This window comes from Ambystoma mexicanum, chromosome 1p (assembly GCF_040938575.1).
Source record: "Ambystoma mexicanum isolate Mex_15411 chromosome 1p, UKY_AmexF1_1, whole genome shotgun sequence".
Classification (NCBI taxonomy): domain Eukaryota; kingdom Metazoa; phylum Chordata; class Amphibia; order Caudata; family Ambystomatidae; genus Ambystoma; species Ambystoma mexicanum.
Genome location: NC_090921.1, coordinates 1,401,287,556 through 1,401,359,644, shown reverse-complemented (window position 1 = coordinate 1,401,359,644; position 72,089 = coordinate 1,401,287,556).

Genomic DNA, 72,089 nt, shown 5'->3' with positions numbered 1-72,089 from the left:
ATTGAAGAACATTACTCACAATTCATATATATATACACTACAGTACTTTACAGTGTCACTCAAGACTGTTTAAAATCAATACTATCTGTTTTTAGAACATTGTCATAAAATATATAAAATTTAGATCATCGCCATGCAGAAATTGAGGCCATAGATCTTCTATTTCACTAGGATCGTAGCAATTGTTATATGACTTCATATGTTTATATCGAACAGCATCCAAACTTTCACAGGTAATTAATAGATGGTATAATGTCTCAGTCATATTATTTCCACATAATCGACACATACGTTTCATATAGGGTAATCCCAATCGTGCACCCTGAGTATCAAGTGCCTCTGATTTATTAAATTTCAGTAGGAGATATACTTGAACAGTTTGCGGGCTTGGGTACGCATTAATGTATTTTGGATTTCTTGTTCTTATCATTCGCTCTTGACAGTAAAATCCACTTTGTGATTTAGTGGCAAGATTAATTAACTGTTGTTCGTAACAGATTTCTTTCATTATTCCATTGAGTTTTGTTTTTATGCTCATGATGCTAGGATTGCATTGTAAGGGCAGTGAACCTATCTAATGTGAGTGAATTTTTTTAATTTGCCCATTATTCCGAACGAAGCAGGTCCATCCAAGCTCAGTATAGCAGCAACATATAGGACAATTAAAGTGTCAACATTCAACCGTTTGAATTTTTTGAAATATAAAGAAATGCACTAACTAGATTTAAACCAGGTGGAAAAAGATACAGCCATGCCTGTTCTTTCAGCCAAAGTGACCTTGAGGTCACAGCTCCCATAAAATGTACATTAGAGTTGCAGCCAGGGCCATTACAAGGCCAAGAAGGGATGGGCGAAGATAAACATGAGCCAGCCGCTGGCTGATCACATGCTTAAGGGGAAATGAAACTTAAGAAAACAAAGGAAAGGCTGGAGTTTAGTTAATGGAAAAATATATATTATTGCATAAAATGGGCAGTGTATATTCCCCAACAGTAATTCCAGACCTTTAATAAAGGTGACAGTAACCCCCTTTGAGCCATGCCAGAACGACATTTGTGTGATAAACATAACATAAGTTATTAATGGATATTTGATTTGGGCCTTCCCTTGATTCCAGGAGATTTTAAAGATAGTGTGAGGTTGAAGGACAAAAACAACATGGGAACTATGAAGTGACATATTTTTCACTTATACGGCACTTCTCTGCATAGGAAGGGCGTGCCAACTTCAGATTAGCATCACCTGATTGGCCTTAAAATCTAGTTCTTAAAAATGTATCCATACATGTAAAGATTTGAAAAATTAGGGCACTTGACATGTTGATAGATTTTCAGATTTTGAACATGCCAAGCCTACATGTCCGTTTGGGATGACAAAGGTTTCTCCTCCCACAGCTTTCCTAACTCACACCCCTCTTCTCCCTGTCCTATTAGCACACTGGTGGCAGGTGGGTAGAGAAAACCAACCAATCCCTTTCACAGGAATCATGACACGTTTCTGGTGTCATTTGCCCTATAAGTAGCCCAGTTTGCATTAGAACTGGGTTTTTCCACTTATTCCTGGAGATAACCTGCTGCTGAATTCCTGCAAGAAACACCCAAGCAGAGAGGACCCACATCTTGCATTGGAGACAGGGAACAGGAGACATAGAAACTGACTGGGACCCCTTTGAGGCGCCAGAGGGGACTATCCTTGACTGACACCCTTGCTGTGCCAGAGATGCCCTGCTGTTCCCTGATGCCCATTGCAAGGCCTCTCCGGTAAGTAAAACTATCCCAAAGCCATAGATTGTGTAGGCCCTGCATTTTTCTCAAATATTGTTTTAGTATTTCCTCATAGCAAAATATCATGTTTGTCTTTGTAGATCATTAGCATATTTAATTAAAGTAAATTAATTAATTCCCCTATAGAAATCACGGGACGTGTTTTGCTAGCATTTCAAACTAACAAGCTCCTTCCAGTGTGTTTTGAGCCAGTATAGACATAAAGATTTGCCAAAAGAATGAATCTCAAAACACTGTTTCCAAGTGAGGGTGCAGGGTGCAAAACAAAATTGCCCAGTGATCCCATAAGTTTCAAATCATACGTCTGATGCCTTGTATTTCCTGTGCATGTGTGGTGGGAAAAATGAAATTGCCCTTTGTTCCCATTGTGATCTGACCCAAACCACAACGCTCGGCCTGTTCTTTTCAAGTGTAGCAAACAGAATCTTCCCATTGCTTTTCTTTCCCTCATATTGCATCTGTGGTAGTAAGTGAAAAAACGATTTTTCACCTTGAATCCCCTTTCCAAAGAGTGCATTTCCATCATAACCCAAAACGATTTTCCCAATTGTTTTCTGTCAATTTGAAAGCGCATCCTGAATTCACAAATGCTAGGCACTTTTAAATGCGCAGAAATGCGGTACATTCCACTGCTCTTTTTGGGTGATGCACAAATCATGACAGGGTCATTTGTGACCCTGCCATGCTTTTTTATTTAAGTGTGACAGCCCCGGATTAAACGTAGATGTCACACTTGCATTTCGATCCCCCAGACAGGACTGGATTTATTATTATTTGTTGCTTGCTTTTTAATGGCCCTTCGGTTTCTATTATCCATTCATGCTGCCGACACTCATGTATGCAAGTGGGTTTGGCAGGCCTGGCTCCAGGAATGTTCATCTGGGTGGGCCAGGTTTGTGATCAGGGGTGCCCAATTTCTATTCTGTGTGGGCGTTTTAGTACCCTAGACAAAGTGCTGGCATTAATCCAGATTTCCCAGATCCGTGATCCAGAAGAAAATGTCTTCCCAGATCCGGACAAAAAAAAAAATGTGCACCGCTCTATAAAAACAGCACAGAGGAAAAGAGAAACTAGGAAAATAGTGTTGCAACATCAATCTACCTATCTTCCCTTCCCATCTGCTCCTCCCATTTCTATTATATCCACTTCTCCTTCACTTTGCACAGTGTTAGGCAGAATGATATGCAGTACCCTTTGGGAACACTACACACAATTAAGACTACAAGTGGCAGCACAAATTCACTTTTGGTACAAACCTGTACTACACAGTAAAGTGGTAGCAACGGCTGAGCAGCCAGACATATCTCAAGAGCAAATGAACCGTATCAAATAGTTACACAAAGGACAGCAGTTACTATGATTCAAACACTTACTCAAGGTTTCCAAGTAAAAGAATATACATTTATTTACTCTTCAGTTGTATAACATTTCACCAAAGTGAAGCAGTTCAAAAATCACACTCTTAATGCACCACACCACTCCCAATAGTTGTCAGACAAGTTAAGCTCACACAATGGAGTGGGGGCAAAATGGCACTCTGTTAATTAAAAAGGGAGGGAAAGACAAAGACCAGGCAATTCAACAATAAGGTAAGAAGAAGATGGGCCAACTAGACCAGAGATGACAGCTGACTATTATTTAAATTATAGTAGCATCATATTTATTGTACAGATACAATCATTATTACACAAAAAATTAGCAGTTGCATTTCACAAAATTCGGCTCAGTAAACTCAAGATGTGGTGTCGCTACATTGACGATGCGTTCATCATTTCGTGAGGTGACAATACATCCTTACTTACCTTTCGCAAGTGGCTCAATACATGGGACACCAATATCCAATTCACGATTGAATGGAGCCGAGACCAGGTAAGTTTTCTGGACTTAATGATCAAAAAACCATACTGCAAAACTACAGATAAAAACACTCTGCTCCACTATTGCAGCTTTCACCCTGAGAGTCTCAAATACAATTTACCATACCAGCAGGTAAGTAGTTAGGGAAATCTAGAAAGAGGAACTACAGTGATGAGATCAAGTAAAATAGGCTTAGGGCCAAAGTCAATAGGCCAAAAGTCTTTTGCTCAAGATCACACAGTTCAGGGTAGTTTGCGGTTAAGTCTTTGCCAAGAGTTCAGAATGAAGTTGGTCGGCAGAAAAGTTAGCTTAAAGAGAAGAGAAGGACAAGCCCTCTGATTGGCGAAAGGTTTCACACCCTTCCCCCGCGGCTGGATGAAACGAACAACCCGATGTTGAACAGTACCTTAAATGAAGAAGAAGGTGTAGCTTCAGCGGATGTTACTGATAGTACCAGCAGGCTCACGGTTCTTGAAGCGACTGTCGGACTGATATAAAGTAGGAAGAGTGGAGGGTCCTGCACTACCCAGGGAAAAAACCAGCAGCAGAACAAAGCAACAAATAAAAGGTGTGCTCCTTAAAACCCAAGCAGGGTCCGACCTTCCTGGCTATTTCGACCAGAAGAGGGGGTCCTGGCTTGGAGTTTGGGTGAACTGGTTGGTCTCACCAGCTCAAGGGAAGAAGATTCTTGGAAGATCTTCTCTGTTGTTGGAGTCTGAAGATTTGGACCTGCAGCAGGGCTTCACTGGGCGGTTCAGTCATTGTCGGGGTCCTCTTCTGTCAGCTCCTCTTCGGTTCTCTCATTCCAGTGGCGACTCTGCTCTTCCAGACCCAGAGACCTGCTTTTTATGCAGTTTCCCCCATTCACACAGCCTAGCTGTCAATCACACCGCAGGGTGGCTGTCCAGGCGGGGACAGTCACCCAGCCAATCAAACAGGAGTGCGACTTGGGTAAACAAGGGAACCCTTGGCAGGGATCCTAAAACCCTTCCCTCATATCCTGCCTACCCAGACTTTCAGGCGCCTAAAGGAGGGCTTCTGTGCAGAAGCCCGCAAAGAGACGGTGAACAAAGGAACCAAACCTGGTTTGGTGCGTAAAGACGAACACGAGAAAGCTTTTCCAAAAAGAAATGGCGACTAAACCCAGCCGGAGCAATATTAAACACAATATGGTCAAGCGGATTTGGGTTCGAGGCTACCAAGATAGCCTAAAACAATACCATGGTTATTTAAGATAACCGCGGTACAAAAAATAGGGTAGTTACCACTGCCACCAGCCAAGTCTTAATGGAAACAGAGCAAAATATGCTCCAAGAGAAACAGACAAAAAGGGATAAGTAGTAACCCTTTCCAGTACTCCATGTAAGATGGTTTGTACTGGGTCTGTGGTTAAAAGAGATTAGTGAAGTTAATGGAAGCTTTACATGTTCTGGAGGACAGTAGTCAGCCCCAGAACATTAAGTCTGAGTTGGGAAGTCTAAAAGACAACCCTGTGTTACTGCACTGAAGGTGCTGTGTAACACACAGTAAAAAGATGATGCCTGTGTGGGTGAGGCTCCACAGTCTATGAACATAAAAATGTTAAACACACACAGCAAAACACATGTAAGAGTGAGAAAAAGGGGTCTCACTCTTACCAGGTGAAAATAAAATATTAGAAATCCAGCAAAGCTGCTGAGGGACTCGCTAGGTAAGGGAAATTAGCCATATATGAGAATTCTCCCTAACACACACCCAATCACCTTCCATCAGGTCAGGTCCCCCTGACCACCATTCCCATTGACCTCCAATCCCACCTACCCCAAATACCCATACCATGGTCCTCATTACAAGTTTGCTGGTCTGGAAATAATGGTGCTGGTAAGCTTACTGGCACCGTTGTTTCCGGACCGGCAAACTACGAGTCTGCCTGCCAGAGCCACTGTGTCTGACAGGGCAGACTCTTTAATAACGGTCCTGGTACTTCCGTTGTCCCCATTCCCATGGAGTCCTATCCTCCTCCTCTGCAAGGACTGAGCAGCGAGGCCCCCAGTCTCTGTTCCATCTCAGATGGTGCGCGCCCAACAATGCCATCCTAAACACTGTGGCTACTCCCAGCAGGCCCAGAGGAGGTGCTTTTTGCCCCGCCATCTAGTTGTAAAAGACAGTTCCCCCTCGCCAGAATACTGAAGCAAGGAATAGGACATCTTGTTTCTTACGAAATGACATTTAGAAGAAAAACGTTTTATTATTTTGTTACATTTTTGAAGAAAGCTCAAGTTGGGAAAAATATGTGTTGAAGTTTGGATTTGAATATCTAACATAATTCTCAATTTTATACAATTACTTTAAAACATCACATAATAAACCAACCTGACAAAGTTATCATTGTAGAAACGGTTACCAGTCATTTGGTGGAAAACCAAATGGTCGAATGACCATTTGATCGATGTAAAATGGTAGGAAAAAAAAGGTCGCATTTTTTATTTTTTTTTACATTTTATGGGGGGGGTTCACCCCAAGCCCCCTTTTTCTTTATTAAAAAATATTTTTTAAGCAACCAAACCTAAAAAAAAATATATAAATAATTAAATTCGACCTTTTTTTTTCAACCATTTTGATTCGATCAGATGGTCATTCGACCATTTATTTTTGACCAAATGACCGGACACCTGTAGAAACGTGTTGATGAAAAAGAAAAAGGGATTCATTTTGTTTTCAATCTTAAATTGCACCACTCCTGTTTGCAGTTTTTTGCAAAAGTACACCTCCATGCAATTGTAATAGTTTCCACCAAGCACTGGTAAAGTAAAGCATAAAACACTGGTAAATATCGCCTTTGATCTTCACTTTTCCACTATGTGTATGGAAAAATGCAATACCTCCCACAATTAACGATTGTGGGAGCCATCCACAATGTTTTCTTTTGGAATCTGCCTGCTTTTTCCCAGTGTGAAAAAGCCAGGCGGATTCCGTAGGAATCCATTGGTTTTGCACCAACATAAAAATACATGTTGGTGGAAAACCAATTGAATTCGGGAGGCGTCCTTTAAGAGCAGGCAAACTTGTTAAGTCCGATCTGCTCTCCAACTTCGCCTGCCACACCATCCAAATTCATACAGTGTACAAAAAGTGGGGATAAATGCTTTTAGCACGACATTTTCCACTTCTCTTGACTTGGAAATGATCCACTATGATTGTAGATTTATTTTCCCCATCCTGAATGATAGCCTACAAACTCCAGCATAAAAGCTAATGAGAATTTAAAAGAAATCTGATAAGAGTACCAACAGCAACCCCAGACACGTGTTTTGGTCTGGTTGGACCTCATTAGTAGGGTGGAGCTGTGCCTCTCTAAGAATAGTGAGCAAGGGGTCCACTTCTGGGGTTGCTATTGGTACTCTTGTTCAGAGGAGAATTGCTTAGCATTTTGGTGCTGGACTGCCCTAGGGCAGGACAAAGACTGATATGTTTTAGATATTTCTCCTCTGTGAAAGATAGTGAGCGAAAGACTCTGGGTGAGTTTTCGTCACCAGGACTAATGTCCGGCAGAGGGACTCCCAGGACCCCGCTTGTTTTTTGCATATTAAGGAATTTTGGGTCTACCCCTAAATTACTATGGGAATCCAGATGTGGACCCATTGCTCACTATTCTTAGAGAGCCACAGCTCCACCCTACTGATGAGGTCCAACCAGACCGAAAGACGTGTATGGGGTTGATGTTGGTACTCTTGTTCAGAGGAGAATTGCTTAGCATTTCGGTGCTGGACTGCCCCAGGGCAGGACAAAGACTGATATGTTTTAGATATTTCTTCTCTGTGAAAGATAGTGCGCTAAAGACTCTGGATAAGTCTCTCGTAACCAGGACTAATGTCCGGCAGAGGGACTCCCAGGACCCCCCCTTGTTTTTTTCACTTTTAAATTTTACTCCTCTCTGCTCCAGAATTACATTTTTGTTAATACCAACCTTATTTTTTCACTTATAGTTAAGTTGTTATTGCAGCAGAATATATATTTTCAATGTAATTTGTAAGGTACCCCAGTCGCTTGACGCACCTTCTGCAGATGTCTGTGTGAAAGCAACATCATGTGTTATTTATTGTTTGACATAGTTAAACATTTAATTAAGCATGATGTGAAAAAAATGCTATATTCCCAGAACAAAATAGACATGCTTCAAATGACAGAAACCAACTTTGTGATTTTAGGTTTAAGAAAATAGTTGCAGGCCTGCTTAAGTAAGTGTGCTTGAGTATGCTTGAGTAAGGGTGCTTCCTCACTTACTCACTTAGAGGTGTGAATGGCCCTTCATCTCCCTGGATGTTTGCGCTTTCATGTCTGTGAGGCATAGATCATTGTCCAGGGCAAGCAAACAAATCCTGGCAAGGCTTCCTGCAGTGCAGCCTCTCAGAATGCTAATCTCTCAGAGGTTCCTGCTGCACATGTAGGGCCTGATTCACAGAACGCTCTACTGTGGGATTGCACCATTATAACACACTTCTGTGAATCTGGCCCTTTGAGTGAAATGCCCAGCGCTGGCGATTGAGCCGGCTCTCGCCTGATCCAAGATCCGGCACCAGATGTTTAGTCGAATCTTGGGGTCTGGCCAGAGTCAGCGCTGGGTGAAAAAAATAAATAAATAAGCGACCGCGAGCAACCTATAACTTCCTCTGGTGACCCTGTGCAAGGGGTCACAAAAGGGAGAGAGGGAGTTACAGTCCTCAGCCACGACTGGTTTATTTATTTATTTATGCAATATTTGTCCGATACATGGATCCTGGATTATTTATTTATTTCTGTAATGTTTGTCAGATACCTGTAACAGACAAACATTGCATAAATAAATACATATATATGCAGGTATCTGACAAACATTGCATGAATAAATAAATACAACTATTAACATTGAAACTATCACACATGATGCAGCCACCCAACTGCAGGAGCTGTGCCGGGTGTGGTTCAAGTAAAAGAAAACGTTGCTTTTGGCAACATAAATCACCCTGTTTGAATAGTACCCAAGGGGGGTTTTTCTTTTTAAATAAAATGGGATGCAAACTGTGCATTTTAAAGAATATTTACTCAGCAACACTGGTCAAAACTATTATCCGCATAGTGAAGTAACTCATCACCAGTGCCATGGAAGTGGTTTAAAGTGGAATTGATATATAGTTTGGAAAAGAAGCAGCATGAAAGAAATAGCGCTGGTTAAAACTATTATTTTGGATATTTCCTTTGATCGGAGGTCAACTGCTAGCTCCGCTCCCCTAAACCCCACCTCCTCGTGCACCGCCCCCCCAAATGCCCACCCCCTCTCGACCCTTGTGGCATCCACCACCAATTTCTTTCCATTTCCACCACTGGAAATGCCCCCCCACACCCCAAATCCCACACTCCCTTGCGTCCCACATTCAAGACCTCCTTTCTAGGGGGGGCAGGGAGTAGCCTTGTGGGGCCTGTCCCCCCAGGCTCCCCTGCTGGAGCAGGGCCTTCGGGCTTGGGCCAGAACATCATTGCATCACTGTCCACCCCGCTCCTGTGATGGGCACTCTTGAGAATAAGGTGACATGTACTTTTCTACCATGAGCGGAATTGGGAAAAAAGCGCATCAACCTTCCTGGCATAAGCAGATTTTCCTAAGTTTTGGGGTTTGGGAGTCAGGTACACCGTAGCAGCAGGTGTTTCAATTTCTTCAGTGCAAACGTTTTTGAACCAGGCCCAAGTCAACAGCAAATGCTTTTTGGACGCGTTGGGTCTAAGTGTTTCACACAATGCATACCGTTCCACGGAATGTTCACCCGAAAATTGTCCCATTCCATTAATTCGGCAACTTAATAAAACACGCTGTGCAAACATATTGTAATTTGTTATTTATAACGTGCTTAATACTCAGATTTTTCGAAGGGTAGAGCCAGGGATCGAACCTGTGTTGCACTGGGTCATCTTGCTTTCAAGGAAAGTGCGTTGCCCCTGAGTTATCCTCTCGAGACAAGTAGCAAATATCCCCACAGGCCCAATAATGCCGCTAGCCAGTTGTTGTGAGAGTTGTTCATTTATGAACGTGTCTTTATGCCGCGTTTCATTAATACAGATGAATGCAGACATTTAGCACTTGCTATTCTTGAAGCAATAGACAATTGCATAGTAACCAGGCCTGACGCCACTTTTTCTTTTCAGGACGTGATTATTCATGTCAACTCTCTGAGTGTACCCTGATTGCAAGAAAGGTTGCTCCAGAGGTTCGCTGCTCCTGCGGGCTTCGCATGACGCCAACAGTGGTGATTAATCCTGTTCCGCCAACGGATTGCGTTCCCTGCATAGTATGCATCCAGTTATAGCGTATATAAAATAAAACACACGGCATTGCTTTATTGGCATGTAAATGACCCATGCACATTTCCAATTGTGCTCTGTGGGGAGGGTCGTTTGTCTGGATAATGTAGGTGCCGGTGCTTCTTGCAATTCCTCTTACACGCTTCAGTTCCCCCTGGATGTGGGGCCTGTGTTTTCTGTCATGGCTGGTAATGTTATTGTGAGTGGAAATTAATTCCTGGAGTTGGATGATTCATGATTTCTGGAATTCCTGCTCTATGTGTCTGTGTGACTCCATTAGCGGTTGCGCTGCCGTTCCTACGGGACAGGCGAGGATAAGGTGGTGTGACCGCGGCGGTGATAGAGACACAGTTCAGTGCTGATGGGTTCTGTGGGGCGTTCTCGTAGATTTAACCATTGGCATACCCAGGGAGGCCGTTCGGGGGTCAACAGGGGTCACAGCTGCGACCCCTGAGGTCTCCCTTGCTACCCTAAAAAAAGACGAAAAAAAATAATATTTTTTTAAAATGAAAGCTCCTGGGCTGTGGACATTGCCATGTGGCTCTTTGTTTTTGGAGTGGCTGGCTTTCTTGTTCAGGCCTCTTAAAAAAAAACAACAAACAGAGGGTTCCACAAGTGTAACACATTGAGCAGTGACTCTGAATTAGAAAGTATACAAATATGAAATAATGTATCTTTCTGACATTCTGTACAATAATTGCTAGACTCATTAAATGTTTATTTCAGGCATACTTCAGGGGGTGAATCACTGATTTAGTCAGTTCTTAAACACCTCAAATTCACAATGCAGACTCAAACTTCCAAAAAGCATTTAGAGTAGAATAAGCATCCATTTCGGACTATCGTTTTTGTTTTTCGCAAATTGCAGTTTTATCATGTTTTTTTCTGCCATTGTCTATGTTACGATCACCACAAGACATTCCATCTCGGTGTCCTCCGTTACTTGACAAAATCCAAAAAGCCTGCGTACAGTGTAGACATGTTTGACCATAGAACATAAAGTGTCCCTTGATTTCATTGTGCCACAATTAATGCTTTGTTGTAATATGTATATCTTTCCCATCTGTATGGCATGCTGTTCAGGATGTTTGTTTGCATGTCTGAGGTAACAAGTGCCCATAGAACGGGTTTCCGTGAGAGTGCGCTGCTTTCCCTGCGCTACTTTATATTCTTTAATACACAGTTATGAACCCTCCCAAAGGTATGCATTTTGCCAACCTCTGATGCCTGAAAAGTAGATCCATGCAGACTTGACATGTGGCCTTCTTTGCACCAGACCTGCAGATGAACTGACCTCCTTTTAAATCACAATTACCAGTTTATTGGCATCCACTAGAGAGTGCAATTTGCTTTCTGACTTTGAGAACATGCAGATATGTAATTGCTCATTTTACTATAGCCAGTAATATAGCTATAGCTGGTAAGAAAGCTCAGGTGGTTGAGCTCTCGCTGCTGCGATGTGTGTGTGATCTGCAGTTTGAAGGTTCGAATCCTGGCAAGGCCAACTCATCCTTTCATCCGTCTGAGGTTGATAAATGAGTACCACTGTAAATTGGGTGATATTGTATGTATATTTGTTCTATATGAAGCGCTTATGTGTAAGTGCTATATAATATTACAGTATTATTATATGGCCGTGGATGCCTGCTTGCATTCACAGTAATTTGGTAATATGGGCCTGTACACACTGGTATTAATGATACATATGGTGATCCATTCTTGTAGGAAATGTATATCACATTACAGTGATTTCGTAACCATATTTCTCGCAGTGTACTTAGGAACAATGCTATGTGATGCCACTTCCTGTTTTGTCAAAGGGTGAACGGTTGTGTTCTATCGCTTCCGTGATGTCACTTTGGCCTGGTGAAAATGACATTGCTTCCTGTGATGACATCAGAGGTCAAGGGTCATGTGATGTCACCTCAGCTACCCCTGGCATTTTGATGAAATGACAAACCTGGGTGTCAGTTTATGAATAGGGTCTCAACCATAACGCATTGTTTTATGAACACAAAGCTTCCATCCAGCTCCTCATCCCACACACATCTCAGTATTCTATCTTTAAATGTGGAGGATTCAGGTGATAAAAAAGAAATATATTTTGACATTTATTTTATTTCGAAAACGGGGTAGCTGAGTCCACACCATATGCACACACCCATATGAGAGACAAAGGCTACCTTTAGTATTTAACTTGTCATTTTGCAGTATTCAGAGACTATTTTAATGATTTATTTTGTAATCCAAATTATTATTTTAGTCAAGACAATTGTATGAAAATCATTCAACGTGCTGAATACTCATCGGTTACTAACAGAATACTCAATGAACACTTTTGTGCTAGTATGTTAGTCTTCATTTGTATTGAATAGTACATTACCACTACTGACCAGTAGTGAGAGCTGAAAACAGGTTTCACAATACCTCCTATTAAGGTCAGGGCAGCAGTGCAGAAATACAATATTAAAAACAAACACATTCTTGGTAAATGTTTTTCCAGTGCCCACCCGGGTCTCGACTGCTAGTACCCTCAGTGACCCACTCAAATTCCTATTTTTCACCATCTACTAAGAACATCAACTAAACCACACATGCACAGCAGTTACACAACCCTTCAAAGTGTGCACACAAAAAATCAGAAATCTGCATCTCTGCCACCAACTTGCATAAAACACTCCCAGCTCAATCATCCTCACCCTAAGGGCACACAAATCCCCCTTCTGGTTACACTTACCTTGGGCATACATCACCTAGAAAAATACCTGCATGCAAAGCTCTAGTACATATGATATGCACACAGCAACACAACAGCACAGCTGTTTTGCTTTGTCCCCTTTATACATATTAATAGCTCAGGGGCAACGTGCTCAGCTTGGAAGCAAGACAACACGGAGCAGCACAGGTTCGATCCCTGGATCCGCGCTTAGAAACCGCTGGGTATTAAGCGTGTTATAAATGACCTATCATATCATAACCAAACCCATCCCACAATTCTTGCTGATTTCACAGCACCGAACGACCATGCAAATCGCAGCAAACAAAAACCGAATAGCACTGTTGAACAGTGGGCAAGTACACAATGGTGCAGTCAGACTTGGGTGGCCACTCTGAATAATCCACCTGCCAAGACTAAGTAGATCACTCGTTCAACCTTCCTTATATACAACTGTGGATAAAGCACCCTTCCTTCCATATCAATCTTTGTCCCGCCCAACCTTTTTTGTATTTTTGCAATGAACTTGGGATTGGTCACCCTAAGTTACCTGGGGGAACCCAAACGTGGACCCATTGCTCACTGTTCTTAGCGAGGCAGAGCTCCACCTTGTTAGGGAGAATTCGCATGTCTGTGCTAATGCCCTTCTACCTTACAGACTGCCAGCTATTTTGCTGGACTTCACCTTTTGTATTGTGACACACAGCATCATCAATGCAGTGTCACAGAGAGGTCCTTTGGATTTCCCTTAAGGTTTAAATACTGTCTCTTGGATAAACTGTTTCCAAGAGTAGAAAACTGAAATTGACTTTACTTACCTTTTTCTCTTTGTAGACCCAGCACACACCATCTTATGTGGAGTGCTGGGGGTTACTTAGTATCCCCTTCATATATTTTTCTCATGTTACCCTCACTACAATTAATAGCTGGCGCAGTGGCTTCATTTTCCTACCATTGTGCATTTTTACTGCAGGCTGAATCCTCAGCTGCAGTATTGCAAACATGGGTGCCCAATTTGTCAAAATTGCCCCAGTCTTCTTTATTCACCATTTCTTACTTGTGAGGTCTTTCTTGGGTTTTACTCTACACGCCAAACCAGGTTTGGTCCCTTTGTTTATTTTTTGTCTTTGGCAGGATTCATGGGTGAAGCCTGCTTCTGTCCCCAGCGTGTCTGGCAGGGCAGGCAACGAGGGAAGTTCCCGAACTCCATGAACTTAGTCTCCTTGGTTACAGGAATGCACCCAAAGGCGATTGGCTGGCTGTCCTTGGAGGAGAGTCACCCTGCTGTGTGAGTGACAGCTAGGCTGCGTATGAATGGGAGAAACCAGCATAAAAGGCAAGGTATTTTGCAAGGAAGGCAGAGTCGACCACTGGACGAAGGAACTGAAGAAGAAACTGGAAGAGAAGCTTGGTGCACCCTCCTGCACCGTTGGTTTGCCCGGTGAAGCCCTGCTGCAGTGCTGAAACTCCAATGTTAGTATTGACTAGAGAAGCCCGGAACAGGCAACTTCTTCCCTTGGGTTGGTGATAACAAACTGACCCCAAGACGAACTTGACTGGAGCCCCTCTCCCTGCTGGCTGTACTTCTTCACTGCTGCTGCAACTGAGTGCCAGGGGACAGGAACACCAGAAACAAGTGGATCATCTTTAAGCTGGACCTGAGCTCCAGGAAGATCCTGAGGGCCCTCCCGAAGCAGGGCAACCAAGGCCTGAGCCACCTCAACAGAGTGCTGGACCCCAGAAGCAAGGGGAGCCCACAAGGTATCCAAGATCCGCGTTGGTGCTATTTGCCGGCAGCTTAAACTGGGAAGTGTGGCAGATCTGGAGTAAGCCCATTGCTGCCGTCGAACTTCAAACCGCAGTGCAGGAGTCCCCAGGCGTCCTCCCTCTTTTCCGCACAACCTAAGGTACTGTCTAACTAGGGGTACTTACCTTTTGTTGTTTGTAGCTTGCTTGCTCTCACTGGAGACTTGCATTTGCTGCCCTTTGCAGAGTTGCTTGCATCGTTGCTTTTCACAAGCCTCCCAGCTTGTGGTCCTACAGTGATTCTTTTCTACAAACTCTCTATATAACATTGTGCAAGACTTTTGAGCTATCTTCAAGAATTGCCTCAGCTCCCCTAGACTTTGTTCAATTGACATTGGGGGTCATTACGACCCAGGCGGTAAGTACGCCAACTTTACCACCATGGTGTACACTACGTTTACACCATGGTGGATGGCGGATTTACCGCCCCATTCCTAGGTCAGTGGGGTGGTAAATCCCCATTTCCCATTTTACCCTTCCCCATTCCCATTTTTGCCCCATAGGGCATAATGGGAGTGGGGAAGGCGCTAATTACGCCACCGTAAATTACGGTGGCGTAATTAGCACCAAGGCGGTTTAGCGCCATGGATTTTAACGGCTGCTAAAAGCAGCCGTTAAAATCGGAATCAGGCGTTAAGGGTTAACGACGGCGTTAACCCTTAACGCCTGAGTTGTAATGAGGCCCATTGGCTGTCCTGGTTCCCTGCAGAATCTTCTTACCCTCTGACTTTTTATCTGTTTATCTGTCCCTCAAAAAGTCATACATAATGTACTTGTATAGCTGGGAAAGGGTTAACCTATACTTCATTGAGGGATTGTAAAGTACTTACCTGTTCAGAGAACTTGTTAACCTTTGTTGCATTCCCTAACCTTTTCCTGTTTCCATAACTCCAGTATTGTATTAAGTGTTAAAGTTATATATCAATGTCCGCACTGTCCTAGCTATTGAAGTCACCTCAGGGTGTAGGAAGTGTGTGTGTGACATCCCAAAAGGGTATTTACTTACTTAACTGAAGCTGAAGGAGTGTATTTTTGTTTGAAGTGTATTTTTTTCTTGCATAGTGCCCTTTCTAAAGAAGGCTTATTTATAACTGACTGTTAAATTAATAAATACTTATTTTAATAAGAAACCTTGAGTATAAGTGTTATTTGAATACCTCTCACTGTGAATCTCTATGTTGCACCTCTACAGCTCACATTGACACCTCTTGTGATAAGTCTGGCTGCTCAGTCACTATACCAACGTGTATGGTACAGACCTATACCAAAGGTTGGGTTCCCTATTGCCAAGAGGACAAGGCTGGTGTAGTCTCCCAAAGGGTAACTACATAGAATCTTGTCTAACACACCTCATGTGTCTGGGGTTGCTGTTGGTACTCTTGTTCAAAGGAGGTTTGCCTGGCAGTTTGGTGCTGGACTGCCCTTGTGGGCAGGACAAAGACTGATATGCAAATGGATATTCCTCCTTTGTGAAAAGTACAGTGAGCTAAAACTGATGGGGCAGACTCTCAAAGTGGGAAAACAACACAGAACAGGTTATCATGCCATGTTCTTTCTAGAGAGTGGCGCCTGCTATCGATTTTTGTATCTATGCTATACCAACATCAGGTGCCGCCTCAGTGGGCAAGTCATCTTGTAGTTGGACATAGTTGGAATAGTTGGTAATGGTGACTCTTTTTGGGGATTTATCACTACCATGTTGCATGAGCTCATTAGCTGCTTGTATGTTTGGTTTATGCTATATTTGCCCCGATTCATAGCAGTTTGCTACTGTGCTGACTTTCGCCAGGCTGTTGTGGTCATTAGGAACACTGCCACCATTGTAGTTCAGCCCATTTTTGATTATGTTTATTTAAGGTTAACTCTGCGTCTCTTACATGTTTGGTGGCTGAGGTTGGGAGCTTGTTATTGTCCCATGTTTTAATTTTAATAGATTGACGAGTGATGGGTACTTTTTTTTTAAATTAGTGGAAAATTATGTTAATTGTTTGTGTTATCTCGCACTCCACATCCTGTGTGTCTCATTGGATGTATATGTGTCTTTGCTGTGGCCTCTTAGGCATCCCAGGCATGCCAACAGTATGTTACCATAATATTCCACACATTAGGTTACGTCCTCAGCTATATGAACAGGACACTGGTATAGGACTAGGATTAGAATTAGTGGGTATGTCATGGCATATAATATTATTGAAGGTTTTAAGTTTTAGATTGTTGTACTTTGTAAGTTAACTGTTCAACATCATATTGTTATTTACTGATCTAAGAGGCACGGCGCTATTGTGTGAGTGATATGAGTATCTGTTGACAGGAACAGGTGCATCCATTGATGTGGTGTGTGTCCGAAGAAACACATGGGTGCATTCGTTGACACATGTGTCAAGTGAAGCATATGAATTTGCCTTGTGACATAAGTGGATACATCTTACAATGTGATATCTGTCTTATGGTATTCATGGGAATGCCCAGTGGTGCAGCATGTCTTTCGTGGCATAGCAATGTATGTGGAAACAAAGTGTGGTGATGATGTGTTTTTTAACACTGTGATTATTGGGGTGGAACGCTGCCTAAGTTGCATACTTTGTAGCATACATGAGCTCTGCACCAATTAGCGGCTGTATCCCAGCCCTTGTGTGAAATGTTGTGCCTTGGTGCCCCACTGTGTACCGACATACCTGCAGGAATTCCATGTGTGTGTGTGTGTGTGTGTGTGTGTATGTGCATATGCACATGTTTGTATAACCTGTGTGACTTTATGTTCTGTGCAGAGGGGAAGTGTTATGTATGTGTTTGTTGTCTCTATGGAAAAGAGACGTAATATGGACCTTTCTTGCTGGCCATCCATCGATGTGGGTAGAATATTGGTGCATGTAAGTGAGTGACAGATCGGAATAATGCTGGTGCATGGACTTGGTTGTTTTGAGATTGTCAGTTTTGCCTGGGCTGTAGGGAATGAGGATGGCTGGTGGGGCAACTCGCAATGTAAATAGTTCAAGGGTATTTGGAACTGTCCACATGTATAATAATATGCTCCTGGAATTGTGTATAACGAGGCTCATTGTTGGTTTGTGTCAGATGTGGTATGTCAGAATCAGGAGACGAGAAGGAAGTATTTTGAATACCAAGGTTCTTTATTTGAACACCAAAAATAGCTTGACTATCCTTAGGATTTCTTGGCTCTATGCTTAAGAAATGAAAGGAGTCAAAAGAGTGCTCATCATGATGTCATACAAATAAACCTCCGTCTGTCGCCCAGAAACATACCCTGATCTCTGTCCCTAGAAAGTAAAATAAAACCAAGGTACAAATAGGGCTTCTTGCCCAAATGAAAGATTGATGGCTGTTTTCTGACCTCACTATTATGCCTTTGTATCAGAAAGAAGGGGGATTCCTGTCCCATTGGACAGTTCAAGAAGATTACACCAATGTTTCTCTCACAACAGCACCTCCTAGGGGTGTGCAACAGTATTTGGTCAGTCTATTTGTCAAACACTTTGTAACTGTCTTTGTTCAGTCTCTTTGGCAAATACACAAGTATTATCTTTATATTGTCCACGACTGTATCTCGTGGTGTTTGCTCCATTCAGCACTGTTTTGCTGTATTCCCCTGTAGGTAGTATCAGGTTTCACAGAACCTAGACACTGGTTACTTTCACCTCACCTTGGGGTCGTATCACTCTCACCATGCCTTGTGGTGTGTTTATTCTCATTCTGCCTTGCCTATCTTTTTGTCTGGACCCACAGGGTGTCATGTTTCCCTTGTGGTGCTCCTCTGGAGATATTTAACTCAATTCCCATGTAACCAACACAACTATTATATTCCTGAGACAAGAAGCATAACACATATACCTGTTTAGGGATTGCCTGTCCTCAAAGAGGATGGGGGATTAACCCCAGTGAGAATATTGCTTGTCTTGTCCCCTAAGGGTGTTGAGCATAGCAGGTAACCTCCCTAATCCCAAAAGGGGTGGCTCCCCCTTTGGTATAGGGGATGTTTTGCTGTACGGCTCCTCTGTCCTTGAGTCATGCAGAAAATACATAGACAAGTTCCTACAACTGCTGGTAGTGGATTCCATATCTTATCTAAAAGATACATCTACCTCCATTAAACTTTTGGAAGAAATGGAGTACAACAATACCAATGAAATACTTGTCACATGTCATATCACTTCAATACACACGAATATCTCACAGGGCGATGCCATTCGTGTGATTCCGAACTGAACGTATGGTCTTTGGGACATGCATTTGTTAATGGATGGGATTACACCAGAACAATTCTGAGTCCAAATAACCGGACAAACTGTAGAAGATGGCAAGTTAATGCTTTATTAACAATTGTCTAAAACAGGGAGGTTACAATGAACATCAACTGATTTATGCTCAGCCGCTCAATGATTTCCACAAAAAATACACTTCATATACTCCATTAGCATCAGAGTGACATCATACTATGTGGTTATAGTGAAAAACCTATCAAGGGTCAGAATTGGTAAGGGAAACATCTAGATATACAATCTTAAAGGAGCTAGGATTGTTATTGGCTGCCCTTTATCAGGTGGACAACGTATGCCTACCTCTTTAAAGATGTAATTTAAAAAAAAATAGTTACACTGTGTTTCTCATTGGTCTTCTAAGCTATAAGGTCCTTCGTTAGATGGACAAATACAATTGGTTGGCAGGCTTGTGCCTTGTCTGGAACATTCGGTTCATTTAGCAGCACGTGAGCCGAGACCCAGGTGCAGGGAGTTATGACATGAAGCTACCTCACCACCCAGTTAGCCAAACATCTCTCATCACCCATGCCTTCTGCCATGAAATTGTCTTTGTACTTGGCCTTGCAGAGTATTCTTGTCTTGGGAATGCACGGGAGTGAGGGCACTAGCAATTGTGTTTGGAACTCCAAGTTCAAACTCTATTTCTATCCTGGGCTCACGTGACAAGAGACCACAATTTGGTAAATTTTGCAACTTTTCAATGCCGTAAATGAATTAGAACTTAGCATCCTTTGTGTTCTTTCATGCACTTAACGTGAGAGGATGCATCCTGCGCACACTCGTTCTTCTTCAGTGTAGATAGCTGACCTCGATTTCTAGGATCTTGACTTCAGGCCAGACAGCCCCTCCATACAGCTCCACTAGCCTGCTATTCTGCTGCGACACAGCTTCTCATTTATTCTTAAAGATTCCTTGGCTTACTATTTCATGATACCAATGTCCAGTTTTTATACAAAGGTGGCTTTGTCTGCATTCTATTCACTACTCATAGCTAGCCAATATGAGGGCTTGATCTACTTTACGTTTCAGCGTCTATACATTTATTGAACTTCTGTGTTCTGCAGCACTTTGTTAACATCTTCTTTTCCACTTTGGTAGTTCACTCGATTCTTTATTTCATCATTTGTCCTCTGCGATCCATAAATCGTCTTTATTCACCTTCTCGGGACATTGTGCACACTTTCTTATGATGTCATCAGTTCACTATCTTAGCTTTTACATATTCCTTCAGGGAGTTCCTCCTGTATGTTGTCATGAACTCAAGGGTACATTTGATAGGGTTGTCGCAATGTTTATATTCTTCCAAATACTTGTTGCCGTTTGGCAGGATAGCTGGTGTCAGGCAAGGCACAGTCTCATGTCTCCAATACAAAGGAAGTAGGGGGGCAGGATCTTCTGATCTCCTGCGGATGTAAACACCTGCTCCTCTACAGAACAAACTAGACCTGCGCCCGGTTCCCCACAAAGTGCCCACTAACTTTTTGGTGGAATTATTTTGCATTGCATTATGTGAAAACATTTTTACTTTTGGCAATGACTTATTTCTAAAGAAAAGAGGTACGCTATGGGGGCTGTCTTTTCCCCCAGGCTAGCCAACCTTCATATGTCAGACTTTGAGAATATGTATATATTCTCTAACAATCATTTTGTATAACAAATTGGCGTAGATACATAGATGTAATATTTTCATATGTCATGGAATGGTTGATGGTCTCCAGTCCTTTATTGACTGGTTAAACAACAGTAATTCTAACTTACTGTTGTTGTTGTTATTATTATTATTATTATTATTATTATTATTATTATTATTACTTCACCCATCACTGGAACAGAGATGAAATTCTTTTTTGGGATTTATTGATCAAAAATGATTAAGGCAAAATCTATATGAGTTTTCACAGTAAGTCGGCAGACAGGAATACTACACTTCTGTTTAGTAATCAACATTTATTGTATAGTGGTTAGTTTATTAAGAGTCAGATGAAACTGTACATTTAAAGAGGATTTCAGTCACCCTGCTAACACTATGATCTGTAGACTTTGTGACATGGGCTATTCATACAAATGCTCAAACAAGCAGCCAAACAGACATATAATGCTCATAGGGACATATTATAGTCCAGACAACCTAAAACCACTTCAGACGACAGACTAGTCTGCATTACCACCTTCTCATTGAACACTACCCACATTAAGCAACTAATAAAGAAGTACTGGAACCTTGTTTTCAGTATGGGATGTACACCAAAACCCCCTTTGTTGCCCTTAAGAGAGGCTGCAACATGCACAACAGTGTTGTTCATGCACTGCTCTTTACCCAGACACCAAGACACAATACACTTGGAGATTTCAGGAATTTGCCTCCTCAACATGTGGTGGGCCACTTTCCATGCAGCACTTGCTGTGTACGTGAATTCTGTATCACTAGTTCCATGTTCATTTTCAAGGACATTAACCAGTCACTTGCAGCAACCCTAGAAACATCCCTATCAGAAAATGTATTTTGGCATGACCACCAGGAAAATATCTGTTAGAAGAGGTGAACACTGGTTGAGAATATACGCTGGCACCTCAGCCCCTTTAGTGCAACGTTGCACAGCACATGGGCATTCTGACCGTGAATTACAATGGATGATCATCGATCATATAAAACCAGATCCGAACCGCTAAAGTACCACTAACTGTAACGCTCACCTGATTCCCACGGAGGCGCGGGTCTTGGCAGGAGGGTGTCTGTGACTCGAAAAGTGATGTGAGGGACTCGATTGGCTTCTGGGGTCGAACCTCTTCGCACTGTGTGTCGAACTCGAAGAGTGAGGTTTCTGCAGGTGAAAGAATATGGGGGTTAATGGCCTGGGTTGTTGAATGTCCCTCTCTCTCTCTCTCTCTCTTCCCAGCTTTTCTGTAGAGCCCCCCCAGGTCAACATGCTCACCTTAGATAGGTGAATGCTGGGCTCTCCATCTACGTCTGGTGCAGGGTGCCGTTGCCAGTTCCTTCACTGGTGAAACATTGGCCTCTTGAATTCAGAGGATGGTTACCGTCGTTATCTGCACGAGCGGTGAGTTTCTGGACACCTTTTGTCTTTATAGTCTTTAAATGCGTGGCACGTTAATATTGAAGACTCTGTATAATGCTTTTCCCTTATGTATTGCAGGACTCTTGGGATGGAAGATGGAGTGAAGCGCCTGGAAATTCGTAAGTATGGCAAGCGCTCTAACTGTCTCTTTCCTTGCAGCTTAGTTCGTGTTAAAGAGACGCCGGAGTATTCGCAGGCGTTTTATTGCGACGAGCGCGATGGGCGTGAGTAAATACCTGCTTAATGTCTTTTTCCTTTGTCTTTCAGATGTTGGTTTGCAGTGCCGGTGTCAGCGGAATGCTAACTAAACTTTGTCTTCACAGGCGGCGATGCAGAATGAAGAAATCCGGAATTCACGGCGTGCCAGTAAGTATAACAATGCTTTTGTCTTTGCAGGCGAAGGTGCAGCGTGAAGACACGGCCGCTGCTGATGGATCAGGTGAGAAAGCACTGTGTGTAAAGTTTGTCTTGCTAACCTGTTGTTTCTTGTCTTTTGCAGGTGCTGATGTTGACTGGATACAGGGATGGTAAGTATAATTCTTGCAGGTTCAGGATCAAAAGAGGAAAGGCTGGAACAGACTTGGTGAGCGTTCTGCTGCAGATGCAGAATAACGCGAAGCACGTTTCATCTATCGGGTGTGGTTTAAATAGCCTTGGAGTGATGAGGCGTCTTCTTCCACGGCCCCGCCTAGGTAAGAAAAGAGTTCCAGTTTCCAGAAGAGTTCCAGTGCTGTATCCAGGGAGTGGAGCTGCCCCACCCAGGTAAGAAAGTAGTTCCTGTTCACAGAGGGCTTCTAAGTGGCTGGTAAGTAAGCAGCATGTTCTGCCGCAGGTAAGTCCACCCAAGCACTTTCACACCAATTATGAGCCCGGCGCTTCCAGTGCCGGGACCGATGGTTTTGATGAGCCTGGTGCCACCGGCACCAGGACAGGGTCCAAAAGGTCCCAGTAGGGACCGGCTGGTGCCTAGGATTAGGGTTAGGGGCCTGCTTCCAAGGACGTTGGGCTGGTCCTGGCTCCTTGGAAACAGTGATCATGACAGCACCCCCCCTCAAGGCCCCTCCTAAATGTGTCTTCTCCGGGGGTTTTGGCTTGTTGGGGTGATTCAGATGGAATTTCTTGATCAGACGAGGTGCGTGGACATATTCTGAGGGTTCCCAAAACCTCTCCTGGGGGCCGTATCCTTTCCAATCAACCAGATAATATAACTTAGATTTGGAGATTTTGGAGTCTAGGATGTTCTTCACTTCGAATTCAAGTTCTCCATCTACTAAAACCGGTTCTGGAAGTTCAGTCAATCGGGTTTCTGGTTGTACTGGTTTTAATAAGGAGACATGGAATACTGGATGTATTTTCATATGCGTAGGTAATTCCAATTTGACAGCCACCGGATTAATTATGGCAGATATGAGATAGGGTCCAAGGTATCTCGGGATGAAGGTGCGGGGTCCTTTTAGAGGCAGGTGCTTAGTGGATAACCAGACCTGATCTCCTACAGCGTAGTGAGGGGCCTCTTTACGGTGTCGATCTGCTCCTTTTTTGAATTGAGCTTTAGCTCTTTGCAGATGGGCAGTGGCTTCCTTAAAAGCACGGGTGATCTCCGAGTGCAAGTGATCCACAGCAGGTGCTTCAAATTCTTGGGGAGGATCCAGGTTGGAGGTTCTAGGATGGTGTCCGTATAATAGGAAAAAAGGAGTCTTCCCGGTTCCAGAATGAGTCGAATTGTTGTAAGCATATTCAGCGATCCAAAGAATATCCTTCCAGGGGTTTTCAGTTTGTTGGAGCATGCAACGTAGATATTGTTCTAGTGTCTGATTTGTCCTTTCGGTTTGTCCGTCAGTTTGGGGATGGTGACTGGTCGAAAGTCTTACATCAATTTGGGCTAGACGACAGCAAATGCGCCAGAAGTGGGAGATGAATTGACTTCCCCTATCGGAGACTAAAACCGAGGGAAAACCGTGTAAGCGAACGATGTTTTCCAATAATTCTCAGGCCAATATTGAGGCTGAAGGTAGACCCTTCAGGGGAATGAAGTGAGCCATCTTGGAGAATAGATCCACGACTACTAAGATGGTAGTATACCCCGAGCATGGAGGTAAGTCTGTGATAAAATCCATGTACAAGGTACGCCATGGACAGGGAGGGATGTCTAGTGGCTGTAATAGGCCGGCTGGTTTCTGCTTCTGACTTTTATTCTGGGCACACACACCGCAGGAGATTACAAAGTCTCTAATATCCTTTTTCCATGATGGCCACCAGAAATGTCTTTTAATCTTTTCCATGGTTTTGGTAATGCCAGGGTGACCCTCCATTAGAGAGTCGTGATAACAGGAGATTACTTGTTTTTGTATTTTCTCACAGGGCAAGTGCAATCGTTCTCGGAAATATGGTAGGTCTTGATCCACTGAGTATTATTTTCCCTTTAATTGCCAGTCCTGCAAATCGGCCGGAGTTAGGAGTGATTTAACCGTGGTCTTGATGTCTTCAAAAGATTGAGTGCTGACCAAACCCAAAATCCTTTGTTCTGGGATTATGGGTATTGGTTCTGGAGTGGTCAAATGTTCATTTACTCTCATCCGGGAGAGGGCATCTGCTTTTCCGTTCTTACTGCCTGGTCGATAAGTAATTATAAAGTCAAATTCAGCCAGAAACAGAGCCCAGCGAAGCTGTCTGGAAGACTGAGCTTTGGCCGTCTTTAGATATTGTAAATTGCGGTGATCAGTCATTACGGTGACTGTGTGTCTGGCTCCTAAAAGATAATGCCGCCATGCTTTAAAGGCCGATCTGATAGCTAAAAGTTCCTTGTCTGTAATTGAATAGTTGATCTCGGGAGCCGAAAACTTGCGGGACCAAAAGGCTACAGGGTGTAACTGGTGTGTGACCGGATCTCTCTGTGATAAAACTGCCCCCATAGCAAGACTAGAAGCATCCGTTTCCATGATGTAGGGGAGTTCTGGGCGAGGATGTTTTAGAACAGGTGCAGAAATGAATTTAGCTTTTAAGTCCTGAAAAGATTGTTCTGCTTCAGAAGACCACTCAAAACGTTTGTTCTTTTTTAACAGAGCGGTGATGGGCTGGACTATCCGAGAAAATTCAGGAATAAATCTGCGGTAAAAGTTAGTGAAGCCTAACATGCTTTGAACTCCTTTTACAGAGGTTGGTGATGGCCACTTGACGATTGCATCGACTTTCTTTGAATCCATAAAGGTGACAATATGAATCCCAGGAACTCGACTTCAGTTACGTTGAAAACGCATTTTTCAAGCTTAGCAAAAAGATTATGTTTACGCAATCTCTCGAGAACCTTTTTAACGTGTCTCTGGTGTTCCTCTTCGGATGATGAATAGACAAGGATGTCATCAATGTAGACAACAACACACACGTCTATGAGTTCTCTAAGGACATCGTTCATAAAATATTGGAAAGCGGCAGGAGCGTTACAAAGTCCAAAGGGCATCACTTGATATTCGAATAGCCCGTACCTGGTGCGGAAGGCCGTTTTCCATTCATCGCCCTCTTTTATCCGTACCAAGTGGTAGGCTCCTCTGAGATCCAATTTTGTATATATATATGCGTCTTTGACTTGGTCCAGGAGTTCAGGGATCAAAGGTAATGGGTATCTGTTTTTAACGGTGATTTGATTCAGGGCGCGATTATCTATGCAAGTCCAAAGGTCTCCTTCCTTTTTCGGAACGAAGAACAAAGCCGATGAAGCTGGAGATTTTGAAGGACGGATAAACCCGTTAGCTAGGTATTGGTCCAAATATTGTCTGAGGTGAAGATTCTCAGGCTTGGTGAGGGCATAAATCCTGCTGCAAGGAGGAGTTGTTCCGGGTATCAAATTTATTTGACAGTCGTAAGACCTATGAGGAGGCAGGGTGTTAGCTTGATCCTTCCGGAAGACGTCTTGGAATTCCTGGTATTCGGGAGGTAATTTGGGAACCTCCTCCGAAGAGATTGCCGCCAGTGAAACATCAGGCCTAGGATAACAAGTGGTAAAACATTCTGGAAACTGAATCGTCTTTGCTCGCCAATCGATCTGAGGATTGTGCTTCTCTAACCAAGGGATTCCCAGAATGATCTGGAACTGAGGAGCCTTGATCACATCAAACACGATTCTCTCCCGGTGTCCATCTTGACTCACTAGCGTCACTTCTTGGGTGGCATGCGTTACTGATCCGGAGGCTATCTCCGTGCCATCCACAGTAGTAATGACGTCTTTTACAGCCTTAGGGACAAGGGGTAGATTCATCCTTGATACCATTTCACGGTCCACATAATTACCGATTGCTCCACTGTCGATGTAAGCTTCAATTGCATGCAAACGATCCGGACGTTCAGGACTAATGAGGACCATGGGTACCACGAAATGCGAGGTCACGGGACAAATCTTAACGCTCGGCAAGAGGACCTCTACTCTTGTCGGGCTAGGTCGTTTCCCTGCTCAGAATTTGTGGTACAGGTATCCGCGGCTCCTACAGCCTTCTTAGCTGGTTTCACTGGACAGTCCCGAAGAAAGTGTCCTGAGTTTCCGCAATAGAGGCATAATTGCAGCTGCCTTCTTCTTTCCCGCTCTTTCTGGGTTAAAGGTCCTTTCATGCCCCCTATTTGCATGGGTTCCACCGTGTCAGCTCCCCTAGTAGAGGTTTGTGGTTTAGAAAACACTCGGGTATCAAATTTGGAACAATCTGCCTTCCTGTTCTGTAGTCTGTGGTCCAATTGGACAACTAAGTCAATATAGTCTGAGCATTCTTGTGGAGGATTCACAACTTGAGCTAACACATCCTTGAGCTCTCCACGCAGGCCTCTGTAGAAAAGCGTTATTCTCTTATCCTTGGGCCATTGAGTTTCCACTATAAGTCTGTTGAATGAGGCTATGTAAGTCAAGAGGTCTTGATTACCCTGTCGTAATGAAAGAAGTTCCTTGTCCAAGGCCTGCCCTTGTGCATGTCTTGCGAACAGTTTCTCCATGCTGGACTGGAAGGCCTGGAAATCATGTAACACCGGACCATCCTGGGTGACTAAAGGGATCGACCAATCTGCGGCGCTGCCACTGAGATAAGAAAGCACGAAAGCCACCTTGGTCTGGTCTGTTGGGAAAGCAGCTGGTCGACATAAGAAGTGTAAGCGGCACTGGTTGATGAACACCGCGAATTTCTTTGGATCACCAGAAAAGCGTTCGGGCGGAGCCAAGGGCACATTACCGGGCAGATTGATTTGCACAGGATTTAAAGATGATGCAGAAGGATAACTTCCTCCTGGAGCGGGCAAAGGTGTCTGTCCTGCCTGCGTTTGTAGCAACCGCCTAGCGAGGTCCTCAGTTCGCTCCTTGGAAATTATCAGTTCTCTTCTTAGAGAGTTTGTTTCCTGACGAGCTGCATGTACTTCTGCTCTTAATTCTCCGAGCAACTGGGCTAGTTGATCAGTGTCTGAGGTTTCCATTGCGCCTGGGTAGGAGTTTTGTGGTGGGCTTCGCGTTCTGTAACGCTCACCTGATTCCCACGGAGGTGCGGGTCTTGGCAGGAGGGTGTCTGTGACTCGAAAAGTGATGTGCAGGACTCGATTGGCTTCTGGGGTCGAACCTCTTCGCACTGTGTGTCGAACTCGAAGAGTGAGGTTTCTGCAGGTGATAGAATATGGGGATTAATGGCCTGGGTTGTTGAATGTCCCTCTCTCTCTCTCTCTCTCTCTTCCCAGCTTTTCTGTAAAGCCCCCCCAGGTCAACGTGCTCACCTTAGATAGGTGAATGCTGGGCTCTCCATCTGCGTCTGGTGCAGGGTGCCGTTGCCAGTTCCTTCACTGGTGAAACATTGGCCTCTTGAATTCAGAGGATGGTTACCTTCGTTATCTGCACGAGCGGTGAGTTTCTGGACACCTTTTGTCTTTATAGTCTTTAAATGCGTGGCACGTTAATATTGAAGACTCTGTATGATGCTTTTCCCTTATGTATTGCAGGACTCTTGGGATGGAAGATGGAGTGAAGCGCCTGTAAATTCGTAAGTATGGCAAGCGCTCTAACTGTCTCTTTCCTTGCAGCTTAGTTTGTGTTAAAGAGACGCCGGAGTATTCGCAGGCGTTTTATTGCGACGAGCGCGATGGGCGTGAGTAAATACCTGCTTAATGTCTTTTTCTTTTGTCTTTCAGGTGTTGGTTTGCAGCGCCGGAGTCAGCGGAATGCTAACTAAACTTTGTCTTCACAGGCGGCGATGCAGAATGAAGAAATCCGGAATTCACGGCGTGCCGGTAAGTATAACAATGCTTTTGTCTTTGCAGGCGAAGGTGCAGCGTGAAGACACGGCCGCTGCTGATGGATCAGGTGAGAAAGCACTGTGTGTAAAGTTTGTCTTGCTAACCTGTTGTTTCTTGTCTTTTGCAGGTGCTGATGTTGACTGGATACAGGAATGGTAAGTATAATTCTTGCAGGTTCGGATCGAAAGAGGAAAGGCTGGGACAGACTCGGTGAGCGTTCTGCTGCAGATGCAGAATAACGCGAAGCACGTTTCATCTATCGGGTGTAGTTTAAATAGCATTGGAGTGATGAGGCATCTTCTTCCTCGGCCCCGCCTAGGTAAGAAAAGAGTTCCAGTTTCCAGAAGAGTTCCAGTGGTGTATCTAGGGAGTGGAGCTGCCCCACCCAGGTAAGAAAGTAGTTCCTGTTCACAGAGGGCTTCTAAGTGGCTGGTAAGTAAGCAGCATGGTCTGCCGCAGGTAAGTCCACCCAAGCACTTTCACACCAATTATGAGCCCGGCTCTTCCAGTGCCGGGACCGATGGTTTTGATGAGCCTGGTGCCACCGGCGCCAGGACAGGGTCCAAAAGGTCCCAGTAGGGACTGGCTGGTGCCTAGGATTAGGGTTAGGGGCCTGCTTCCAAGGACGTTGGGCTGGTCCTGGCTCCTTGGAAACAGTGACCATGACAGCACCCCCCCTCAAGGCCCCTCCTAAATGTGTCTTCTCCGGGGGTTTTGGCTTGTTGGGGTGATTCAGTTGGAATTTCTTGATCAGACGAGGTGCGTGGACATATTCTGAGGGTTCCCAAAACCTCTCCTGGGGGCCGTATCCTTTCCAATCAACCAGATAATATAACTTAGATTTGGAGATTTTGGAGTCTAGGATGTTCTTCACTTCGAATTCAAGTTCTCCATCTACTAAAACCGGTTCTGGAAGTTCAGTCAATCGGGTTTCTGGTTGTACTGGTTTTAATTAGGAGACATGGAATACTGGATGTATTTTCATATGCGTAGGTAATTCCAATTTGACAGCCACCGGATTAATTATGGCAGATATGAGATAGGGTCCAAGGTATCTCGGGATGAAGGTGCGGGGTCCTTTTAGAGGCAGGTGCTTAGTGGATAACCAGACCTGATCTCCTACAGCGTAGTGAGGGGCCTCTTTACGGTGTCGATCTGCTCCTTTTTTGAATTGAGCTTTAGCTCTTTGCAGATGGGCAGTGGCTTCCTTAAAAGCACGGGTGATCTCCGAGTGCAAGTGATCCACAGCAGGTGCTTCAAATTCTTGGGGAGGATCCAGGTTGGAGGTTCTAGGATGGTGTCCGTATAATAGGAAAAAAGGAGTCTTCCCGGTTCCAGAATGAGTCGAATTGTTGTAAGCATATTCAGCGATCCAAAGAATATCCTTCCAGGGGTTTTCAGTTTGTTGGAGCATGCAACGTAGATATTGTTCTAGTGTCTGATTTGTCCTTTCGGTTTGTCCGTCAGTTTGGGGATGGTGACTGGTCGAAAGTCTTACATCAATTTGGGCTAGACGACAGCAAATGCGCCAGAAGTGGGAGATGAATTGACTTCCCCTATCGGAGACTAAAACCGAGGGAAAACCGTGTAAGCGAACGATGTTTTCCAATAATTCTCAGGCCAATATTGAGGCTGAAGGTAGACCCTTCAGGGGAATGAAGTGAGCCATCTTGGAGAATAGATCCACGACTACTAAGATGGTAGTATACCCCGAGCATGGAGGTAAGTCCGTGATAAAATCCATGGACAAGGTACGCCATGGACAGGGAGGGATGTCTACTGGCTGTAATAGGCCGGCTGGTTTCTGCTTCTGACTTTTATTCTGGGCACACACACCGCAGGAGATTACAAAGTCTCTAATATCCTTTTTCCATGATGGCCACCAGAAATGTCTTTTAATCTTTTCCATGGTTTTGGTAATGCCAGGGTGACCCTCCATTAGAGAGTCGTGATAACAGGAGATTACTTGTTTTTGTATTTTCTCACAGGGCAAGTGCAATCGTTCTCGGAAATATGGTAGGTCTTGATCCACTGAGAATTATTTTCCCTTTAATTGCCAGTCCTGCAAATCGGCCGGAGTTAGGAGTGATTTAACCGTGGTCTTGATGTCTTCAAAAGATTGAGTGCTGACCAAACCCAAAATCCTTTGTTCTGGGATTATGGGTATTGGTTCTGGAGTGGTCAAATGTTCATCTACTCCCATCCGGGAGAGGGCATCTGCTTTTCCGTTCTTACTGCCTGGTCGATAAGTAATTATAAAGTCAAATTCAGCCAGAAACAGAGCCCAGCGAAGCTGTCTGGAAGACTGAGCTTTGGCCGTCTTTAGATATTGTAAATTGCGGTGATCAGTCATTACGGTGACTGTGTGTCTGGCTCCTAAAAGATAATGCCGCCATGCTTTAAAGGCCGATCTGATAGCTAAAAGTTCCTTGTCTGTAATTGAATAGTTGATCTCGGGAGCCGAAAACTTGCGGGACCAAAAGGCTACAGGGTGTAACTGGTGTGTGACCGGATCTCTCTGTGATAAAACTGCCCCCATAGCAAGACTAGAAGCATCCGTTTCCATGATGTAGGGGAGTTCTGGGCGAGGATGTTTTAGAACAGGTGCAGAAATGAATTTAGCTTTTAAGTCCTGAAAAGCTTGTTCTGCTTCAGAAGACCACTCAAAACGTTTGTTCTTTTTTAACAGAGCGGTGATGGGCTGGACTATCCGAGAAAATTCAGGAATAAATCTGCGGTAAAAGTTAGTGAAGCCTAACATGCTTTGAACTCCTTTTACAGAGGTTGGTGATGGCCACTTGACGACTGCATCGACTTTCTTTGAATCCATATGGACTCCGTTAGGTGACAATATGAATCCCAGGAACTCGACTTCAGTTACGTTGAAAACGCATTTTTCAAGCTTAGCAAAAAGATTATGTTGACGCAATCTCTCGAGAACCTTTTTAACGTGTCTCTGGTGTTCCTCTTCGGATGATGAATAGACAAGGATGTCATCAATGTAGACAACAACACACACGTCTATGAGTTCTCTAAGGACATCGTTCATAAAATATTGGAAAGCGGCAGGAGCGTTACAAAGTCCAAAGGGCATCACTTGATATTCGAATAGCCCGTACCTGGTGCGGAAGGCCGTTTTCCATTCATCGCCCTCTTTTATCCGTACCAAGTGGTAGGCTCCTCTGAGATCCAATTTTGTATAAATATATGCGTCTTTGACTTGGTCCAGGAGTTCAGGGATCAAAGGTAATGGGTATCTGTTTTTAACGGTGATTTGATTCAGGGCGCGATAATCTATGCAAGTCCTAAGGTCTCCTTCCTTTTTCGGAACGAAGAACAAAGCCGATGAAGCTGGAGATTTTGAAGGACGGATAAACCCGTTAGCTAGGTATTGGTCCAAATATTGTCTGAGGTGAAGATTCTCAGGCTCGGTGAGGGCATAAATCCTGCTGCAAGGAGGAGTTGTTCCGGGTATCAAATTTATTTGACAGTCGTAAGACCTATGAGGAGGCAGGGTGTTAGCTTGATCCTTCCGGAAGACGTCTTGGAATTCCTGGTATTCGGGAGGTAATTTGGGAACCTCCTCCAAAGAGATTGCCGCCAGTGAAACATCAGGCCTAGGATAACAAGTGGTAAAACATTCTGGAAACTGAATCGTCTTTGCTCGCCAATCGATCTGAGGATTGTGCTTCTCTAACCAAGGGATTCCCAGAATGATCTGGAACTGAGGAGCCTTGATCACATCAAACACGATTCTCTCCCGGTGTCCATCTTGACTCACTAGCGTCACTTCTTGGGTGGCATGCGTTACTGATCCGGAGGCTATCTCCGTGCCATCCACAGTAGTAATGACGTCTTTTACAGCCTTAGGGACAAGGGGTAGATTCATCCTTGATACCATTTCACGGTCCACATAATTACCGATTGCTCCACTGTCGATGTAAGCTTCAATTGCATGCAAACGATCCGGACGTTCAGGACTAATGAGGACCATGGGTACCACGAAATGCGAGGTCACGGGACAAATCTTAACGCTCGGCAAGAGGACCTCTACTCTTGTCGGGCTAGGTCGTTTCCCTGCTCAGAATTTGTGGTACAGGTATCCGCGGCTCCTACAGTCTTCTTAGCTGGTTTCACTGGACAGTCCCGAAGAAAGTGTCCTGAGTTTCCGCAATAGAGGCATAATTGCAGCTGCCTTCTTCTTTCCCGCTCTTTCTGGGTTAAAGGTCCTTTCATGCCCCCTATTTGCATGGGTTCCACCGTGTCAGCTCCCCTAGTAGAGGTTTGTGGTTTAGAAAACACTCGGGTATCAAATTTGGAACAATCTGCCTTCCTGTTCTGTAGTATGTGGTCCAATTGGACAACTAAGTCAATATAGTCTGAGCATTCTTGTGGAGGATTCACAACTTGAGCTAACACATCCTTGAGCTCTCCACGCAGGCCTCTGTAGAAAAGCGTTATTCTCTTATCCTTGGGCCATTGAGTTTCCACTATAAGTCTGTTGAATGAGGCTATGTAAGTCAAGAGGTCTTGATTACCCTGTCGTAATGAAAGAAGTTCATTGTCAAAGGCCTGCCCTTGTGCATGTCTTGCGAACAGTTTCTCCATGCTGGACTGGAAGGCCTGGAAATCATGTAACACCGGACCATCCTGGGTGACTAAAGGGATCGACCAATCTGCGGCGCTGCCACTGAGATAAGAAAGCACGAAAGCCACCTTGGTCTGGTCTGTTGGGAAAGCAGCTGGTCGACATAAGAAGTGTAAGCGGCACTGGTTGATGAACACCGCGAATTTCTTTGGATCACCAGAAAAGCGTTCGGGCGGAGCCAAGGGCACATTACCGGGCAGATTGATTTGCACAGGATTTAAAGATGATGCAGAAGGATAACTTCCTCCTGGAGCGGGCAAAGGTGTCTGTCCTGCCTGCGTTTGTAGCAACTGCCTAGCGAGGTCCTCAGTTCGCTCCTTGGAAATTATCAGTTCTCTTCTTAGAGAGTTTGTTTCCTGACGAGCTGCATGTACTTCTGCTCTTAATTCTCCGAGCAACTGGGCTAGTTGATCAGTGTCTGAGGTTTCCATTGCGCCTGGGTAGGAGTTTTGTGGTGGGCTTCGCGTTCTGTAACGCTCACCTGATTCCCACGGAGGTGCGGGTCTTGGCAGGAGGGTGTCTGTGACTCGAAAAGTGATGTGCAGGACTCGATTGGCTTCTGGGGTCGAACCTCTTCGCACTGTGTGTCGAACTCGAAGAGTGAGGTTTCTGCAGGTGATAGAATATGGGGATTAATGGCCTGGGTTGTTGAATGTCCCTCTCTCTCTCTCTCTCTCTTCCCAGCTTTTCTGTAAAGCCCCCCCAGGTCAACGTGCTCACCTTAGATAGGTGAATGCTGGGCTCTTCATCTGCGTCTGGTGCAGGGTGCCGTTGCCAGTTCCTTCACTGGTGAAACATTGGCCTCTTGAATTCAGAGGATGGTTACCTTCGTTATCTGCACGAGCGGTGAGTTTCTGGACACCTTTTGTCTTTATAGTCTTTAAATGCGTGGCACGTTAATATTGAAGACTCTGTATAATGCTTTTCCCTTATGTATTGCAGGACTCTTGGGATGGAAGATGGAGTGAAGCGCCTGTAAATTCGTAAGTATGGCAAGCGCTCTAACTGTCTCTTTCCTTGCAGCTTAGTTTGTGTTAAAGAGACGCCTGAGTATTCGCAGGCGTTTTATTGCGACGAGCGCGATGGGCGTGAGTAAATACCTGCTTAATGTCTTTTTCTTTTGTCTTTCAGATGTTGGTTTGCAGCGCCGGAGTCAGCGGAATGCTAACTAAACTTTGTCTTCACAGGCGGCGATGCAGAATGAAGAAATCCGGAATTCACGGCGTGCCGGTAAGTATAACAATGCTTTTGTCTTTGCAGGCGAAGGTGCAGCGTGAAGACACGGCCGCTGCTGTTGGATCAGGTGAGAAAGCACTGTGTGTAAAGTTTGTCTTGCTAACCTGTTGTTTCTTGTCTTTTGCAGGTGCTGATGTTGACTGGATACAGGAATGGTAAGTATAATTCTTGCAGGTTCAGGATCGAAAGAGGAAAGGCTGGGACAGACTCGGTGAGCGTTCTGCTGCAGATGCAGAATAACGCGAAGCACGTTTCATCTATCGGGTGTGGTTTAAATAGCATTGGAGTGATGAGGCGTCTTCTTCCTCGGCCCCGCCTAGGTAAGAAAAGAGTTCCAGTTTCCAGAAGAGTTCCAGTGGTGTATCTAGGGAGTGGAGCTGCCCCACCCAGGTAAGAAAGTAGTTCCTGTTCACAGAGGGCTTCTAAGTGGCTGGTAAGTAAGCAGCATGGTCTGCCGCAGGTAAGTCCACCCAAGCACTTTCACACCAATTATGAGCCCGGCTCTTCCAGTGCCGGGACCGATGGTTTTGATGAGCCTGGTGCCGCCGGCGCCAGGACAGGGTCCAAAAGGTCCCAGTAGGGACCGGCTGGTGCCTAGGATTAGGGTTAGGGGCCTGCTTCCAAGGACGTTGGGCTGGTCCTGGCTCCTTGGAAACAGTGATCATGACACTAACTGCTTGTGCGATCAGAACAACAGTGGATTTTCCACCTAAAAACACTTGAAGATGGGCTCAATGAGGACATTCAATGGACAGCCTTGATATGAAATTCTGCCTTCTAGTCTGGGTGCAATACCAGCTAGTCTGACCTTCAAGTGAGACTTTTAGGAGAACTTCCACCGACAGATAATACCCTCTCTAGTTCTGCCTCTGTAACTCTTTTTTTTGGTCCACCACATGGACCTTTCTACCTTCCCAGTCTCACATTACATTTGTCTTGTCACCAGTTTTTGCTTTACTACAATGGTGAATGCAGGTTTCCAAAATAATAGGTTCTCCCGTTTGTTCAGTCCCTTAAAAGATGGCTGCCACTCTCTTCTCATCTTTCACTTGACCTTTACATGTGACTATGGCTGCTGCCGTTGATTTCCTAGTTTTGCTCCCAGGTTCACAAACACTGCGGTCCAGTGCAGAATACTTTAGATTGCACTATCAGGTAAGTGCAGTCTTTGTCCAAAGCCTTCTTGAGTGTATGCCATGCCATTCTGTACTCAGCCCAGAAATTATTCAGGCCTCTTTTTTTTCTGGCCTGCCATTGTTTCCTTCTACTCCTGAGAACGTATTTTACAACAATCCCATTCATGCATACTCCTGTGCTCACAGCATTCAGGTTAGTGCCTCTCCCTTTCTGACTTACTCTGTAACATCTACCTTTTGACATGAAGCATGACCGATTTATTTTGGTCCCCGTTTGTTTTTAGTTTTAGCCATGTGCGGTGTGGGGCACTAGCCACAAGATGGATGTCTACAAGGAATTGAAAGATAGAATTTGAGGATGCTTTCCTATGTCTGAAGACTTTTTTCATAGACAGGTACACCAGTACCATTCATCTTTCTTAAATTTGATTGATCAATTTGTTGCAAGTCCTTGGAATTAATACCCTCAATATTTAAATGTACGGATAAAGGTGTGCAAACGCTTGCCCGTCTCATATTAATCCTTTGTTGCCCTGAAGAAGTCTAGGCCCTTGACATTTTTCGGCCCCCTGAAGCTGAAACTCGAGTAGGCCATTCCGGGACTAGCTTGACACACTTTTCAATACTTACATGGTTGGGCTAGAAGCCTAGTCGGCACTATCTACCCCAGTGTTTTGGAGTGAGCTTACACATGTAAAATGTATTTGTGCAGAGTCACCATACCAGTGTGGCTCCAGTTGTAAATGCTACTACGATTTTTTTCAATGGTTTGCTGTCTTCTTTTTTAGATTTCCCCTTCTTTTATTTTCTCTACTTGGTTCTCTTGGTAGCACTTTTTGGTGTGTTCCCTCTGCTTTGAAATGGGCATGGTGTGTTTTTTCTTAATTTTAACCTAAAGAACACATTAGCTTGTTTTGCCTGCGCCATTGTGATTCTTGTTAAATTTGCTTTTTGTATTGTTCCATTACATTCAGACATTAGTTTGAAGTATTGCCTGACAGACATTATTAAATCATCATATATTATTTCAAAAATGTTCTTATTGTCTTCAATTCTTGCAAAATGTAAAGTCATTATTGTTAGCATTTACTGTGGAAGTCCAGGACCTGTTTTTACTAGTTTGGTTTTCCTTAATCCTAGTTTTCCAGGTCCTTGTTCAAATAATTGTTCATGGGTTGCCTCGCTTGTTTGTCTAGGTGATTTATTGGCCTGTCAAAGTACTGGCAATGTGGGGATAGAGAATACAGGTCCTGCACAAGGTTCCAACCTATGGAATTCCTTCCAATAGCCCATTATCTGAAATCTGACACATCTCATTGCAATTTCATTATCCAAATCCTGTTCTCTCTGTAGCTCCCCTCAGCCTCCAAAGCAACCAGATGATGCCATGAAAAAATCAATCAAGAAAATATAAATTAATGAATACATGTGTAAGTACATACATCAAGAGACATATCAATGACACATTTCGAATGGAGGGCTTGCTTAGTTCAGTAAAGACATATTTGGAAATGTATACACACTGTGAGGTTGTTGTCCTTGGACCCTAATTTGCACAAATGATTCTGTAGCACAGTCATAATACTCTGCTTGTTGGTGAAACCTGAATTGCTAAAGACGCCCATTTGCTCGCATTCACTAGAATATGGAATTTCAGGAACCCATGTTTATGCCTCTCCATGGAAACCTTTACTCACAAAGTTGATGTTGTTAAGTATATTCAGAGCAGAGAATACCACATCAGCAAATGTAAATGTTAGCATTTGCCACACTTAGAATTGAGAACATTACCCTGGGCGGTATCTAGGTAGGACTCTAAATGTTAGCATGTGCCACACTTGGATGGAACTTGAATGTTAACACATGCCACACTTAGAATTGAGAACATTAGCCTGCGCCGTATCTAGATAGGATTGTGAATGTTAGCATCTGCCACACTTGGATAGAACTTGAATGTTAACACGTGCCACACTTAGAAGTGAGAACATTAGCCTGTGCCTATCTAGATAGGTCTGTAAATGTTAGCATGTGCCACACTTAGATGGAACTGTGACTATTAACATATGCCGCACTTAGATGGAATTGTGATTATCAGCATGTGCCACACTTAGATAGAATTGTGATTATTAGCATATGCCACACCTAGACGTATTCGTGAGCATTGGCCGGCGTTGCAACCAGATGAGATCGTGAGGGCCAGCATGTGCCACACTTAGAAGAAATTATAATTATTAGCACATGCCACACTTGGATGGAAGGGGAAATGTTAGCATGTGCCAAACTTAGAAATAATCGTGAACATTAGCCTGCATCACATCAAGATGGGATCGTGAAGGTTGGCATGTGCCACACTTAGAGAGAACTGTGATTATTAGCACATGCTATACTTAGATGGAATTGTAAATGTTAGCATCTGCCTCACTTGGATGGAACTTGAATGTTAGCACGTGCCACACTTAGAATTGAGAACATTAGCCTGTGCCGTATCTAGATAGAACTGTAAATGTTAGCATGTGCCACACTAATATGGAACTGTGACTATCAACATAGGCCGCACTTAGATGGAATTGTGATTATCAGCATGTGCCACACTTAGATAGAATTGTGATTATTAGCATATACCACGCCTAGACGTATTCGTGTACATTGGCCGGCGTTGCAACTCGATGAGATCGTGAGGGTCAGCATGTGCCACACTTAGAAGAAATTATAATTATTAGCATATGCCACACTTGGATGGAAGGGGAAATGTTAGCATGTGCCAAACTTAGATATAATCGTGAACATTAGCCTGAATCACATCTAGATGGGATCGTGAAGGTCAGCATGTGGCACACTTAGATAGAACTGTGATTATTAGCACATGCTATACTTGGATGGAATTGTGAATGTTAGCATGTGCCACACCAAGACGTAATTGTGAATATTGGCTGGCATCGCCTCTAGACGTAATCGTGAACACTAGCCGCCGTCATCTCTAGGCAAAAGCATGAACATTAGCCGACATCACATCTAGAAGGGATCGAGAAGATCAGCATGTGCTTCCCTCAGATGGCATTGTGATCATTAGCACGTGCCACACTTAGATGGAATTGTGAATGTTAGCATGTGCCACACCTAGATGTAATGTTGACCATTAGCCAGTGTTGCATCTAGACGTAATAGTAAACACTAGCCGGCGTCGCACCTAGATAGGTTTAAAATGTCAGCATATGCCACACATAGATAGAATTGTGAGTGTTAGAATTTGCCCAATTAACCAATCCACTAACGATTTCACCCCTATGCATATAACTCTCGAATTCTAACCAAACACAACACAAATCTATAACACAACAATCCGCACAAACTTCACTACACTGCAACAACAAAACAAACCACACATAGACACGCACAACAGCACACAACGACTACCAATCAGAAAACACCCCAAGCCCAGCCAACGGAATTCTGGGTTGAGGCCACCAACAGCACATCACTTCTCTCTTGCACTTTTCCAGCCCACTAACTCACCCCCATCCCTTTTTCAGAGCCGCCAAAGCACCAGGGGACCACTCCGGTGGTGATAGTGTGCGGTACAAATATCCTTTAACATTAACATGAACAATGCCAAAACAAAAGCACATTTGCAAAGCTCCTTCACAGACACTAGAAACACACTGCTTAGAAAATCATACTACCATATACATTTATTCAGTGAACACATTTAGTTGAACAGACTTTATGGATGAAGTGCAAAGTAACCAAACCTCCCAAATTCGCTTGTTATGGTTCCTAAAACATTTATAATGCAGCAGAGTCAAGGCTGCAGAGTCAAGGCAGTCTGTGGCAGTCTTTCTACAGTGCTGTTTCCAGTGAAGGTGTGTCCATAAAACATCCATCTATCCGCGGAGCGGGCTGCGGAGTCAAGGCTGCAGAGTCAAGGCAATCCGTGGCAGTCTTTCTACAGTGCTGTTTCCAGTGAAAGTGTGTCCATAAAACACCCATCTATCCGCAGAGTGGGCCGCAGAGTCAAGGCTGCAGAGTCAAGGCAGTCCTTGGCAGTCCGAGCCAGGACCGCTGGGACTGCCCCCACAGCACCAGCACTGGCAACATGAACCGTGTCATGCCTGCACCCGAGGAGGAAGTGCACTGGCTAAGAAGCCAGAGAACCCGTAGTGAAGACAGCGGAGCACTGCAGCCCCCACAGAAATCCCTCAAGAAGCAAGAAACTGCAGGTCGCAAGGCCACTTATCCCCTCTCAACAAACTCATAAACCTCTGTCAAATCCCCAAAGTCAAGGAAGTCTGGGAGCATCGGCTCGACTAACAGATGGACCAACAGAGGGACCGAAATCAGAGGATTCTCTTCTTGCCGCGAACATGCGGCTGCAAGCCGCCCCTCTCCCCTCGGGAGGTCCGGGAACGCCTGCCCGACAGTTAGAGGCGGCGCTGAAGAAGGTCGACACAGCAGCTAACCTATCCCGAGCACCCCTTCACCCTCCGGCAGGTCTGGGAGTGTCAGCTCGACCCTCAAAAACATCGGGGCTGGGAGCCGCCATTACTCAAGAAGATCTGACACTCCAGGCTCCCCCACAATCTCTGGCAGATCTGGGAGTGTCTGCTCGACCCCCAGGACCGGAGGAGAAGGGTGGAGCCCAGGACGGCGCCAACCCAACATCCCTGGCTCCCCTCTAACCCCCGGCTGGTCGACCGCAGGGAGTTGAGGAGCCACGCGTGGAGACTGCGGAGGCAGCTTTGAATCAGCAGGCTGACTCAACCTCAACGGCTGGTCTGGGAGCATCGGCTCGACCATCAGCAGCAGCGACCTGCGAATGCGATCCCAACAGGGATCGCCCACTCTCCCAGCCAGATCCACACCGACCGTTAGGTCTGGGAGCTCCGGCTCGACCTCTTCTAGACGCCGCTCGGGCGAGCCCTCGGGACTCTCCCTCGATGCACTCCTCGCGCTCTCTGTTGCCTGCAGCGGATGCGGGCAGGACTTCTCTCGGAGAGGGGACTTCCTGTGGAGAAGAGCAACCCTGTGAAGGAGGTTTGCTTCCACATAGCCCTCCGGGCCTAGGAGAGGGTGGGAGCTTACCAATGCAACTCGGATCGGCGGGGGCAAGCACAGGAACATCTCTCCCTGAACTGGATGGAGGAAACTCCTTGCCAGACCACGCGACTTCTACAGATTTGGTTGGGAACTCTACATGTCCCCCCATACTAACCACTAACGCGGCCAGTGACTTCAAAAAAGTGAGTAACAATGATTCCTCTAGTCATGGGGGAAATAAAATAAAAATTGCTATTGAGATCCATCCAGTGGTGGCCAGGGAGGACATAGTCAGTCCCCCACCCAGTATGGGAAATCTAAAAACTGTTTGGTCAGGCGATTGCTCTTACTCAACAATTGAGGATTCAGAAAGTGACAGCTCCACAAGCCATGACCCAATGCCCCCATTAACTACCTCAAAGGCAGCACCATTTGGGGCCACTGAGAAGAACCTTTCATTCAAAACTACCAAAATGTCGTCTAAAGACTCATTCCCAACGAAAGCCAAACACTCGCCTACGAAGGGAGAAACAATAAACCCAGGCAAAACATTTAAAACTAAACCTCTTAAGTGCAGAATACCAACAAATAACCTGAAGTATGCCCCAACAAATCGGAAGAAAGAGGTCCAGAATCCATCAGTGGGCACTCTCGAAAAAAATTTCAGTAAACAAGGAAAGCAGGTCTTCACGGGGAAAAGCGAGATTTCTGACGCAGAGCTCCTGGAAGGGACCTTACAAGAAAATGATCACACCGAATCCCCCGTTATTCCGATGAGACTGAACTTCAATATAAACTCTCCCAACCCAAATGCCTCGAGCCCCCAACTACCTACTAACAAAAATTGGCACTTTGGGAAACCTCCAGCATTAAGGGATACGGAATTAAACACACCAAGAAACTCCTTACAGTTTTCTGCACCTTCGGACAGCCTCAATAAGCCAAACTTGCCTACAGAAAATGTGTTACATGGTGGGGCGTTAGAATATATAGCAACAACTACTAAGCCACCAAAGACTAACAACCTCTATCCATCAACCAAGATACTGGACTCATCAAATTCAAAATCTGAGAGACTGACAACGCAACTTTTGCCCTCAAAACTTACGCAGGATATCCCACACCAGGCTCACTTAATGCTGACTAAAACGTCAATGACCAACCGACCGCAAGAAGTACAAACTCCAAACCATCTTACACCAAGCACACTGCCAAACAACAGGAGACAAAGTGAAATCATGGGAGATTCTGGTAAAGAAACACCAAACAAAAAAACGGATTTACTGACGATAATGTCAGCTATCACTATAGCCCTATCTCCATTCACTAAATTGTATAAATCACTCAACGACTCTGTAAAGAATCAAGTAACTCTGGCAGCCTCTGCACAGATGAAACTAACTTTTTTAGAAGGTTACATCCCCTCTAAAACCGAAAGCCGGAAGACCACTAAAGAAGCCAGCACCCAAACAAGGGACCAGCAATACCGAGAAACAAAGTCAGTACAATCCCAAGTAGACTTCCTACTAGAGAAAACATTCCATCCCAAAGCAGGAACCGCTGACAAAAAAGTAATTCACTTCAGCGTAACCAGCTAAAAGTTCCCGAACAACTATGATTCCGGACAACCAGAACGCAAAACGTTCTCTTCTAAGTCTCACATCAGATTCTTTTTTTTTTTAAACTTTTATTTTTGTTGACAGAGGCAGGTAGCATACACACTTACATCAGGACAGCAAGAGCAAATACAGTACATAGGTACATTAATGCAAGGGCTTTTCTGCGGAACATAAGCTGTCAGGGACCATCAGCAACATAACATGAGACACCAACACTTTAGACAACACTAGTAGAAGGCCGGGGAGATCCGCCCACCGTGGAGATGTCATCCAAACCGTTCAAATAACTATTAAAGGCAGACCAGATATTACGGGGGCGGGACCGGGCCGGGAGCATATCCAAAAACCCCTCCTCGCAATTCCTAGACCATGTGAGCAGGTTCAACCATTTCTGGTATGTAGGGGGGGTCGAGCTTTTCCAATCCAGCAAGATGCATTTCTTGGCCACCACACAACTTACATTTAGGAACTTGACCACATCTCTAGGCTCCCCGAGGCCCCACACCCCAAACAGTGCCCCCAGCGGGTCGAGGTCAACATCAACATCAATAATTGTCGACAACGTCTGCATGATCTTGGACCAGAATGTGGCCAGCTCCGGGCAGGCCCAGAACATGTGTAGATGGTCAGCCCCATCGGTTCCGCAGCGAAGGCAGGGCCGGGGAGCAGAGCGTGCAAATCTCGAAATTCTACCCGGTGTAAAATACAGCCTATTGAGCAATTTATACTGTATGGTGCGGTAGCGAAAGTTCAAGGACACCCCACTGGTATGAGAGCACATTTTCCCCCACAATTGGTCTGTAAGGTCCGTCCCCAGTTCAGCGGCCCAGTCCTCCCGTGCCCTGGACGGGCGGGGAGAGGGGCCGGTCAGTAACAATCCATATAATGAGGAGACCACACCCCGCGCCCCTCCCGAATTGGCGATGTATGCGATCCCGGGGGAGTCCGGAGGCTCAGCTGGGAAGTCAGGCCACGCGCTGCGGAAGGCTGCGCGCAGCCTGTAGAATTGCAGCAGCTCCATGACTGAACCGGAGTGCCCCGGCTTCAACGTCTGCAGTGTTATAAACCGCCCATCTGGGTAAAAGTCAGTGAGGGCACGGTAACCCAGCGCCTCCCAGTGCCGCGCCAGTGCAATGTCACACGTGGGTTCAAGCCCGGGAAGGTTCCAGGCGGGAAGCCACCTGTAGTATGGGTGTTGTTCGGCACACGTGTTAAACAGCCGGCCCCAGGCCTGTACAGTGGCGCGGACTGGATCGATAGGCGAGTCCGGGACATACTTCCTATTTAGAATCAGGGACATTATGTTACAGGGTGCCCCCGCCAGAGTCTCCAATTCGACGTGGGGGCGAGGTGGGGGTCCGGGGTAACAGTACGAGGCGAATTGCGCCTGTGCAGCCGTCCAGTATCTAAGCAGGTCCGGGGCCGTGAAGCCCCCTTTGTCATATGGGAGGCACATGTCCGACCATTTCTTACGCACCGCACCAGAGTGCCAGAGAAATTGTGCAAGTGCTTTATGAAGGTCTGTAAAGTATCTCCCACCCGGCCAGACAGGGACGTTAGAGAAGATATACAAGAACTTAGGAAGCAGGATCATTTTCACCAGCGAGAGTCTACCGGCCAGCGACAGCGGGAGAGCGCGCCAGCGCGTGATTTTAGCCTCAGCTTGTTCCGCCACCGCTCGGTAGTTATCCGCTAGCAGTGTTTCCCTAGACCGAGACACCCAGACCCCCAAATATTTAATCCCCATTGGGGACCAGCGTAGCGGGTACTCCGTGAGCGGTTGGGCGGTGGAGCTAGTAAGAGGGAAAATTTCGGATTTGGTATAGTTAATGGTGAACCCGGAGTGAGTGCCAATCCGGGTGATACCGCGTATAATCGGGTCCAGGTGCACATCCGGGTCTCTTACGAAAAGTAAAACATCATCTGCATAGAGCGAGACGATTTCGGGAGCGTCCTTCAGGCGGATCCCCTGGTGGGCGTGCCGGGCCCTGATATAGTCGGCCATCGGCTCTATTGCCAGGGCGAATAAGATCGGAGAAAACGGGCAACCTTGACGGGTGCCCCTAGAGAGTGGGAACAGAGCTGACATCTGGGAATTAACCCGCACCCTAGCCACCGGGGAAGTGTATAGCAACTTAATGTACGCTATCATGTTAGGCCCTACACCCATAGTCTCCAGCACCAACCAGGTATATTTCCAGGAGACCATGTCAAAAGCCTTCTGGGCATCCAGCGTAACCGCCACAGCGCCAACTCCCTGATCCATGCGGGCCATGACATTGAATAGCCGTCTAATATTGTGGGACGTCGACCTCCCAGGGACGAACCCTGATTGGTCATCATGCACCATATAGGACATGACCGGGAGGAAGCGGTTGGCAATCACCTTAGCGAATATTTTGGTATCTAGATTCATTAGCGAGAGGGGCCTATATGATCCACACTCATCAGCAGGTTTCCCAGGTTTAAGAAGGACCGTAATGGCGGCCTCCCGCAATGATGGAGGGAGGGTGCCCAGCCGGAGCGACTCATTCCAGACCTCCAGCAGCCTGGGGGCCAAGATGGCCACATGCTCCTGATAAAATTCTGCCGTTAGCCCATCCGGACCGGGAGCTTTTCCTTTGGGTAGATTGGAGATTGCCCCGACAATTTCGTCCAGCAGAATGGGGGAGTCCAGTGAGTCTTTGGTTGTGGGGGAAATGAGTGTCGTGGGGATCTGGCTGAGGAGATCGCGCATTTGGAACTCGCTATGTTCAGGGGGCTGGGAGTATAGGTCAGCGTAGAAGTCCGCAAAGACTTCCAAGATTCGTTGGTCAGACGTTTGACTCAGCCCTAACCTGTCCCTGATACAGGAGATCTGTGAATGACCCCACTCGCCCCTGGCCACAGCAGCCAGCGTCCTGCCCGGCCTGTCCCCCTCACCATACTTGCGAGCCGCCTGGGGGCGACTGAAATATCGAACTTCCCTGATGGCCTGGTCATTAAAAGCTTGGAGCTCCTCACTAATCTGGGAGAGGGTGGCTGGGTCAACCGAAGTGGGATGCGCTCTTTCCAGGTCGCGTAATTTGGTTTCGGAACGGGCAAGAGCAGCACGTATAGCCTTGAGTACTCCCGCCTCCCTCGATATGGACATTCCCCTGATGAAGACTTTGAAGGCCTCCCACCGGATCCCCAGGGAGGTGGACCGGGACAAGTTAAACTCAAAGTAGGACTGTATATCAGCAAGAATATCCGCCTTGAATACTATGTCTTGCAGGGCGGCAGACTTGAAGCGCCAAGTATTAATAGTGGGAACCGGGACTCCCAGATCCACGGACATCCGGACAGGAGAATGGTCCGACAGGGTACGCGCCAAGATCTGAGTTTCAGCCACCCTGCCCAGAAGCGTACTGGACACGAAAAACATGTCAATCCTCGAGGAGCTGTCGTGTACCGAGGAATAATGGGTATATTCGCGCGTCAACGGGTGCATCGCCCGCCATGCGTCTCGAACATCTAGTGTCACCCCGTGTGCTAATAGTCTACGCGCTGCGCCCGAGAGCAATCTGGGGGCAGTGCCCGTTCTGTCCAACGTGGTATCCATTATGAAATTCATGTCCCCCCCCCAGATAATCTGTACCCCCACATAACCCAGCAGTATCGCCGCCACCCGGTCAACGAAATCAGGAGAGTCCACATTAGGGCCATAGGTATTGACCAGCAGGTATTCCCTATTCGCCAAAGAACAATGCAGGATAACATACCTCCCTTCAGGGTCAACATAATTCTTATGTAGAGAAAACTTGAGCGATCTATGAACCATCGTCAGGACCCCCCTAGCCCGGGAGGAGTAGGAGGTAAAATATCTATTGGGGCCCCAGGAAGGGGCCATGCATCTGGCCAGGTGGCCCCCAGAGTGGGTCTCCTGCAGGAACAAAATTTTACAACAATGTCTGTTGGCGTAAGCCATAATTTTACGAGCCTTGGTGTAGTTACTAAGGCCCCGTACATTCCAAGACAGCACAACAGTTGTCATTGCATCGAACTAGGGTACATCCCACACTCTCTGCCTAGAGCCAGCCAGTAGTTTAAAAAGGGCCCCACAATGGTGCCCCGATGTCATGCATTCTGCCACACTACCTCCGTCTTTTGTAATACAATCCCACACACCCCCAACATCACCACCCACCACCCACACTGCCCACCCGCAACTTGCAGTAGGTATCGTCCCCCACCCAAACCCAAGGTCCCCAGCTAAGCCAGGGGAGTGACAGGGTCTCCCCAACCGGGGAGGAACAGAGGGCACCACCCAACGGGGATGCGCCCACGATTCGGCCCAACAGTGGCCACCCAGCCCTAACAGCAAACCAAGCACAAACACAAACATTGCAAACGCAGTGGGGGCGCTGTAGCCGTGGGGACGGCATCTTAAACATCATGTAGGCCAACATGGGCCATCAAGTCAAGTTCTGCGGTGAAGGATCCAAGTTCGAACCCAGGAGTTGAGGTCGGATGATAACAGGAAAACAATAGGCGATCTAACGCATGAGCATACAGTGTACGAGGAGTATTGAGTAGTGTCCAAGGGCCCAGGGCGAAACCCCAGGCCGGATGGCCATCCACGGGGTTCGAGTCGCTGGGGTAAAGAACAGCATTGCCAACAACACATCCAAAATGAGCGGAGAGAGCTGGCGAGGAGAGTGGGGCACTACAGGGAGTGCTCACTCAGCGGCCACGGGAGCATTTATCGGATTAGGTAATGGTATCTCCAGCTCGATGAACTTCACTGCCTCCTCGGGGACCGTGAAGAAGTAGAGTTTGCCGTTGTGGGTCAATTTCAATCGCGCCGGGAAGAGGATGGCGTATGGGACATTGCGTTCCCTGAGCAGCTTTTTGACCCCGAGAAATTGGCGCCTTTCCTGCTGGACCGCTACGGAAAAGTCGGGGAAGATCCTAACGGTGTTGGCCTCCAGGCGCAGCTCTCCCTTCTCCCGTGCCAAGCGTAGGATGAGGTCCCTGTCCCGATAGTTCAGGATCCTGGCAATGATGGGTCTCGGAAGATCACCCGGTCTAGGGCGAGGGGACAGGGCCCGATGTGCGCGCTCGACCGTAAAGTGCGGAGACAGGGTCGGGTTGTCGAGCAGTTCCCTAAGCAAGCTCTCGATCGCATCCTCCATGCGCCCCTTGAGTGCGTTCTCGGGGACACCGATGATGCGTAGATTATTCCTGCGAGAGCGGGACTCCAAGTCATCGCATTTGGATTTAACCGCCTTCATGTCCCGGGACAGGGCCGCGACCGTGGACTGCAGCACGTGTAGTTCGTCCTCGTTAGTAGAGATCCTGCCTTCAGCCTCCGCTATTCGGGTCCCGGCTTGGTCTACACGTGTCTTGAGCGAGGCAACATTGGCATGTATATCGTCCAACTTCTCGTGGAAGGAAGCGAAATTTTTGGCCATCGACTCCATGATAACCGTGAGGTCAGGTCCCGGCGGCCCGGCCTGCGACTCCACCCCGGACTCCTCCGGCGGGGGTGGGGATGAGCAAGCGTCGGATCTCGGAACCGCTCTAGCGAATCTATCCATCGATCCTCCCCTGCAGTTTCCTTTCGATTTACTTGGCATGACGAAGAGTAGCGACGGCCGCCGTGGTTATCAAGCGTCAGCCACGTGGAGGTGGTGGGCACAGGGTCCAGGAGTCGAGTCAAGCCCGGGGGGATCTTCACCGATGTGGACGTGGATCGCGCTGGCAATACAGAGCGGGGCGCACCAGGGGGGAGGGGGCAGGGGCGCCCACAGGGCAGGTCCAGGGGCAGCGCGAGGTGAAGGCCGGGCCCACCGTGCCCCGTCCGGATGCGTCACCCCTCCGCTCCTCACCTCGACAGCGCAGTCCTCCGCCAGGCGAGTGTCGATGTGGCGGGGCACCCCACAGGCTGCCGCAGCCGTCGGTTCGGTCCCAGCCCCCCGTCCGGCAGTGATCCGCCCCGCGGGGCCCCCCAAGGTGGGAGACAGGGGCGGGCGGGCCGCGAAAGAGTGGCGAGGCCTCGAGTGACCGCCGCAGCCCGGGTAGGCCTCCAGAGAGATGTGGCAGTAGCAAGTCTCCCAGTAGTCAGAGAAGGCCGGGACTCCGCCAGGAGCTGCCCAGCAGACAGGGGCAGATGGTTGGCCGCAATAGGAGTGTAGCAAGCTCCGATGTTCGCAGATGTGGGCAGATGAGGGCCGGAGCCGCACGGAGCTCAAAAGCTAAGCAGCCATCTTGGGCTGCTCCACAGCGCCACCTAGTCTCACATCAGATTCGACAAACAAAACCCACGAAGGTCAAACCCATGGAAATCAAACCATTCTCAATTTCTCAACACTGCCATCGAGCAAGACAAGAGCACTCAATGGCTGCATAATTAACGATAAAGAACAAGACCTAAGAGATTCTCCTGATGGTCCATCTATATCCTCAGCACTAGGCACAAAGCAAAAGACTGATACAATGGCCCAGCCTAAATTGGCAACGGAACATCCTAAGGCCAAGCAAAATTCCTCACTTTCAACAAAACGAAAGTATATCAAAATTTCAACGAAACCACCGAAACGGAACGCTACTCAAAACAACCACTCCAAATCAAACAGCAACAGATCTCCTTCTCCCAATGAAAGTGATCTTATGGAAAATGCCTTGGAACTCTCTTCCCAATGGCTGGCCAAAGACCCAAAACCTGATAACAATTGTCAATCTAAAAGAACAACTGTTTCCTTTGATCGGAATTATGACAATGGTTCACCTCCAAAAAAAATCAGACTCTTAGAGCCAAAAACTACACCACTCTACATAGCTGAAGATTCGAAACGAAAGACCTCGCCTTGGCAAAAACAAAGACACGCTTCTAGCACCAAAAAACGGGACAAATACAACAATTACACTTCCAACAGGTGGAAATCTAGAGCCAACACTCAACAAAAAAGAGAATCCAGGGACCACTACCAAATTTAACTGCACAACGCCCCCAAAGCATTTGGATAGTGAATGGAAAAGTACCCGTTTAACGAGACTCAACAGAACAACTGATACCCGCTCCTTCTTCTTGCAATCCAGCTACAAATCAAAGAACAACCAGGTCTTAAATAGATCCGCAATAATGGAACTACTTCACCAAGTTTCGTCTCTTAGATCAGTAACATCAGTTCACCTCGATGTCATTGAATTCTCGAGCCCTCATTCCATAGACAGTGTATACATCCACATATCTTCACCAAACACGAGACGTTAACTCAAGGCCGAGTCCAGAGCCTTTAGAGACCTAGGTTACGACCTTGAAGAGTTAAGCAGCGACAAGAAGAACTCTCGCCAAGCACCAGTTGGATCAAAAATGGGAGAACACAAACCAAGCAAGGAACACAATCCTACTGATAAGACAGAAAGCTCTTCAAGACCTCGAGTATCACACTATGAACCGCTTAAAAGCTACTCAGGTGTCAGAGCACAAGATCTGGACGAAAGGAGGCCATTCATGGAGAATTCGGATGGTTCTTTGCGTCACTTAGTGCCACATTACACATCTGAAACCAGAAAACAGGACACTGACGAAAGGAAGCCAACAGGTAAGCACTACGGAAAGGAATCCATCAGGGATGAGAGAAGAGCTACTAGGTACAAGGACAGACTCGAATCACCACATAAAACATCCAAAACTCAACAACGGCACAAAAGCCCTGCAAATAACACCAAGATTTGACACAGGAGAAACCAAGTAACATGGATTCAGATCGTTTAACGAAGGGCCCCTTGCCGAATTGGAAGAGAACAACCGATCAAGACCTCTCTAGAAGCAGGACAACTGAATCTCATAATTACTCGCGATACTCCCTCAAAGACAATGAAAAAACTAGATGGGCCTGGATTCCGGAAAGACTCTCAACAGTAAAAAAAGGATAGCCATGAACAACTGTAAATGGAGATGACGAAGATCATAGAAGATCATCCCACACTCACAGCAATCTAATAATGGGCTCGTGGAACACAAGAGGTTTCACCCATTTGACATCCAAATCTGACGTGAATTTTGGGTCATTCAATCTTCTCTGCTTACAGGAGACTTGGCTCCTCAAGAAGCCATCAATAGACGGCTTCAAAATTGATTTTGCACCAGCAACACAAGGCACAGCAGGCAGGCCCTGCTCAGGGCTCTTGACAGCGGTCAGAGACTGTAGTGGTCTGCAACTCAAACAAATACTGCTAAACAACTCTTTCATCTTAGCTTCCCTGGTTTCCGGGCAGACGACTGCAGCAAAAACCTGGTCAAGCCAATATCATACTTAGTGATAAACACATACTGGAATCCAAAAGCTTTGAAAGAAGCAGATCTCTTGGCTAACATTGGCCAAACTATAGAGACGTGTTTAAACACGATGGTCATTGATCACATCATAATATGCAGGGACTTAAACCTGACATTAGCAAACATTGGCTGGAACTCTTACAACCTCTGTAATCCGACGGGGTACTCACGGCTCTTCGGGTTCTGACAGATGTGAAGAGGTAAGAGGCGTCCCCCCAGAGGTTCAGAGGCCAGACAATCTGTGCTCTGTGCTCCCCAGGGGGCCGCCCCCTGGGAAACCCTCTTGGGGAAGAAAACCCAGATCCTTCAGGTCTTGAAGAGGATGGAACTCCCGGTTCGTAGTGGCAGGTAGAAGGACGGAGAATTCCCTGATAGAAGCAATAGGGGAAGAGGATCTGTAAAAGCAGCAGAAAACGTTTAAGGTAGTACCAAGGGGTAAGGAGAGAGGAGAAGAAGAAGAATGAAAGAGAGAAAGAGCGGTGGACCGCCGGGACCAGGAAAAAGAGGAGAGGTAAATAAAGGCTAGGAAGGGTGAAATGTAAGCGTAGCAAAAGCCGCAAGCGGCTGCAAGTCACAGAAGCTGCCGGCTAAGGCAGACCGAAGCCGGAAGGAAAGAAAGGCCGAGGACGGCAGAGAATGTAAGCACAAGATGAAGCCGCGAACGGCAGAAAATAAAGCCGCGGATGCGGTTAAGAAGGTAGAAGAAAATAAAGGAAGCCAAGGAAAGTGCTGAGAATCGGCTAACGAGCGACTGACCCCGAGCGGGGAAGCCGGAGGCAGAGAGAAAGAAACCAAAGGCGGTTATGCCCAAGAAAGGGAAAAAGGAGGAGGGAGCGAGGGAGGACTCCAGAGGAGAAAAACTGGCAGGAGGCAAGTTTTACGAGCGAGCAGCTACAAGGGAGAAAGCTGAAGAGCAGAGTAGCAACGCAGTTACCTGTAAGTTCGCGGGGAATAAGTACGAACAAACAGTAGAAAGAGAAGAAGGACCAAGTGGAAGAAAAAGACTAGACCTGCATTGTTAGTTGATAGAAACGTTATCAAGGAGCCGCCATCTTGGATTCCACTGAGTGTATCGTGGTTGATGTAACTTCCATTGTCTCCATAGGTTTCTACGCGTTCTTGTAACAGTATGCCCTCCCCGTGGGGGGGAAGGACTGGGCTTCCAGGGATGGCATCGATGGAATCTCCTCACCAATGCAGGTGCATGCGCTGCAGATGCCGGTTCCCAAGCTCTGTCGGATGGGCTGTACCCCTTCCAATCAACCAAGTATTGTAGGGTTCCTCGGTGATACCTGGAGTCAGCTATGGCAGAAACCTCGTATTCAGGCCCTTATGGTGTATCAATACGAGGGGGTGATAGCACTCCTTGTCTGCAGAATCTGTCAGATACATCAGTTTTTAGTTGGGAGACATGGAATACATTGTGTATCTGTGACCAAGAAGGCGGCAGTTGTACCTGATATGATACCTTTCCAATCGCCTTGAGAACCTGAAAAGGACCAAAGAATTTTGGAGATAGTTTGGAAGGTATCAATCTTTTGGGGAGATAGCGGGACGATAAGCAAACTAAATCCCCCGGTTTGTACGTGGGTTCTTGAGATCTTCTTTTATCCGCTTGAAATTTGGTTCTTTGTTGAGTGTCTTTCAGGATGGCATGGGCAATGTTATGTCCTGATTGAATGTGTGCCACCCACTCCTCTACTGAAGGGGAGTTAGTTATTCGAGTGGCTGTGATGGGTATAATTTCAGGATGAAACCCATAGTTACAGTTGAAAGGTGACATCTTGATGGCGGAATGTTGTGCATTGTTGTAAGCTATTTCGGCATATGGTAACAACTCAGTCAAGTTATCCTGTGTAGCGGAAACAAAACATCTGAGGTATTGTTCCAATGATTGATTTAATCTTTCGGTTTGGCCATTGGCCTGTGGATGGTAACCTGAGGTAAGATTCCGGTGTATGCCTAAGGCTTGGCATAGATTCTTCCAAAAGACTGAAATGTATTGTGGCCCTCTGTCAGAGATAATGTTCTTAGGTAAACCATGTAAGCGGAAAATAGTCTGTAGGAAGCAGGATTCCATTTGAGCAGCCGTAGGAAGTTTCACCATGGGTATGAAATGTGCCATTTTAGTTAACGAATCGATGGTCACCATAATCGTGGTGTTGCGGTTGGAAGGAGGCAACTCCACTTTAAAGTCGGTCGAAATCCTTTCCCAAGGTTGATTAGGAAGGGGAGGTTGAACTAGCTTCCCAATCGGTAGTCCTCTTGGTGCTTTTTCCTGAAGACAAACAGGACATGCAGTGACGTAGTCTCTGACGTCCGAAGCAACAGAAGGCCACCAGAAGTGGCGATTGACCAATTCGAGGGTGTTGGCGATTCCCCTATGTCATGCAGTCTTATGGTCATGACACATGTACAAGACTTGTTTCCTGAGGGATTCGGTAGGCACATATAGCTCTGCGTTGTGGTAGAACAAACCTTGTTCTTCCTGGAGTTGGTATTTTTGGATGTCTATTTCATTGATTCCAGAGAGCTGTTTGCGAATGTCCTGAAGAAAGGTGGATACCAAAAAGATGAATGTAGCTTGAGGCAATATCTTCTGCTGAATGCGAGTTTCTTCTGTTTGTAGACTCCGGGTTAAAGCGTCCGCCAATTGATTGTTGGTGCCAGGTATGTGACTGATTATGAAGTCAAAGGAGGAAAAGAAATAGGCCCAGCGGGCTTGGCGACTGTTTTGACATTCATAATTTTGGAGTACTTTCAAGTTACTATGGTCAGTTCGGATGGTGATAGGATGTCTTGTTCCTATCAGCAAATGTCTCCATTCTTGGCATGCCTTCTTTATGGCGAGTAGTTCCTTCTCAAGGACTGTGTAGTTTTGTTCAGAAGGAAGCAAAGTCTTTGACATGTAGGCTATGGGGTGTTCGACGCCTGACAAGGATGCTTGTTTTAGTACACCTCCAATTGCCGAATGTGAGGCATCTGTTTCGAGAATGAATGGTCTTGTTTGATCCGGTAGTCTAAGGATAGGTGCAGTGGAAAAGGCAGTCTTGAGTTTGTCAAAGGCTTGTTGTGTTTCGGTAGTCCATGCATACCTTTTACCTTTTTGAAGAAGAGTGGTCAAAGGTTTGATGGTCTTTGAGAAGTTAGGGATATATCTTCGGTAAAAGTTCGAGAATCCCAGAAATCTTTGGACCTCTTTTACCCCTTGAGGAGCTTTCCATTGCTGTATGGCTTTTACCTTTCGTGGATCCATGGAAGCCCCTTCGGCAGAAAGGATAAAGCCCAAATAGGTGATACTCGTTTGGTGAAATGAGCATTTCTCCAGTTTGGCAAACAAGTGTTTGTCTTGAAGACGGTGGAGAACTTCGGAAGCATGGCCCATGTGTTCTTGTAGATTTTTTGAGAATATCAATATGTCGTCTAAATAGACGATTAACGAATGGAGGAGTAGATCAGAGAACAAATGATCAACGAACCTCTGAAAGACGGAAGGAGCGTTCGCCAATCCAAATGGCATCACCCGATACTCGTAGTGGCCGAATGGCGTGCGGAAAGCGGTTTTCCACTCGTCTCCGCTTTTTATCCGAATCAAATGGTATGCACCACGTAAGTCTAGTTTCGAAAAGATTGAAGCACCTCTGACTGCTTCGAGAATGTCTTGAATAAGAGGTAAGGGGTATCTGTCTCTGTAGGTAACCTTGTTTAATCCCCTGTAGTCAATACAGGGTCGGAGTTCTTTACAATCCTTCTTTGGTATAAAGAATAGTGAAGCTCCAGCTGGGCTTTTGGATTCGGTAATCAATCCGTTACGTACATTGGTTTGTAGATATTCACGTAAAGCTTCCTTTTCTGGGTTAGAAAGAGTATACATCCTTCCAAAAGGGATCTGGGCATCTGGTAATAGATCAATGGCGCAGTCGTCTCGTCTGTGGGGAGGCAACTCCTTAAATTCCTCGTTGGAAAACACTCGATGGTATTCATGATAGATCTCCAGCAGCAGGTTTAGATTCAATACTACAGAAGAGGAATTCTGCGGTGCTACTTGAGCTTGGGAGATGTGTACACCATTGTCAGAGTTAGGTAAGCACGTAGCAGTGCAGTATTCAGATCCTAAAAACATAGTTCCGGCCTTCCAGTTTATGTAGGGGTTATGTTTAGACAATCAAGGGATTCCTAGGATAATAGGATAGTGTGCAGCTTTAATAAGGTAAAAGATCACCTCTTCTTTATGTGTGTTTATCTTCATGGTAAGGACCGAAGTATTTTCCTTGATGAACCCTGAGGACAGTGGTTTTCCATCAACTCCTTCGACAGGTATAGCGGTGGTCTTAGATAAATGGGGTATCTTATGTTTGTATGCCCAATCAATGTCCATAAAAAGACCCGCCGCTCCACAATCCACCAGAGCCGGTACCCTTTCGATCACAGAGTCCTGGAATTGGATGGTTAATGGTACCACAACCATTTGCGGGGCGTTTGTGACGCAGTTGAGGGAACTTTTCAAATTGGACCCATTCACAGTTCCCTTTATGAACGGGTGGATGCGTTTCCCGAGCGCCGTGGAGGAACCAGGTTACAGTCCTTAAGCACATGTTTGTTGGATCCGCAATACATGCACAATCCCAGAGTACGTCTCCTGTTCCTTTCCTCAATGGTAAGAGGGCCTCGAGTTGTGCCTACTTGCATAGGTTCATCTTCGGCGATACGGGATGTCTTAATTGTTTCACGTCTAAAGGAAGTTGGTATCCCCTTTGCCTTTCCTTTCCTCTTTTCCCAATTTCGTTCTTGGATGCGATAGTCCATTTGGAGAACAAGGGTGATCATCTCTGCAAGATTATGTGGGCAGGGAACACAAGATAACTCGTCCTTCAATTCCTCATTGACATTCCTTCTGAATATGGTCAAAAGGGCATCATCGGACCATGCTGTCTCATTAGCCAAGTGTTTAAATTGTGTTATAAAAGACATTAATTCCATGGTTCCTTGCTTTAAATCAAGAAGGTTCTCCTGGGCGGTAACCACTAACTCCCTGCGACCAAACATGGCCTGCAGACTATTAAGAAACCCAGCCAAAGTGTCCAAGAGTTGATTGTTAGTGGTCACTAATGGAGTAGCCCAGGCCAGTGCACTGCCAGAGATGTTAGATATGATGAAACTAACCTTGGACCGTTCAATAGGGAAAAACACTGGTTTGAGCGTAAACTGTACGATACAAGAATCTATGAATTCTTTAAGCTTCCTGGGGTTACCTTCGTACTTTCCCATAGGTAAGGGTCCTGGCGGTAATTCAGTCCTAGAGTTCACCATTTGGCGAAGCAGGGTGTTTTCGTTTCGTAATCCCTATACTTCAGTATTCAAAGTCTGCACGGCATCCATCAGCTGTTGGATTTGTTGATCCATGCTTCTTTCTTTTTTGGTGTTGCTATCTCTTACAAGCTCTGTAAGCCGACGCGGTACTCATGGCTCTTCAGGTTCTGACAGATGTGAAGAGGTAAGAGGCGTCCCCCCAGAGGTTCAGAGGCCAGACAATCTGTGCTCTGTGCTCCCCAGGGGGACGCCCCCTGGGTAACCCTCTTGGGGAAGAAAACCCAGATCCTGCAGGTCTTGAGGAGGATGGAACTCCCGGTTCGTAGTGGCAGGTAGAAGGACGGAGAATTCCCCGATAGAAGCAATAGGGGAAGAGGATCTGTAAAAGCAGCAGAAAACATTTAAGGTAGTACCAAGGGGTAAGGAGAGAGGAGAAGAAGAAGAATGAAAGAGAGAAAGAGCGGAGGACCGCCGGGACCAGGAAAAAGAGGAGAGGTAAATAAAGGCTAGGAAGGGTGAAATGTAAGCGTAGCAAAAGCCGCGAGTGGCTGCAAGTCACAGAAGCTGCCGGCTAAGGCAGACCGAAGCCGGAAGGAAAGAAAGGCCGAGGACGGCAGAGAATGTAAGCCCAAGATGAAGCCACGAACGGCAGAAAATAAAGCCGCGGATGCGGATAAAGAAGGTAGAAGAAAATAAAGGAAGCCAAGGAAAGTGCAGAGAATCGGCTAACGAGCGACTGACCCCGAGCGGGGAAGCCGGAGGCGGAGAAAAAGAAACCAAAGGTGGTTATGCCCAAGAAAGGGAAAAAAGGAGGAGGGAGCGAGGGAGGACTCCAGAGGAGAAAAACTGGCGGGAGGCAAGTTTTACGAGCGAGCAGCTACTAGGGAGAAAGCTGAAGAGCAGAGTAGCAACGCAGTTACCTGTAAGTTTGCGGGGAATAAGTACGAACAAACGGTAGAAAGAGAAGAAGGACCAAGTGGAAGAAAAAGACTAGACCTGCATTGTTAGTTGATAGAAACGTCATCAAGGAGCTGCCATCTTGGATTCCACTGAGTGTATCGTGGTTGATGTAACTTCCATTGTCTCCATAGGTTTCTACGCGTTCTTGTAACAGGAACACAAAAAATGGTGACTTAAATCTTGGATCAGTAACTCAAGAACCTTCGATAATCCGAGAATCCGATCAGAGAGGCAAGAGTTGGGAGATATTCATGGACAAATTCGATCTTCACAACCTCCATTATCTGACCTCTCCTACACTCAACCCTATCCCCACCTGGGAACAAGGAACCCTCAAAGCCTTCCTGGACCATATATATGTATCCAGACATTTTCTCTCAAAGACTACTGCATTCGAAGTGATAAGAACCAAAAATAGCGACTGCAACCTTCTGAAGGCTACATGGTCAGCCCCAGAATCAAAATCGGAGGAAAAAAGAAAAAACATGACTCTGTCTATTGACATCAATGGTGTAGGGACAAGATTAAGACTTACCAGCGAGGCAATAAGAGCAATCACAAAAAACTATGAAAGAACAATCGGCGAATCAGTGGGGTCACTAACATCTGATTATTGCCCCCTACTGATCCCTTATCAATAAAAAAGAAAACCTCAAGTATGTGCAAAGAACCCTCAACACACGAGTAACAAGCAACTGGTGGAAAAAAGAAGAGAAATGAGAAGAATTCTGCGTAAAGCAAAATCTTGCTCTCCATTACAAACAGCTGAGGCAGCAATGCTCGCAAAAAAGTCTTACAAAAATTGGGTAAAATCCCATTGCGCCATACTATACCAAGAGGACTTCGAGCGCATGCTAAGGACGCTAAGCGGGAAGCAACCTAGAGCTTTTTGGACTCTAATTGACCCGAAATGAAACAACTCCAAGGATGCTCTAGCTAACTCGATCGGAGAGGCGCATTGGATCTCTTTCTTCTCAAACATGTTCGCTCCACCCAAGGGCAACACTCACGAACTTCCACGGGTCCAAATTGACCAATGGGGCATTGAACGCGATGAAACGGAAATCTGTGAGAAAATCTGGAAATTGAATCATGGGGGCCCCTTATAGCCCGAATATTCCAACAATGCGCTGAGACCCGCACTATCCCGAAATCTTGGAAGACAGCAAACGTTGTCCCAATTTTCAAGAAAGGTGACAAAGGGAATCCATCAAACTATCGACCAATCGCCTTAATGGATGCCATTGGGAAACTTTTCGGTGCCTACCTCTTGGATAAATTCAAGATATGGGCAGTCACCTCTGAAGCTCATGACGATTTCCAAACAGGCTTTGTAAAAAATATTGGAACAATGGCCAACATAATGCTATTAAGCACACTTAAAGCAAAGGTCTTAGAGGGATGTCCAAAGATCCACCTGGCATTTATAGATCTCTCTCAGGCCTTTGACACAGTCAACAGAGACAGACTCTGGAGAAAACTGATGACCTGGAACTGCCCTCCATCAATCCTGAATCCAATTATCGCGCTTTACTCTCGAACCTCCATGAGGGTCAGACTTAATGGATTAGGCCAACGTTCAGAGGAGATCAACACCTACAGAGGTGTTAAGCAAGGGTGCCCACTGGCCCCCGCATTGTATAATGCATTCATTGGAGACTATCAAAACTGGGATCCCACTGTCAGATCATTCCCACTGAAAATTGGAGACGAGAATGTCAGCAGACTACTCTACGCTGATGGCATCCTAATATTGGACCAAACTGCTATAGGTCTACAACACAAACTCGACTCACTCTCAGAATATCTCCAGGCCAATGATCTGATCCTCAACTCAACAAAAACAAAAAGAAAATGACACTGGAAAAAACAACAACAAGGAAAGAAAAATCGAAATGGCATTTGGCAGGAGAAAGACTGGAAAAAATAAAATCATTCAGATACCTGGGAGTCACGATCAACTCAAACCGTTTTGAAACCCCCATGCAGGAATCCATGATCGCAAAAACCAAAATCATGATGACACAAGCACGAATCATGGATAAAAAATTCATAAAATTCTCCCTCAAACCATCCCTGAATTTTTACACAGCTAAGGCTGTGCCTACCATCACTTACGGTGCAGAGGCGATGCCCATGATACCCGAGAGAATCTGGACAAAACTGGAAGGCCTATTCTGGAGGAAACTTCTGACGCTCCTGCAATCAACACCAATGGCGTTGATTCGCAGAGAAATCAACGTCCTATCACTTAAGGGAAGAGTCAAACTGAACACCCTGATGCTGCATCGGAAAATAAGACTATCCTCTGAGAAGATCTTCAAGGTACTAAATAAAGAGCTAAACAAAGGCTCCAATATTATTCTTTCTACATGGGAGCAAAGAAATACGGAAACACTTGCCGAAATAGGAAGCTCTTGGGAAGAACTGGAATGTAACCCAAACAAAACATCCAAAAAAATCAAGGGAAATGGACTGGATCAAAACATTAGAAGACGCCTCGAAACATAAATCAGCCTTAGACCTACCTGTAAATCAACAAAAAGAAAACGAGCCTATGAGCTACTTGTTAAAAGGTCCCAGCAAGCAAATTAGAAATACATACCTGAGGGCTAGGTTGAATCTTCTACACACCAAAGAAATTTTATTCATCAGAGGCTCCGTCTCCAACAACCTGTGCAGATTTTGCAACAAAACAGAAACAGTTGAAACTGTGAGGCATCTTCTACTGTTGTGCCCTGAATTGTCCTCAAAAAGAATGACCCACATGGGACACCTCTTCAAAAACTGAAGGTGTAGGGAAGAAGATCACTGGTGGAACATTCTGATGTCGGGCGACAACATCAAAACAGTAATCGCGGTCGGACAGTTCTTTCAGAACATAAACTTGGCGAGAGAAGAAACAATCTGAAAACAAATTAAGAAAGCAACTCACGCCGAGAATAACGAAAGGATCAAATGAAGGAACATATTCTACACCTTTTGTAAAAACTGTGAAAACACAGTTTAGTCAAAATAAAATAAATATAATGCAGCCATTCCCCTGTACTGCTAGTGACGTCTAATGTTGGGCTCATTGATATTGAACTTCAGCTGTTCAAAATAATGTTTACAGTACATTTTAAAATGAAATTAAAAGTGAGCATAACATTTCTGGGATACTGCTATTTTAATTTGCTCTTTGTGTCCTTTTGTGCTAAAGCAACTATGGGTATGTGCATTTAATGTGTGTTTGCATATGTGGTGTCATGAGCAGTGCATCTAAATTTATAAATGTAGCCAGTTTGACACCAATAGACAAGCAACTCTCGTTTCAATGTTATTTTATACCAGTTAGTATAAAGTACCTGAAAGCTATGTCCATACATACTCCTTTTTTTATTGGCCAAATGGACCACATTGTCCATCACAACGCTAGTTTGGCCCCGATCTACGTCAAAACTGATTGTGCAGAGCTTTCCAAGATGCTATTCATCAGTCCACCACACGATGGCTCCTTCCTATTCAGCAGGTATGGAAGCACCTGTATTTTCATGTGCCGGCCCTGACCACAAGCCCACTCCAAGTAGGAGTAGAGCTTGACTGTAGCAGATATCCATTGTCTAGGGAGAATCTCCATGATTTTTACAAATTGTAGGAGCGCTAGAAAATGCAGGCTTCAATGAAAGTGAGATCTGCTAAACAGTCTCACTTTCAGACAGCACTCTGTGGTTTACAAGCTGGTGCTGGTGAGTTTTTCATGGACCTGACGCCATTGGATCTGTAATTGAATTTACAAGCATCCCTACAGATGACACTCCCTGAATACTTGTCCCACTAATTGGCATGCCCGCAGCATGCTAGCAGCAACGGGGCCTCACTTTTCCCCCCAACAAGTGTGTTCGATAAAAGTGAAAACCGTCTTTTTGTTGGCCATCTTCATACTAATGTGTGAGGAAATTGGCAGCAGCATCCATGACTGCCTCAGAAAGGTGCCCTCCAAAGGATTTGTTTCTGGCATACCTAGTACCAAAGTTATTCTAAATGTAGCATTCATCATTTCTAGAATAAAATAGGAATCCCTTGAAAGTAAACCAGCAGTTTCACATTGTTCTGAATCGCGTGGCACAAGCTCAACCAATATTAAACTTGATTTGACACACTGGAAAGCACCAATAAACCTGGCTCGGCACTTTAGATCTACAGAACAATACTGACAAGTATTTATTTACCATTTTAAAACATATCCTCAATGCAAACATTGCTGCAAAATAGCCTGCAGACTCCTGTCTTCATACCCATAGTTATTCCTTCTATACAAAGTCGGCATATGTTCTGTATTCTTTACTGTAGTGAGTTGTCAGTGTTTTCATGAGGTTGTCTGTTCATTTAGGTTGTTTAAAGGCTTGTGTTGTTTGTGGAACTTGATTGGGCATGTCCTTATTTTGGTTCTGCAGTACTATTGTTGTTTGGATGATTCTTTGCTGGCTCATCAGGCTCTTGAAGTGCATAGCCTGCCCTCACCCACACGGCCTTAAGCAAGCAAGCTGTACCATTCATGTTTGCCTGTTACACTCTAAAGATTGAGATCACAGTTGGTTTAGTAGTAGAGTGGGGCTTAGTAGGAGTTCAGAAACCACTACTCATCTCTGTACTCCTGCAGAACAGTTGCCATTTCTTAATTTTTTCAATTTTGGCCTTTGTTTAGTATTTTCTTATTATGCTTTAGCCTCTGCTTTTTGGCATGTGTTTTTATATATTCTATGTTTTGGGTGCAGGCAATAAACACTGAAAATAAGCACTGGCAAATGTGTGCAGTGTTATTTATTAATTATTTATTATTAGTTTGTGCTATTAGGTGGTGCTTGAGACACCTATAAGCCGAAGCAATTGAATTAGAGTACAGATAGCGAAAAAGTGAATGGGGATTATCATCAGTTACTGGGACTCATAATCCAGTGGTAATTTGGCCGGACCAAGTGCTGGTGATGGTGGTACAGGTTGCTGGTATCCTGGCGGTAATACCTCCAGGATATCAGCAACTTTGTAATGCAGCCAAATGACTTAACTGCTGCTGTAAATTCACTACTGGTGTAATAGAAATATCGTAATCTTCAGCCTCTCAATGTATATGCACTGTGCTTGTCCTTCACTGAGGTCCTGTAAAACCAGCATCCGCCAACAGTTTTGACTTATTTATAAGTATTAGGCATTTGCCAGGAACTGCTATTAGATGCCTAGGTAGTCACACAATTTTGCAGCTGCTACCATCAATGACCAGTTAATACCACTACAGCAGCACCAGCAAGTGCCTTTCCCATGCCTACACAAAAGCCCAAATGGTTGGCATTGCCAATGCTTGTTTTTATCTATCTCTTGCTGTTTTTATAGTACATAGGTAATGCATGGGGTATACTGTCTTGGTATAAAGTATTACATAGAGATGAGCACAAACCGAGCCCACCAACATTTCTCTTCTTGATGAGCCACCATTGCACCCTTATTTAAAAGCTTTGTTCAGCCCAACCTCAACTTGGCTTCTGCTCTCTCTCTGACAGCAACAGGGTCCCATGTGAAAAGGTGCAGTGTGTGTATACCGTGCATGCAGTCAGACATGGCATCAAGCCACTTTTCAGGACGTTAATATCTCTGTATGAGAGGTGTGCCCTCGCCCCACACCCAACAAAACCCCAAATGATACTGTCAGAAAAGGTATGTGAAACCACATTTTGAAATATATTCTATGTATGATGGGTTATCATGAGATTAATCCATTCCATTCATTAGTCATCCATTTAGTCATGCATTCATTTTGCATTTCATTTAGAATAGGCTATGTTTATACTATGGTTTTGGTCTAAACTATAATGGTTCCATATATGCTGAAGAACCATGTGATTTATGTACACTTGTCATTTTTATAGCACATCGTAGCTTAACTTTAGGTGCTAGAATCTGCTCTGTCTCTATCCATTTCTGACTGCTTTTTCCGAGTGCCCCGAGGCAATTGTTTTCTGCATGCGTACACAGTGTGAAATGTTTTGATAACATTCTTGAGTCTTGGCAGACAGTTACTCCTTGGCACAGAAAGACGGGCTTGGCTGGCTGACTGCAGGAAGAGAGAAGGTTTTTAGCTGAGTAGGAAAAAGAATGTTTTAGGTTCGGCAAATAAACTGTTTCGAGAGAGAGAAGACAGGATTCTTATACGATATGCTTGTCCTTAGAATGTAGAAATGTCACCATGACTAGTATGGTTCAAGCCGTAACAATGTATGCACGTAGATAGACACTTGCTGTTTTTCATGAAATGCTTACTGCACACATATGTAGAAATGAGTGCGTCACAGCCCTACAATGCTAATGTATAACTGTGGGGTTTCTGTTGAGTAGACGTCAAACAACAGATGCAGACGAGGTGAGGCGGTAGATGCAGATTGCAGATTCAGATGGCAGTAGAGGGGAGTAGGAGTATTGGAGAGCAGTTAGAGAGAGCTAGAGGGAAGGGAGCTGTCTCATTAGCAGGGACTGAGAGAGCTGTAAAGGGATAGAGAAATGCTGAGAGCTAGTTGGGGTTTTTCTATTTGCTAATGCACAAGAGAGCATTGCTAGAGATGCAGTAGGCTAGGCTCAGCTGGTATGAGAGCATTGCTAGGAGAAGCCGGAAGGGCTGGGGCGATTGCATTTATGCTTAGAGAATGCTGATTTTCATTGCATGTAGTGTTTAGTGACATGCAATGCAAGGCATGAATGAAGGTGCAATTTTGCTTCGAAATGAACTGAATTCCTGTGTCTTTGTGATTCTGCCTTCTGTTTTTGTTTACATATAGATATCACAGTGCACCCATTTTTGGTTTCACAGGTACTGTCAGAAAAGTAAGATATTAAAAAAGTGGCCCACACATTTCATTAAAGACTTTACAATAAAGAGACACCACAGTACCGTAATTATTCATTTTTACACAAAAGCCAATAATGACATTGGTTGTCAAGCAGCCAAAAGCTCGTCCAATTTGCTCTCTGGGCATGCTGTTTGGGCCTGTCCTGACATTACACTAAATGGTGACACTATCTTCAGCTAGTTAATCAGTGCACCGAACCCCCTCAGCCAACTAAGCTGCAAATGTAAATGCAGCTCTGAATGTGCATTAACATGCATACTGTACTAGACGCTGCTATTAGTATTTGTATCTTGTTTTGTTTTTCTCTGGTGTTTGTATGTTAATTGCTTGAACAAAGCAATGCGCAAAAATACATTTTTAAAAAGGGCGATTCAAAGGCAAAGAAGGGGATGAGAGTCATACTCCTTTCTGCTGGCCTTGTGCCAACAGAGGAGAACCCTCTGACATGACCAACAAAGTTGTGAAGAAACCCGGAGAAGTGCAAAAGAGCATTAATCCATCTCCAAATGACAATCAGATTGCAGAACAACACAGCAAGATTGTCTCATTGGCCCTCATTACGACCCTTGCGGAAATTGACTGACCGGACCGCAACAGCGTAAATAGCGTTTCCGCCATTGCACGAAGGAGCAAAGTGCGGCTAATTACGACCCATCGGGCACGAGCATTACGCCATGGCGGAATCCGAAAGGCTGCGATGGCGGAAATGACCCCAAAACGGCCCTTACCGCCGCCGTACGCTGCACCAGGTGCAATACCGCCACCCATCTTAGCGGTCACCGTAATGAGCGGGCACCGTAATGAGCGGGCACCGCAAATTACGGGCACCGTAAATATACGGAAACGGAAGTAAAAGCATGTGGCCGGAACGGGAAACAGCACGCCGCACAACTATAAAATCCGAATCCCAACACAACCATTAAAAATCCGACCCTGACACACATCCCAACCCGTTAGCAACCCCAGTTAAAAAAATAAATATGGGAAAGGTAGCCAAGAAAGCGTGTGATCGCAAGCGGCAGGTCCACTTCTCCCGAGAGGAACTGACCGTGCTGACCGAGACCCTGCAGGAAAATGCCGCCGTCGTCTTCTCCAGTCAAATGACCAGGACGGCCCTTGCCAACAAGAAGGCCATATGGGCCCTTGTGGCACAGCGCGTAAGTGCGGTGGGGACAACACCCCGCACGCCACAGCAATGTCGCAAGCGGTGGGACGACCTGCGGATCCGCGTACGCAGCATACTTTCTGCGAACAGGAACATCGCCACAGCTACCGGGGGGGGATCAGAGTCGCCCATCAAGTTGACCCCCTGGGAGGAGATCTGCGCCTCCACCATAGGAATGGAGAGCATAGAGGGAGTCGGAGGGATGGAGAAAGGAGTGCCGACATCCGGAGAATCAGGTAGGTTTGCCAAGAGAAACAATGCGAAATCCACAAACCACGAACATGTGCAGTACCATGTGACCCCATAGTGCAATACATACTTTGCCCTGACAGCGCCCTCTAAAAGTCAGAATGAATAAACAAATTAATCAAGATGCCATAAACAACCCCTACATGTGCAGCATGCACCCCCTAACTGCAGGCAGCCAAATGAATGCATCCTCAATCCACACGAAAATGAGACCACCTCCAAGGCCCAGTCCCATATCAGCCTCATGTACCACCCCAATGCATTTGATACGTTGCCATTCCAAATCCGACAGACCCATAACTAACGCTCGCCCCTCTTTACTCCACCACAGGGTCCGATACCAACGACGAGCTGCAGGACACCCCTACCAGCACGCCTGCAAAGAGGGCCAGGACCAACGTCCCAAGAGCCTCCACCTCAGGTGCAAGGATCAAGACACGGCAGCAGCAGGAATCAAGTGCCAGCACACTGGAGGGGACTGCAACAGGCACCCCAGCAGCCAGCAAGTCCACAACCCCAGCACCACAGGTCCCCCCAAAGAACGTATCTGATGGCACTGCCTCTGGTGGTAGCAGCACCATAGGTGACACAGCTGTCATGCCAGCATGCTCCGACACGGAAAACAGTGCTGGCGACGTAGGTACCATCCATGACCTTTCCCAATCCCCCTGCATGTTCCATCCCCTACACCATGACGAAACCACGCAGGGGCACCCTGAAGACGACGACTGGCCAACCCCCACAAGTCCTGTGCCAAGGCAACATGTGTTGAGCAGCCCCCCTGTCACACCACCGCAAATGTCCATGGCCCAGCAGAGGCAACAGTCCCTCGACCTGCTGATCGAGCAACAGCAGGAAGCGTCCACGCTACTCAAGGACCATGCAAATGAATGCGGGGGTTCCAGGGCAGCCATGGAAACATCCACCGAGACACTCAGGGCACAAATAGAGAAAAGTAGTGAGAGCCTCAGGGGAGAAATGGAGAGAAGCACCGAGAGCCTGAGAGCACAAATGGAGAGAAGCACCGAGAGCCTGAGAGCACAAATGGAGAAAAGCACCGAGAGCCTGAGGGGGGAACTGCATGCGACGTCCAAAGACGTTTGTGCTGAACTTGCTGCTGTGCGCCGTGTGCTCTCGGAGCTCTCACAAACCCTCAGAGACATGCATGGACGCGAGCAGGCAGAGACGTCATCCGTGGCAAGTTCCGTCCAGGGCAGCCCCCAACGCAGATCTGGCAGGAACCTGCGCTCCACGGGCAGGGGTGCCCCTGATACCCGTAGAGGGGGCTTGCAATAGCGTCTACCCACGGGCAGCATGCATATCTGGACACTGGTGTTGGGGGGGGAGGAAGTAGGGTGGAGGGGGTGTGTTGGGCTTCACTGGGTGGCGGGTCCATAGGGTGTATGAATCAAATCACATTAACAATACAGCACTTCATCATCATCCAATGACATGTGTGGACATTGATATTTGCGTACGAGGCCTTCATAGGCGTACAGTCCACTATGTGCCTGTACTACACACACACAGTGCCACAGGTCCCCTTTCCGTGTAATAGGCACCATGCGTGGTTGCTAGAAGCATGCATCTATGATGCTCTGTCGGATTGCACGTGCATCCTGTGCCTCATGGACTCCCTGGGGTGCCTCCACATCCCCACCCTCATCATCATCATCTTCAGGTGCATGCAGTACAGCGTCAGGGGGCATGGGCACATTCCTACGTATGCACATGTTGTGCAGCATGACACATGCCATGACCATCTTAGAAACCCTCTCATGGCTGTACATGAGTGCCCCGCCAGACCTGCTGAGGCTGCGGAAACGAGCCTTCAGTAGGCCGAATGCCTGTTCAATGACCACACGGCTACGTGAGTGGGCATGGTTGTAGTCCTCCTCATGCTGGTTCTGTGGGTTCCGGATTGGTGTAAGGAGCCATCTCTTCAGTGGATACCCGGCATCACCTGTATGGGACGAATAAAGGGTGTCAGTGGAATGATAGTGCTAAGTAGCCCCCCCCCCCTCCTGCAAGGTCATTGACGCATCAAATGGGCCACGATGTCATGCATGGAATGAGACTCACCGAGTAGCCAGGATCTGTGCCCTGCGTGTCGCTCCATGTAGCGTGGTATTCTTGTGTTCCTCAGGACCATAGAATCATGGGTAGATCCTGGAAATCTGGCACAACAATGCGTAAAGATCTTGTTGGAGTCACACACCATTTGCACATTGATTGAATGAAATTGTTTCCGGTTGCGGTACTGGACCTCCATGGCATGTGGGACAACCAATTCAACATGGGTGCAGTCGATGGCACCAATGCAACCCGGGATGCCGCCAAGTGCATGGAATCCCACCTTTGCGTTGGTAATCTCCTGGTACGTGCGTGGTAGTGTGATGTGGTCGTCGGCGTGCTTCAGGAGGGCATCGTGCACTTGGGAGAGTGTCCGTGAGAACAGTGGCTGTGAAATGCCATGCAACTGTCCCACTGTGTGCTGGTAGGTGCCTGTGGCCAGGAAGTGGAGTACAGACACCACCTTCAGTAGGGGTGGGATGGCGGTTGGGCTATCTATCATGCTCACGAGGTCAGCATGTGTCATGTCCACAATGGCGATTATGGTGTCCCGGTCCAAACGGTAGAGGGTGTGGATCTGCTCAGCAGTGAGGTTGAACGGATCAGCTCGGAGGCGTGGGATTGCGGGCCGCCTGCGTGGTGGTAGTGGCAGTGCTTGTGGGCCTTGCTGACCCTGCCTTGCCCTCCTCCTCCTCCTTCTCCTCCGTCTCCCCTGTGCGCCCGGTTGTTGTACCTGTTGTTGTTCGTCGTCTTCTTGTAGTTGTAGCACTTGCAGTGCTATCTGGTGCCCCAGGCCCAACATCGCTAGTCCTGCCGGTAGCATTTTGGAGTGGGAGTGGTTGTGGGAGGGGTTTGGGTCTGCTATATATGTGCTGTCGGCCTGTATGGCCTCCACCTGTGCTGATTGAATGAATCTGTGGCAGATGCAATCCCTTCTGGCCGAGCACGTCCCGCACGTAAGGCTGCATTTGGCCGCATGGCATCTTGGGATTGGAATCATGTATCAAATCCCGATGGCAGTGTGATGTACTTTGACTGATTTTCATGCTATGCTCCCATTGTTACACATGCTATGATTGCAGCCGCTTACATACCTGTGAAGAGTCAGTGGTATGTAGGGCTCGATCGATGGCCGACCCTCATGCAGCACAGTATCGTACTTCACCGACGGGCGTGGCGTCCCATTTGTGATTGCAGCCAGTTAGCATTATGACACACAGCCGCACTACATTGATGTAATTGTGAATGCAAGCGTTCACAGAAGCCTTTTCGACGTAATGTTGCAAGTGAGGAATTCGAAGGCCAGGATTTTTGGTTGCGAAGTAGCGGTGAGGAGACGCCCACAGATCTGCCTGGAAATGTAACGTTCTATTGTTGAATGTCCTTGGGACAGGGCCCATAACGAGCAAGCAATGAATGACATGAATTGAATGGGATGCGCAATAGCGTAGTGGACGATAAGGCAGGACGTTCCCAAGTCCATCTAGCTTCACGACACTACAGATCCGGCCAGGAGCACAGTGGTTTTTGCAGACTGCATTACGCACAGACGCGATGGAAGTTTCACATATTATGTGAGTGAATGTTCATGCGTTTTCATTGCGGGATGAGGGAATGATGAATGGATGCATGGACAGATGATTCCATTTAGGGTCTGCCATGTACATGTGTTTTTTGATTCAATCCCCTTCCCCTGCGCTATGTGATGCAAGGCTGCCATAGTGGGACTTACGTCTATCTGCCCTTGTCGGATCCTCCCTGTCTCGACGCGCCTTCATACACTTGTGTCTAGGCACGTTACTAATCCCATGTCATGGGTTCTATCTTGACGGACGCATGCACAGTAACCGACGTTGCCAATGGTGTATTAACCTCGATTGGTTTCGTTATGTATCGATACTGATTTAGGGGTGTGTATATTCCTTTGGAGTGGGCTAGCATGCATATGGGTGTGGATTTGGTGTGTTGAATGAAGATAGTGATGCATCATGTGTCATGTAGTGCAATCGGTTAATTTGTGTTTCATTTTGGTGACAGGTATCTCCTGCCCTATTGCAGATGCCATCTGTACGCCACTCCTCCAGATGGTTTTTACTCTCGACACCTGCAGCTTCGGGTGAATCAGTGGAGCAGCATTACGATCTTATGGGACGATCGCCAATGGGCCACATGCCCTTACGCTGTTCTGGTGGCTAGGTGCAACATTTCGGCCTTTCAGCTGGACTAGTGCCTGCCTCATGGGACGGACCTGCGGTTCTTGCCGCTTCCATGTTGCCTTTTGGAACGTTGATGTTGGCCCTGTGTGCCATGATGGTACAGGGCGTCACACAAGTGGAAGCTGGTCAATTATTGCAGATGCAGCCCTCGGTGATGATGGATGTTTTGGTGTTATTTTACAAATTGCTGTGAGGCCTTTGTCATTTGGATGTGCATTTAAATTGTATTCCGATATTTGGCGTGTTGCGTTATTCTTTGCAGGTGATGTGGCGATTTTCGATTTGTGGCGGTATGTATTGCGAGATGATCTGCATTGTGTTCCGCCTTCTGAGTTGAGTTGTGTGGTACAGTACTGGCCGCTTTTGCCTACGTAGCACAGTGTGGTCACGGATAGGGGCTGCCATTGTGACTGTTTACATGATGTGCTGTTCAGGGGCGGGGGATTGGCTTTTGGCCGACTGGTGCCTGTCAGCCAGGTCGATTGATGGTATGATGGGATGTTCAGAATGTGGCTGGTCACAGGTGCCTGTGTTTGCGTGCGTTTGTTGGAGGGGGACTGGGGTCATGTCCATTGGAATAGCTTCTGTATTCATGCCATCTGTGCCCTGCAGCTCCCATCGGCCCCTCTTGGGATGTGCCTGGCTGCTCAGTCACTCTGCCAACTTGTGTGGTACATGCTTCTGCTGATGGTTGGTTTGTTTACTGGCAAGAGTACAGGTCTGGTGCAATCCCCCTCAGGATGCTGTTTTGGATGTTGCCTTGCGCTGGTGGCAAGCGATGGGGGACTACTGTTGTTTTGTGTCATGTGTTCTTGATTTCCATTTTGATGTCTTGTACCTTCACATGCCTGTGCTGCATCAGTACGGCTATGGTGAAATGCCGTACATGGATGCCCACTCACGGGGCGCTTCGAACACCTGCATGCATTTCTACGTTGGCATGCATGGGTGAATTGTAGATTTCACTGGTTGCATGGTGTGAGTACATTGCGCCTGCCAGGAGTTGTGCAATGTGGCCAGGGAGTGGAGTACAGGCACTCAGTGGGCCATTTACGGTTGGTTCACGATGCCGTATTTCTCGCCATGGCGGAATGGTCCATTCCGCCATGCCTGATGGCGTTAGGTACATGTCCGCTAGGGTCGGAATTGGCGTACCGTTGCACCATGGTGGTGTTTGCGGTTTGGCATGGTGCGCGCGCGCGTGCTTAGTGCAGTTAGCGTTGGCGTTCACTACGGTGTCGCTAATGGCTTCGTACTTTGCGGTGACGGGTCATAGTCGCACCGAGCGCTTTTCGATGGCGGTATTGCATTTCCGCCATCGTTTTCCCCTTTCCGCCAGGGTCGTAATGAGGGCCATTGCCACTCCGAGCGTGTCTGTTTCTGTGTGTGTTTCCATTTACACTGCTACAGAATCAACAAAAACAAGCATTGGCATACTCGTTTTGGCGTTTGTATAGGCATTTCCCAGGCATTCACCAAATACCAGTTATTGGCATAATGTCCTCTGTGACTCACTTCATATTAGAGGTGTTACTAGCACGTGCCAGCTCTTGTCATGAAAAAGGAGGGACTTTATTTTGGATTGCATTGTTTCAGTGACAATTGCCATTTCTTTACAATATGACACACATGCACTCATGGCAATGAATTCTGGAATGCAGGTGTATTGAAGGTGTAAAACGATGGCTCATGGGAGGATCTGTTAACTATGTACTGAATTTAGTTGGCAGTGAAACTGGTACACTACATTATACTCTAATTCATCATCCATGGAAGAATGTTAGTTTTACACTTATTTGCCTTTCAAATCTGGGATGAGCCAAACTGTCACAAGACTCTTTCACCCTCATAATGCTGGCAGTCCCAGTGCTCATTCAGGGACCCCCACCTGTGGGGCTACAACTGATCAGATTTCTGAGAGTAGCCTGTGCTGAATCTTCTTGGCATGCATGACACAAATGACTATAGCCTAGCAATGAGAACTTTTTTGTTCCTTTATAAATTGGGTCAACATAATCCACAGAGTTAAGCTCTGGGATCTGCACACTTTGGCTCAACAGATGTTTTGGACTACTATTCCAGTTAACCGTTGCCAGTATTGTTAACATTGAGGGATTCATTAGAGTTGTAGTCCAACTCATCAGGAGACCAACATGTTGCAAAACCTAATACAAAAGCCAAAACTAGCTTTACCAATACATGTTTTTTTTTTAACAGTGTAAATGGAAGAAGAAACAGAAAGAAAAGCCATGCTTGGAGCGGCAATGAGACTTACGGGCTGTGGTATGGTGTTATATGGTTACCACTTTGTGCATTGTGTGATGAGGAAGGGTTTTTGACATTCCATGCTTCTGGTGTCAAGGAGTTCCCCCATTCTCACCTGGGTCCGGTGTTTGCAGGTGTCTTCGATCGCTGCCTTCTTGCGAATGCTCCTGGTCTTGAACAGCGCTGCTCGAGTCTCGTCTGGTTCCAGGTTGCGTTTAGTTCCGCGAGCGCGGAGTCTAGGAATCCGGGAGTCTGGGAAAGGCTAGTAATGCTCGGAATCAGGAAGGGGGAAAGGGTCAGGAGCGGGTAATAGCACTGGGACAAAGGAAACAATACCGCGAGCTACGAACACACGTCTGAGGCTACTCTGCAATAGCATTGAGACGCGGAGAGCCGCGGAAGGCGTGGTCTATAAATAGATCACGCCGCGTTCAGCGCATGGAGCGAGCAAGGGCTTCAGCTCTGAACAGCCATGTTGGAAGTAGTACGGAATGTAAGCCCCGTTGAGACAAGGACCAGGAGGTCCTATAGGGGCGGAATCTGAAGTTCATGACATCTGGAGCCTTCATCTTGTTGACATTGGTGATAAAACAGCTAGAGCATTTGCCTACATGGCAGAGAGATGGAGGAGCTGGGTTCATCTCTCAACCAACCAACGCCTTTTTCAATTGCCCTTTTTAAAAATGAATTTGGTGCTTTTGTTTGGATTACTTCTGCAATTAAAATTGAAAAAAATACAAAGAAATGATACAAATGCAAGATGCAGTTTACAGTGCAGTTATGAAAACTTAGAGCAACATTTCCTATTAGGGCTCGGTTGTCTGTGTTGTTCTGTGTACTGGCGTGCTAGCTGAAGCTAGTCTCTCGATGTATAGATATGCCCAGGTGATAGTTTCCAATAATCCTACCAGCTTGGA